The 71,623-nt window shown below is 35.8% G+C and overlaps 6 protein-coding genes across 14 annotated transcripts in view; 5 read left to right on the forward strand and 1 right to left on the reverse strand.

Annotated features, from left to right (window-relative positions):
• Positions 1-3,337, forward strand: part of slc37a1 (solute carrier family 37 member 1) — a 22,861-nt gene extending 19,524 nt beyond the window's left edge. The window contains exons 18-20 of the mRNA XM_060876944.1: positions 852-949; positions 1,028-1,092; positions 1,179-3,337. Coding sequence (XP_060732927.1) covers positions 852-949; positions 1,028-1,092; positions 1,179-1,194 — 179 coding nt within the window. The 3' untranslated portion in view covers positions 1,195-3,337. The remainder of the gene's footprint in view (positions 1-851; positions 950-1,027; positions 1,093-1,178) is intronic.
• A 3,075-nt stretch (positions 3,338-6,412) lies between these two features.
• Positions 6,413-38,434, forward strand: pde9aa (phosphodiesterase 9aa). Of its 5 annotated transcripts, none has more exons than XM_060876945.1 (19): positions 6,414-6,808; positions 14,505-14,575; positions 14,727-14,804; positions 15,524-15,567; positions 18,518-18,572; positions 18,947-19,017; positions 24,130-24,214; positions 27,492-27,552; positions 29,767-29,841; positions 31,335-31,421; positions 32,568-32,672; positions 34,127-34,209; positions 34,364-34,520; positions 36,177-36,290; positions 36,718-36,822; positions 36,999-37,127; positions 37,232-37,327; positions 37,416-37,467; positions 38,149-38,434. In XM_060876945.1, exons 1-18 carry the CDS (start codon positions 6,746-6,748, stop codon positions 37,464-37,466), a joined length of 1,530 nt encoding a protein of 509 aa, XP_060732928.1. In that variant the 5' UTR covers positions 6,414-6,745; the 3' UTR covers position 37,467; positions 38,149-38,434. The 5 variants fall into 5 exon arrangements, with proteins under 5 accessions (XP_060732930.1, XP_060732928.1, XP_060732929.1 ...); XM_060876946.1 differs by lacking the exon at positions 29,767-29,841 and adding an exon at positions 29,584-29,658 and having other exon boundaries at positions 6,416-6,808; XM_060876947.1 differs by lacking the exon at positions 29,767-29,841 and having other exon boundaries at positions 6,413-6,808.
• Positions 38,435-41,299: 2,865 nt separating this feature from the next.
• On the reverse strand, positions 41,300-46,728 carry wdr4 (WD repeat domain 4). The gene is made up of 11 exons (XM_060877382.1): positions 46,616-46,728; positions 46,245-46,310; positions 45,724-45,870; positions 45,486-45,642; positions 44,007-44,119; positions 43,763-43,823; positions 43,139-43,243; positions 42,843-42,913; positions 42,348-42,534; positions 41,853-41,922; positions 41,300-41,669 (listed from the first exon to the last, which is right to left on the reverse strand). Exons 1-11 carry the CDS (start codon positions 46,696-46,698, stop codon positions 41,455-41,457), a joined length of 1,275 nt encoding a protein of 424 aa, XP_060733365.1. The 5' UTR covers positions 46,699-46,728; the 3' UTR covers positions 41,300-41,454.
• Positions 46,729-49,638: 2,910 nt separating this feature from the next.
• Positions 49,639-59,126, forward strand: si:ch211-140m22.7 (uncharacterized protein LOC570370 homolog). 3 transcript variants are annotated; one of them, XM_060876951.1, is made up of 8 exons: positions 49,639-49,918; positions 50,173-50,250; positions 50,312-50,378; positions 51,913-52,012; positions 53,839-55,788; positions 57,390-57,453; positions 57,630-57,754; positions 58,753-59,126. In XM_060876951.1, the coding sequence occupies exons 3-8, from the start codon at positions 50,334-50,336 to the stop codon at positions 58,782-58,784; spliced, it is 2,316 nt and encodes a 771-aa protein (XP_060732934.1). In that variant the 5' UTR covers positions 49,639-49,918; positions 50,173-50,250; positions 50,312-50,333; the 3' UTR covers positions 58,785-59,126. The 3 variants fall into 3 exon arrangements, with proteins under 3 accessions (XP_060732934.1, XP_060732935.1, XP_060732936.1); XM_060876952.1 differs by lacking the exon at positions 50,173-50,250; XM_060876953.1 differs by lacking the exons at positions 49,639-49,918; positions 50,173-50,250; positions 50,312-50,378 and having other exon boundaries at positions 51,951-52,011; positions 53,837-55,788.
• Positions 59,127-60,984: 1,858 nt separating this feature from the next.
• Positions 60,985-67,836, forward strand: ndufv3 (NADH:ubiquinone oxidoreductase subunit V3). 2 transcript variants are annotated; one of them, XM_060876955.1, is made up of 4 exons: positions 60,985-61,081; positions 62,232-62,337; positions 63,665-64,846; positions 67,518-67,836. In XM_060876955.1, the coding sequence occupies exons 1-4, from the start codon at positions 61,037-61,039 to the stop codon at positions 67,676-67,678; spliced, it is 1,494 nt and encodes a 497-aa protein (XP_060732938.1). In that variant the 5' UTR covers positions 60,985-61,036; the 3' UTR covers positions 67,679-67,836. The 2 variants fall into 2 exon arrangements, with proteins under 2 accessions (XP_060732938.1, XP_060732939.1); XM_060876956.1 differs by having other exon boundaries at positions 62,232-62,331.
• Positions 67,837-69,057: 1,221 nt separating this feature from the next.
• Positions 69,058-71,623, forward strand: part of pknox1.1 (pbx/knotted 1 homeobox 1.1) — a 9,878-nt gene continuing 7,312 nt past the window's right edge. For both annotated transcript variants that reach the window (XM_060876957.1, XM_060876958.1), the window contains exons 1-2: positions 69,058-69,200; positions 71,601-71,623. The exon at positions 71,601-71,623 is cut by the window's right edge and continues 75 nt beyond it. The gene's annotated coding sequence lies outside the window, so the exon portion shown is untranslated. The remainder of the gene's footprint in view (positions 69,201-71,600) is intronic.

Consider the following 71,623-nt stretch of genomic DNA (forward strand, 5'->3'; position numbering starts at 1 on the left):
CACCAAAATATCTACTGACTACCATATCTACCACCACCCTTTTATCTGAAAGTAGTCTAAATAAACCTAATCAGATAAATCATATAAAACAAAGACGCATAATTAATGGCTGATGTTCATTCAAAGCAAGCATGTCATTTATAATTCATATTAATATTAATGGATAATTACTGCATTTCAACATTTATGTTTGGTTGTATAACTCAGGCCAGGAAAAGGAATGAAATCTGTTGAAACAAAGGCGATATTTTAATAATGACACTCATTTTATAAAACTTCACAAAATCTCCTTGAAAAGTCACTAGATAGATAAAGGACTTTTCCTTTGTGTCTGGTTTTCTCTCAAATTTACTTTTCCAGACTCCTCAGTTTTGCTCATTAATGATATCGACAACCAGTTTTCTGTAAAGCTGTTTAATTCAATTCAGCTCCGTTCATTTTTTTTCTTTTTTTTTCTTTGTATAGCGCTTTTAAGAATGCACATCCTCCAGAGCAGCTTTTAGCAATGCAATTATAAAATATAGGACTATATAAAATATATGTCTGAAAAATCTGGAACCTAATGCGGAAAGTGTCTGAGCGTTTAAGTGGACGTGTAGAGCACATGTTTTAAATACAAAATACAGAATGAATTATGTGTAGTTTTACTCGCATTGGTCCCTGACTTCTCAGACCCCCTTTATGTGTTTATATATACATTGGAAAACATCCATAAATATGCTTATATGCTTCTTCTTATAAATTTGCTTTAATCGACATCTTTAGTCAAGGTCTCATTTTATCTCGTGTAAGCGAGTTGTCACTGATTTCCAGTGTTAAATGTTGTCTTCCCCGTGTTTGTGTGTGTATAGGTGCTGCAGTAGGCCCCCTGCTGGCCGGGCTGCTCTCTGCACACGGCTGGGATCAGGTCTTCTACATGCTCATGACAGCGGACTTTTTTGCACTACTGGTGAGTACGACTCAGGTCGGCGCTGTTACCCGTGCGCTTTTGTCTTTGTATAATCTTTATTATCGTGTTTGCCTGCAGCTGTTGCTGAGATTGGTGTTCAAGGAGATGAGGTCAGTGAAGAACCGTCCAAGAGCTTCTGTCGAGTGAGTCCACGTTCCTGAAGCACGTTTCTTTATATCTCAGTCTAAATCAAGCGCCTTAATCAGTGTTTGGTCTTTCTGTTTTCCAGGCTGAAGGAACACTGAGCACTTTAACCCTACATTGGTGTAGGCTCTGGGTGAAAGACATTCTGTCCCCAACGCTTCCCAAACCAGGACCACAGCTTGAATCTGTCCTCAGAAGCAGATCTGCAATTTGACTTGATTCTTTCCACTGTGCTTTGTGCCATTCCTGCAGTGTAATGGGGCGTAATTGAACCTTGAACTCTTTACCATAGTTGTAGCCTGAGTAGGAGCTTGTTACAAGCCTACCTTCTATACTGAGCACAAGCCCTGCTCTACAAACTGCTTCAAACCAATGAAGACCTGTCTGTAGACATTTTGAGCTCCTTTACATCAGTGAAGGATTCGAGCATAATAGAAATGTTTATCACTGCCATCACTGTCTATGTTTTTAGTGTAAGTGTCCTTGTGTTAGGTTTCATCGAGTTAAATGGTATGAGGTGCAGCTATTTATATTGATGATGTAATATTTATTCATGGAATACAATAGCTTTTTAGACATATACCGATATTTAAAGGTGCGGTGTCTAATTTTTTGTTTCAGACATACTTTAGGTCTGAAACACTCGCAATATTTAATAGAGCTCGGTAGTTTCTTCACTTTTGACTGCGCTTTAATTTATTTCTGGGCCTGAAAATAGCTACACCCTCCCATCGTGGCCGAGACAAAGCTGCTCAGATCAACTCTTTTTTTCTTGAAAGGCTCATGAGGCAAATGCTGATTCAGTAATGTGACAATGCCGGCTTGTAAAAATGTTTTCATTACAGTTGCCGTTCCTCTTGGAGGCAGCGAGAGGCTTTAAAAGTTGAAAATTGCACCTTTTAATGGTGTATTTTCACAGCTAATAAATTTATTCATGGGATAAACCTAATAGGCTTAAAAGATTAATGAGCTTAAACTGGAGATTCTACAGGAAAAAAAAACTGGAGAAAACAAACACAATCAGCGCGCTTGCACATGTCGGCTTGATGAGTTTTATAAACCGAACCAGTCTGGTTAATTTCTGTCTACTCAAACTTCACATGCTTCATCAAGAACTTCTACATTATCCAGGCCAGTTGTTAGACAGAGAAGACTGAGATAGGTAGCGTAAATGGCATGACCAAGACTAGGACTGTATACTTCCTCATGTTGCTAATGAAATGTTAAAAATAATCAATGAAAGTTCAAAGGACCTCCTTAGTGTGATGTCGCTTACATAACGCTAACCAGTGTCAATAGACTTGCATTCATTATTAGAAATAGTTCATTTTTATTTTTTATTTTTTTCAACTTGAATTTAAATACTTCCGTTTTCTGCCGTCAGTACGTAGATGCTGTGAATAAAATAGTTTCTTCACCTGTACCACTAAAAATCCGTTGAAGCACATGGACACTGTACAGATATGAAGGCTGTATATATGAGGGTGTAATTAATATATTGTTCTTCATTCACTTCTGCCTTTCTACAAACCAAAGTCAAAACCATCCATATTTATATACAAATGTTATATTGGGATATTTAAATGCCGTGTTTTAAATACTGTGGTACAGAATGCGTTGGTATTCAATGTACAGTATATCGTGAACGTTTGGTTTTGTTTTTCAGGACAGGTTGAGATTCTGATTTATAGAAATGTTCCACTGATTAATGATTTGTTTTGCTCAGATGCACATTGAGTGTGTGTATGTATGAGTCTTCTGTACTGTGGTGACATGAAGCCACTGGTTTTTTTTTTGTTTGTTTTTAAGATATTATAGGGACTTGCACTATTGGTTTACAGTAGTAAGTAAGTGTACACAATGAATGGAGTACACAGCAGGAAAACACAAGAAGGCTCGACACACAACTTGCCATTAAACTGGACCCTTTGGCTTAAAAAGCCATGATGAATGATTCAGTCGAACCCGCTCTCTGACCCATCTGTAAGTGGATGTCACTTTAGATGTTTGAATGTATTTTTGTGTGAATAAATCACATCTAATTCTCTTCCTGTGTTACAACATGATTGTGCCTTGTTTTCTATTTTATTGTTCTTTGTATGGGTTTGTGTTTGTCATTTTTAGACTCCTTTAGAAACTCACTGCAGTAGCTGTGCACTGTGCTGGGAAGTCACTTTGTATAAAGAAATTATAAAAATGAATGTGAACAAATCACATTGTTAATAAAGAGGAATATCAACTGTTTCAATTGGAATATTTGGCTGATTCTTTACTCGTTTAAAATGGCTTAGAAGTAGATTTCTGTGTGTGTGTGTATGTATAAACACACATATTGCTGTTAGTCTGTAATATTTGAAGTATTAACACTCCTGCACTGATTTACTCATACCATGACCACACACACACTACCGTGTCAGTGTTATGCTGTGTGAGAATGCGTCATCACTTCAGCTCACATCCTACACTTGTGTATATAGATCATAACCCCCTTATGTTTCTCTCCTGTGCTTGTACTATAAACCAGCCTACTGTTTTTGGTGCTGGTGTTACGGATCTCAGCATTATGTGCGTTTTACAGTGCTTTGTTGTCTGCTGGTGTCTATATCGTCCCTCTCCGTAGGGGGAGCTCCTACAATGCTTGTCTGTTGATTGACAAGGGTGGAGCACTTTCTGGGTATGGAGTACAAATGGGAAAAAGTAAAGAGGATGGCTGCCTCTTTTTTGTGATTGCGATTAAGAATGTTGGTATGTTATAGAAATGTTTATTTGTACTTGGTGACTCTACTGTCTGAAGATGGTAAATACTGTTCTCTTTATCACGTTTCTCCTGGTTTTCATGTTAGGAAAGAAGTCGAGGAATTATTTTGTAATTGTTTTTGCTTTGTTCCTGGAGGTAGTGTAATGATGGGTTTACTGTTTTGGCCATGCTTCCCCTTGGAGAAATAGCCTCCTGCAGACTGAATGAATCTTCTTCTACAACTTTCGGCTTTCCCAGTTAGGGGTCGCCACAGCGAATCATCTATTTCCTCCTAACTCTATCAGGGACATCCTTTACTCTCGCAGGCAGACTGAATTAATCACCTTTGAAATATCTTCATGTATTAGTGGTTTCTGGGCCCAGTTTCACATGAAACATTACCCCAGCAACATGAAATATACAGTCCCTTTATATTATATTTTTTTTGCAGAGTTTATATTTAAATTTGCTGAATTTGCAAATTTTTTTAACTTGAAATTTTTGATGGATTTTTGTGGTTTTCTATAAAAAAAAATAAATAAATACTTGACTTCTGAAATCTCCTTAAATCTTCTATAAATCTTCTTTTAAACCTGTAAAGATAACTATGTCATTGCTTTCTATGATAGCTGTACTCATTTGGCACAAAGACAATATCACATGTCTCGTTTATTGGAAAATTTGCAGAACACAAGCTCCTTTGAAGATCATAGAGTTTGCTTGATTTAGTGCTATTTCTGCAAAATTGCGTAATCTTGGAGGGACTGAATATAATTTTTGTTCCTCGCTTTTAATTGATGGGCAAATTGTGCACAGTAGAAGGACAGTAGTCTCTAACTGTACATGTAATGTGTGAACAAATGGGTAAGTTTATCTGTTAACTAATAAACTGTTAGCTGTTAGCTGTCATGCATCGTCTGATACAAGTTACCATTCTACTCTTTATTTATTACCTAATTAAGGTTAGAGCTGTTTTTAGGATTAAACAGAGCAGCCTACTGATCTGCTCCAAAGCCAAAGGTCAAGTGTTTGAGTCCTCACCTGGAGGTGACAGGTTACATCACAACAGGAAGCAAATGTATAGCACTGTTTATTTCTCTTTGTATTGTTCCGGGTGTCTGGAAGCAATAAGGAAAAGATAAAAGTACATATTTGCATTTTGTTGTGAATTATTATTAACAGACTGCTCTATATGTTTACCCTCATGATTTTGCAGACACCCTGTAGATCCCATTGAATTGCTCTGTTTGTTAATAAATGCAGTTGTTTCAGATATTGGCTTGTCCATGGAAACTAGATGCTATTGATTTCTCTACAAAGTTTTGCTGAGCTAAATTCCAAATAGTTTGTTTTCTTCCACAGCAGAAGGATTGGGCCATGTCTCCCCACAGATGCCACTCTTATGCTTCTTCAGTCTTTTATCGTCTCAAGACTGGATTACTGCCATCTCGCACTTGGCGGGACCATTTCTGCACACTGTCCAGTATCTGGTCCAGAACGACTTTTTAACCACAACACTAATCCTGTTGTTGTGTTTCCTCCACTGGGTTTCTAAATTCTAGATTTTCTAGATATAAGATGCTAATGCTTGCCTACGCAGCACAAACCAGACCAGCCCACATCTACCTGAAGGCACTTTACTCACCTCTGTACCACGCTGCCTTCATGCTTGACTTCACCCACTATCTCTCATGATACAATGAAGACACACACTCTAGCACACAGGTTGTGGATTGGATTTCCCTCGGCTGTTTGGATAAAGGAAAACGATCTAAATGAAACTTTGACTTGTAGTGTTTTTGTTGCTACACCAAATGGACCCTACATTATTTGTATTAGCATGGGGATAAGTCACTGTTACAAATGGTACTGTAAATGCAAACGCATGAAGCGTGTTAGAGTAAAAGATCCCTCAAACACACGATCTGACGTGAGAATGGAGCAGCACACAGAACATACTGAACTCCACTCCAACACCCTACACCTCACATACACAATCTACACTCCCGTTGTGTGTGATTTTACAGATTAACACTAAATTACAAATAGAAAGTATGTTCTCATTTGTTTGTTTGTTTGTTTGTTGGCCCTTAGAGAAAAGTCAACTTCAACTTTACGCGTGAAACCTGAGTGTTTTTTTAACACTCCATATCTTATTCACACACACACACACACGCACACACACACTGTATTTTGTTTTTGTTTATTTATTTGCAAATTATTGTATCTAATATAAATATATTTATTAACGTTTTGAAGTAATTTAATAATAAATAAATAATAAACAATAAACGTTTCATTAATTTTACTATTTCACACGTTTTTAATGATTATTTTATTTTTAGGCTTGTAATTTTTACATAATTCGTTTATTTTCACGTGCCAATTTTTCACGTATAGAGCAGAGCCATTTCTCCTTTTCACACGTGAGTTTCACGTGATGCCACGTGCGCACTTTCAGGGCACAACACGGTGAAATGCACCATCACGAGTGTTTTCACACGTGATCTTATCTCATGAACATGATAACGTGTGAACGCTTATGATCCCATAGCGTGTGTGTGACTTTTCTGTAAGGGGGTGTGAGGGTTTGTCTGGCTGTAAGATTTTATTTCTTATTATTCATGTTAATGTTACATAGTACCAGGTATGAGGACACACGCACTTTACACGTGGGTGGAGAACATCATGGATGTGACCCTCGCGTAATTGTTTCCCCCGTGTGTGTGTAGTATGTGTGTGTGTGTGCGCGCGCGCGTGTATATGTGTGTGTGCGTGTGTGTGTGTCAGAGAGATGGCTTGAGAGCTCGATGTATTTGCGATACCCTGCTGCTGCTCATTTCTTTTTTCCAGGCTGGAGTTCGGTCTGACAAAGAGAGAGAAAGAAAGAGGGAGAGAGAGACGGAGAGAAAGAAATGGGCTCCGCGTCCTCCGCTTACAGGATCATCTATCTGGACGTGGACAGCAGGATACAGAAGGTAACCAGGAGGAAGAATCATTTAAGGCACAGTCTGTATTCTTTGCATGAATTCAATTTCTTCTTTTTTTAAAGTTTAAAAGCTTTCATTTAGATCAGACTTGTTTAGTGTAAATTCAATGTAGTATCCTAGTGTAAAATGAAACCTAATTAGGTCACCATATATATACATATATATATATATATATATATATATATATATATATATATATATATATATATATATATATATCAGTGTATGTATATCTGTTTAGCTGACTGCTATTTTAATCTGTAAGTTGATGAAAGTAATCGGTTATAATCGATAATAATCAAAGATGTCATGAATCTGGATCTTCTGTACAAATTCACATTATGCTGTCATCATGGCTACAGTGGAAATCAGCATACACTGAATACTTACCAAACTATGCATGGTTTGCAGTTACCTCATTGTTATATGGTTGATACGATGGACCTCGTCATGTCACGAACAAGGAAACTAGTAAATATGCAAATATTCACTGTATCGTGAGAACAGTGAAATATTCACGATATCCAGCCTGTCACCTGCAGATCACAAGCCTGTTGGAGAACAGATACATAGCAGAGAAGGAAAAGTCAAAAAGATAAAGGTTTACTGTCATCACGGCTACACTGAAAACCAGAAGATGAACACCATCACAGCGTATATTTAATTAATACCAAATTACTGCACGGTTCATTTTAATCCTCTTATGTTTTTGGTTCATGTGCCTTACCGTGTCATATCCTACTTTTATACTGCAGATAGGAGGATAGGACCGATTTTTGCTCCTGCAATAGACAAACAATGAAATTGGTGACCTGTTAAAATGTGAACTAGAAAATATGCCTTTACAAAGTAGAGCTTTATGTAATAACCAGCAGGTCACCAGCAAGACACTGAGCACTGTTCGATCTGCTTTATATTAATGTACAAATTCACATGGTTTAGGTTTTAAAAGAAAAAGGTTCCTTCAGTCAGTCTATCGTATTGTTACGGCTGCGGAACCAGGAGATGAACCCTTTGATAATGTAAATCAATATTAATTAGACGGCGTATTATCTAATTATCGGCTGTTATGAGAGTTTAATGGTTAGATCTGCAGATATACTGTATTCAATCAGAATGATTCAGATTTTACATTTATCACAAATACGTATATATACAGTATGTATGTATGTACAGTAGGTTAGAAATATCCTGGTGTAGAGTTTTATTTGTTGTGTCTATATAAGGTTATATACAAAAAGTAATTCTATTGCGTGTCCTTACGGTAAATCGAGTCATTCTTCACTGATCTCTGCTTTTTAATAGTCCCAGTCATCTCGTAAAGTTTTGGTTTGTGGCTGGTGGTTAGACTTTAGAGTCAATTAGAGTTTTATGAACACTTTTCTTGGTGTTGAATTGGGTTATTATCAGGATCAGGACAGCATTATTAAGTTTGTCGTGTAGCTTTTTTCCATCACTGCTTTCATGCAGAAGATTTTTTTTTTGTGCTCTGTGACCAAAATGAGTCTTAACGATTCTACAGTATAATCAATGGGAATTATATCGTTTTGTCTTCTGGATTCCAGCTGTCTCGCAGTGATTTTTATGTAAATGAATCGAGTAGGATTAACAAAAAAAAAAATCATCGTTCTGCCACCTACAATTCCTCTTACAGAGGAGTGATTAAAATACACAAGAAGAGATTTAAGTATCCAGTATCTGGAAGTGTTTAAGTATCTGGCTCTAAAAGCAGCTGAGAGAAAGACTCTTTGTGTATGTTGTGTCCATTTAATTTCATCTCACAGTCGTCTTACACAAGCAAACATGGACACTATATTACAGCCACTTAGATATACGGAAATGAGGTAATGCTTTCTCATTTAGTGACTGCAATCTTCTGGACTCAACCATTCTTCTAGTCTGGGGGTGGAAGTTGATACCAAAGTATTGCATGGTTTATTTCATTGATATATTTGTTACATGTTTCTTCTACCTTATTAAGGCATTTCTACTTCAATACAGTCTTCCGATATTTTTATTTAATTCCTAAGAATAGAAAATTAGGACATAAAGTGGTTTGGTTCCCTCTCTGGTCACAGTTATCCAGTGAACTGTATGTTTGTTTCTCTGTGAAAATGATAAGGAGTCAAATTAGACACAGCTCAGTGATTTGCATTTTCCTTTGTCCTTCTTTTCAGTCTGAGTTCAGCTGACCATCTGCATTTTTTCAAAATTTCACGTGATTTAAAAAAAAAGGAAATACTAAAATAAAAATGCTAGAATACCGTGTTGCTGAATAATATTTTATATATATATATATTATATATAAGCTCATCCGTTAAAACTTGTTAGATCGTTGATGATTTGTGTATTTGTTGTTATATAAGGTTCATGTACAACTGAAATGTACAACTGACATCAGTTGTCAATGAATTAATTAACAAAATCCAAAGCTAATACTTAAAAAATCTAAAGTCTTTTAACATTTCTCACTTGCTTGGTTACCATTCAGTGAATCAGCTAATCCTGGTCCTGGAGTCTATCTGCTCTGCATAATTTTCTCCTACTGTAAACTTTCTGTCATTGATGTAAAATAACCAACGATAAGGTAATTAAATGCAACATAAAGCAGAGTTACTTTTTTCAATGACAAGTGTATTTAGATTTATTAAAGAATGACAAATACTTATTATCCATTCCCAGTTCTATTTACTGATGTGGAATGTCAGAGAATCAAGATACTGATTACTGATATCACTTATATTAACAGCTATAATCAGTCGTTCACCTGCGTTTTTTATTCTCTCTTGAAATAATTAAATGCGATTTAATGCAGCTTGTCATGTTACTGAGATGTCACTGCTAACATGTTGCTGTATTTAACCCTTGACTCTGATGATGCACTGACACTGGAGACTCCTTCCAACAACACGTTTTAACAAGCTGTATCTATCCATCTACTGTGTACTCCGTAACCAACAGTGTTGTGGTGTAACGATAGCTATTTGTGTAAACATGAAAAGTGTATTCTCATGTGTGATGTCTCAGTATAGCAATATAAGGCATCAACCAGCACTTATGATGTCTTCTGAAATCATGAATACAATCTTTGTCATGCTGTCATACATTAAGTTAGATAAACACGTTTTCTGTATATCTCTCATGCACATCTGTATGGAAATGGGACTCCAGCTGATACTCGTGTGTCGCTCCGAATAGGGTGAAGCAATCGGCATATTAATGTCTTAAAGTCCTCGGCTGATTAAAACACGACGGGTCTCAGAACTGATACACACTCATATACAGGCGCACACAGTCTCACGCAGTGACACACCTCTACATCGTATACAAATAAGATGCCACAGAGATACTACTGATATCAATCCAATTGTGTTTTTTTGTGTTGTGTTCACATGGTCTTTTCTGTCCAGCAGTCACAAATAATCACTCCTTTGGAGCAGATTAAGTACAAACCAGACTGAAAACTAAACAGGAGTACATTCAAGAAAAAATAGAAAAGTTAGTTTGGGTGTTTGTATGTCGACGACACTGAAATGATCAACTTCTCAAGACTTTTCTCTGTTTATTTAAAAGGTTTATTAATTTTATAAGAGTGAAGTGGTGGGTGGGATATTAAAGGAATACTCCAGTGTTTTTTTTTTAACCAAAATGTCTTTCTATGTCGTCTGTCAGTTATTTTATAAAATACTGATAAATACACTGATAAAATTTTCTTTGTACATATAACTAGCTTATAAGTCAATAAATTTGTAACATAAGCTTTACATTTTTATGATTTTCTCACTGAAGAATTTTTGTAGTTATGCAAATTGTGTTGGTTTTCTTATGAGGCATGGATACAGTGAAACCTTTGGGAAAATGTAAAAGTCTGTTTTATCAAATTACTTTTAAATGTTTAGCGTCATTGCAAGTTTTAGAACTTTTAAGAGTTATATTGTTAGAGTGTAATGTGTGTACAGTAGTTCAAAAGTTCTGATCTATAGTCACATACTTATTAAGAGAATTCATGACCGCCCATAGACTTCAATTCTAATCAGGATTCAAGTGAGCAGGTTTTCTGTTTGTTTCTCCGTACAGGGAAACATGTTGCGGTAATCACATGCTCTACAGACAGAGTAAACAGAGTTAAGTTGCAAAATGCTGGAGTACTCTTTTAAGTTGTGGTTCAGATGTCTGCAGAGTATTTTGAGATCTTGATCATGTATTTGTTCTGTTTGAAAATGTCTGGTTTGTGTGATTGTTGAACTCTAGGTACTGGAGCTGTGCTTTGTGCTGTCAACTGTCAATCACTGCAGTTTGTTCTGTCTAATACACCTGCTGTGTCAAGAGCTCTCAGTCCTGACACGCACATAAACACACACACACACACACACACACACACACACACACCCCTATACACCCCCTCACTGACAGTCTCTCTCTCTCTCTCTCTCTCTCTCTCACTCTAAGGTGCTTTATTAGCATGACAACTAATCGTATTTGTTTTGCCAAAGCAAGTTCAAAGGAAGGGTGATGCAAACACAGGAGAAATAAAATTAATAAATAAAATTAAGTACAAAGAGAGACAAAAATTACAACGGATACAAACGATATACACAATTAAGGGAAATATATTCACTAGCTACAGAATAATTGAAACAAGAAAATGTAGAGAATAAAAGTGCATTTTTTATATAATAATAATAATAATAATAATAATAATAATAATAATAATAAAGCACAAACAGCAGTTAGAAGAAACTCAATGGTGAGGCAGCTCACTCACTGTCCTTCATTTTGCTCTCTCTCTCTCTCTCTCTTACTTTCTCTCCCTCTCTCTCTCTCTGTCTCTCTCTCTCTCTCTCTTTCTCTCTCTCTCTCTTTCTCTCTTTCTCGGCTTTTGCTAATAGTTCTTATTTATTGGAGAAAAGACCATCTGTATCATGATGTGATATTATTCTGCCCTGGTCAGAACAGTGTTACTAATCACCTCTATTGAGTATCTCTAATCGATATATTACATCATATATAACATCAAATATTACATCAGATGAAAAGCTATGTTATTTAATTGATGTTTATTGCAAGTAGGAGTCACAAAAGACTGCCATCTTTCTACATTATCTGCATTCAGTTAAAGTTTTCCAGCTCTTAACGAGCGTCTGGATTCCGCTTGGAAGAAATTTGGTTCATTTTTAATTTATATGACATTCACAATATTTCATTTGGCCCAGTTGTGTACATTCCTGACAAGTTTTATGAAGCTCACAGAATTCACTGTGTGTGTTCAAAACGTTAAAAGAAAAGCAGCAGGAGAGAAAAGAAAGTAATTCCTCTGAGGTTTAATATTCTCTATTGATTTTTCTTATTGATTAAGTTACTTATGTAAACCTGGCTCTTTTTTCTTCTCCCCTCCCTACCATTGTGTCTGTCATTCACTCGCTCTCACCGCCTGTCTCCCTGTCTTACTGTCTCTCTCTTAGTCAGTCGCAGTGCTACTTGTGTTTGGCACCTGCTTTTGTAGCTTTGTTGTGCCTGTCTGTGCCATCAGAAGCACACGCTTCCATCTGATTGGTTGTCAGGGCGGCGTGTAAAAATGACTGATAGCTCATTGGTTGAGAGCACTCGAGTGTTTGTGTGTAAAGCAGAAGAAAAGAGATCAATTCAAATCTCTTATTTGGAATTCAGCATGAAAGGTGTGCATGTGTTGGATAAAAGCGCTTGAAAAATACAATATTCACACATAGATTTCAACATTTGTTTACTGCACATCTAGAAAATGAGGAATGTAGGCTACTTTGCTTGTAAAATATATAAAAGTAACCTAACTAACAGACCCTTGATAACCCCCATCCCTGTTATGCCCATACAATGTTAATATTTTAATATTATTTTCATGCTAAACTGGATGTGCTGCCTTGTAAGAGTCACTGTGAGATAAATTATTCTATATGTATATATATATATATATATATATATATATATATATATATATATATATATATATATATATATATATATATATCAGACCAGGCTATACTTTTTAATCATGTTTTGAGTGTTGAGCACAGAAAAAGCTCAAGCATGTTAAAAACTAACAGGGTTTGATTATACAGACTCCGATATCTGTCTCTCTCAGCAGAAATCAATTATGACAGATGGCCAGCCGTGTCCTCTGGGACATCTAGACATGAGGGATCTTTAGCTGTGATTCAAACCAAAAGACATTGACTATGTCATTTCAACACTGTAGCGTCTGAGTCTGTGTCAGCGTTTGCCGGTGTATATAATTAATATTTGATTTGCGAAGTAAAGTTTGTCAAAAAGGTCTTCATTAATAGGGAAAATCAATACTTTTTTATCAATTTTATGAACATAAACTATCCTCTACATCATTGCCATTTTTTGTAAAAAAAAAACATGACATCGTCTCTCCCAATGTTAGCTTCCAGTTTGGCAATAATGTTTTGTGTGTGTGTGTCTGTGTGTGTCTTTTACAGCGTAATGTGCTTGCCATATTTCTTGTTAAAGCAACTTTGACATGACTGCTTGTTTGAGATAGCTTTGTTTGCCATTCCTGAAGGCAATATGTATACATATATATATACATCTTATATACATATGAGGTGAAATAAAGGACGGAATGGAATACAGAATACTTCCTTTATTTCATCCCATACTTAGCTTTACAGTTTTTCAGTTCTCTTCACTTCATTTCAGTTCTCTAGCTCAAAAACAGACTAGGTGAGACAAGGTACCAGCTATTAAGCATTCCTTGTGTATTCTCTGGTACATTACACTACAGTGTAGGGCCTGAGCAAACGTTCTAAACTTTGTGTTTGTGAGTGTTAATGTAGTGCATTAGCTAGCCACTTTATTTAACATGGCTCGAGCAGGGCTACAGAGTAGAAGAGCAAGTTTTGTTTCATTTTTTTAAAGTACTTCTCTAAGTAAAGTACATATCATTTACATTTGTGGCATCCAGCGTCCAAGGACCTAACCACTCAGCTACCACTTCCCACCATTATCTATCGAAATTCTATCGAAATCACTTGTCAATAACTGATGGTGACTGATGGTTAAGAACAAAACATCTCAGTACTTCATTCCTCTAGCATTGTCTGGAAATCGGGAAATACCTCCTGAAACACGTTGCGTCACCTCGTTTCTTCATAAATGTGAAGACATACACTTATGTCACATAGTGTCAATTATTAGCTTATAATAATGTACTTGAGCTTCATATATTTGTGTCTTCAGTCTTCACTCCTATCTGTTTGTGTCTTCAGCTCGTTATCTACTAAACATATAAAGCATGTTGCAGATATGTGTTTCAGGTTAACAGCACGGCACGGTTTACTTCATTTAACTCAACCTGACTCAACTCAGGCTTTCAGGTTGAAGTTCATGGTTTCCTGTCCAAAGTCTTTAACTGACATAAAGGAAGGAGATATTAAGTAGAATTTTACAGTAGAGTGCAAACTGCTTGTGTACGAGTATATTATGAATTAAATCTGATGACTCAATGAAGTAAAGGCTCAGGAAGGTTTTATTAATTTGGTGATATACATGGTACATGGACATAGTTCACATACCATAGTTTAAAGCTTTCTTGCTCTTATTTTCTAATGATGCCTTGGCTTAGAGAGAAGTGGTTTTAGATGTTGAAAATTGGAACTGACCTTACTCTTTGTGCCTCTAATAGGTGGTTTTCAGCCGGTTCTGTAGTCCCTGTGATATCAAGGAGCTCTTTTGCACAGCCATGGGGTTGCCCAGGTAACGTGTCTGTGTGTGGGTGTGTGTCTGTGTGTCTGTGTGTGTGTGCGTGTATTTTTTTGTGAGAGAGAGACAGAGAATTTGTGTGTGCTTGTCTGTCCTCTTTAGTTGAAGTGTTCCCATATTTAGCATGTGCATCTGCTTTTGACAGGAATACATCCATTTCTCTCCTGGACTCAACTGGAGCTATGGTCTCCATCGACCCCACCATGCCGAGCAACTCAGAGAGGTAATCACCCCCTGACCCCTCTTGTGCTTATACTGCATTCCCATACTTAATCCAGAAAATATACTTCAAATGGAAAAGACACTTCGAAAGCCAAAAGACATCTAAAGGCAAATATATACTGTAGGATATTCAGATCAGTCACAGGCACAATTCTACATCGTAAAGGAAAATCTTTGGATGTGAGATTCGTTCATTGGCCTTGTGCACTGTGTAACATGAAGTGTTCAGCGATTTATGAAAGTTATGCGGAAAAAATGTGAGCATTGCCATGACTAAAATCTACCAATAGAAGGATACCTTGAAGAGGAATATTTTGAATATTCCATAGGGTTGAATGTGTTCAAGTAACTAAATGAATTGTTTTTTTCTGAAACTGTAATGAATGACTCATTGTTGTAAAGGATATTTAAAATTCAGGCAGGTGACTGTGCTCATGGCTGTGACTCTTTAACAGATATTAGCAGTTATCCACATAAAGGAATGAGAAAGGGGCTCATCTACATGTAACAGCCATGAATCATCACAAGAGCTTTCGTGAGCCTGGCAGCAACAGTAGATGCAATCAAAACTAATCACTACCTAAGGCTGAGCCAGAAGCCAATCAGTGCATTCATACTGCAGATAGTAAGAGCGCTCACGGAGAAGGGAGCGTCTTTTTGGCCCGACACCAGCTGCTCTGTAACCAGCTCTTGTTTCTCCTTGTTTTTTTTTTTTTATAGGTCACCATACAAAGTGATTCCCCTCACTGGAGGACAGCTGGCTGGTGAGTTTTATATTAAGTTGTTTGTTAATGTTTATGCACACACATACCTAGTTGTTATGGTAAGTATATCAGACTTCATAAAATCCACCACCTAACAACACACCAACTGTACAAACAATGCTGTAAACAAATGGAGTGTGTTTTATATGTACAAGGACAGGAGAATAAATATAGCTTCTTGAGCCAGGTAGGTTTGAGATAAGGATACACATGAGGCCTGTGATATATGTCTCGAATTGCATATGCGTACTATTATAGATGATTACTGGACAAGACATAACTGTATTATTAATATACTGTATAGTTATATTTACTATTCATAAACATAGGTTGTTTACCCCTAGAAATCCAGTACAATAAAAAGATCCATATGATGAAACTTGTTTGCTTGTTTGCTTATGTGGCACATAATGGAAGGGCAGGGACCTGTAGCAGATAACACACAGAACAAAATGACCGCTGATGCAAAGTGCAAGCCCAAGTATGCAAATCTCATAGAGACTTACCGAGAAGATTTGATGCTTCTGCAAAGTACTGAATCAAGGATCTTAATACTGTATACTGACTGCTAATGCTGAATCCGGGATCTAAATACTGAATGCTAATTGATTTTGAATACGTGCACAGACATTTCTACAAACAGGTCTTTGATTATTGTAATGGACTGTGTGGAGATTAATGGTCAAAAAGTATTAGAAGCTTTAGAGTTAGTAGTTTAAATGTGTTCAAGTTCATGAGGATGTTCAGACTATGAGATTGTTGGTACTGAGTACTCATTGTTGTCAAAGTTTTTGAGTACTAGTTCAAAAACATTCCTGAATATTAGGATTAGTAGGATCTGATTATTTGGTTAGTACCACTGACTTGACTTTTCTGAGTCTCTTGAATTAGTTTCTGTATATTAAAGTTAGTAGCTTCTTAACTGGTTCTATAGTAATATGGTTACAAGTTTAAGTACTGGAGTTATACCTTTCTAAATATTAGGGTTAGAAGGTTTTAAGTATTTGGGTTTGTACCAATGACTAGTACTTTTTTGTATTTTGAGTTGAGCATTAGCATTAGTATTAGCATTAGCATTTTCTGAGGGTTAGTAGGTTTTGAGTATCAAGGTTAGCAGCTTTTTAATCAGTTCTGGTTGTTAGTGTTAGAAGGTTTTGTGTTTTCAGTTCATACCACTGACTAGTAATTTTGAGTTTTTGAATATTAGAATTAGTAGTTTCTGAGTTTTAGATTTTCAGTATTAGAGCTAGTAGATTTTGAGTTTTAGGGTTAGTAGTTTCTTAATCATTTTTGACTGTTAAGTTTAGTTGTTTATGAGTATTAGGAAGAAATTTCTGATGATTAGGATTAGTAGGTTCTGAATATTAGAGTTTCTAAGTTTCTTAAAATTTCTCAGGTTATGACTACTATTAGCCATTATTATAAGATTTGAGATGCACCTAAGCTATTTATTTATGTAGACTTTTTTATTTAGACTTTTCTCAGTCTTAAAAGTTGCCAAACAGTGTTTTTGTCAGAAAAGTTTTTAACATGAGCCTGACCTAATTCGAAGATTATATAACTCAAATTTAATACAAATATGTAATCAATAGAAAGGGTGGTGCATATATTTGCCTAATATTCTCAATATTTATATTCAGTTGCTATTCTAATAAAATTAAACTATAAGGTCTCTCTGGCTGTTCAAGTTGGTGTTAGTAGGCCTAACGCTTTATAAATTTGTAGATGTGCGTGCAATCAGAAGAGGAAGAGTTTTTATTATCACGTAAAAACATTTTTACTGAGTGGTTATGGGCTTTGTGTTTATTTGATCTGGCTCTTATCACTAGTACATATAGAACTTTAAATCAATTCTAAAAAGTCTGACATAAAAAAACTTTTACACAGTGCACACACACACACACACACACACACACACACACACACAGTGGAATTTCTATTTGAGTATTGTAGTTGAATTTAATATAGGTCTAACCCTAAAAGTAATCTCACAAACACTAACTTCAGTAACTTTAACACTAATCCCAATGTCTCTAACCTTTGTAACATTATTACAAACTAACTTTACTAACTTTAACCTTATTACCTCTAACCTTACTAATCCTAACGCAAACATCATCAACATTAACATTAACCTTGAAAGCACAAACCTTAAACCTAATCTCAATAATCCTAAACCTGAACATTATTAACACAAACCCTGGCATCAGTAACCCAATAACTAACCCTAAACTAACATCACTAATACTCACTGGAACCTCATTATCACTAACCCTGATTTCATCTGACTCCTGTTTGCGTGTTTAAACAGGTTTCATATAAAACATTATGTCTCACTGCATATAAACTGAATGATTGGTTTCTGTTTAAAAAATCCAGAAAATTTTCACTATGTTTGAATGATTTACGTTTTTTTGATGTGGATCCTCGAGTGACTGTGTGACCCTTAACCTAGCGCTTTCTCTATCTGTAGAAAAAAAACCTCATCATGCACTGGAAAACAACCAATACCAAATGTGTACTGCCACCTGCTTTGTTCTGTTTCTGTGTTTTATTGGTCCTCTTGGTTGAACTTTGTCCACCGTGTCTCTATGGACCAATCAGAGATTAGATGTCTTGGTGTGTATTCTATGTGTGTGTGTGTGTGTGTGTATGTGTGTGTGGGAACTGAAACGGAGAACCACCATTTAACACCCAGAAGAGAGTATCTCTAGTACATGATAAGGTGAGGTAGAACAGAGAGATTCTGTCTGTCCTTCTGTGCCTCTATCTTTTCCTGCCTGGTTACATGCTACTTCCATTAACTCTCCATTTCGTCTGTTTGCCCTGACGACGTCGTACACACTCTGATGCTTTCTGATGAGGAACTGTAATGTTCTGCTGCCGACGGGCCACATTGTGTATTTTTCTAACAGTGGGTGACTGTGTTTGCTGTTTTGTCCTTTTGTAGATAAAGAAGAACTTTTTCAGAATGTTCTGACTCAGGTAGCGGAGCAGTTCTCCAGGTACTAACGCTTTTCTTTCTTTCTCCATCTCTCTCTTTATCTGTGCTTTCTCACTGATAATATCTTACTGTTCATTGCACCTCAAAGCTACAGTATATGCAGCTTCCTATCTATCCTCGTCATATCAAACAGGAAGTAGTCGCTTTTACCTACAGTATAGAGGAATTTTCCCTCTTTTCATTGCCATGTTGTAAATTAAATTAAATTACGCTTAATGCAAATAAATATGTTTTTTCTTTCCTGATTCTTCAGTTTGATGTAATTACTGCTCTACAGCTGCCGTGTGCAGTTTTATACGTTGCCTTGCATGGATTTTAATTGGTTTGTTTCTCACATATCTCCATATCCACATATTTCTTAACCTTTCTCGTCAGGGCTTTTAAGATCAATGAGCTGAAGACTGAAGTGACAAATCGCTTGGCCATGTTGGAAAAACGAGTTGAATGTAAGTCATATTGTTTTTATTGTTTTCATATTTAATGTTCATGTGAGTTACATAACGATACGTAAACTATAGCAGTCTTGCACTTATCTCTCCCTATTGTGTATTTGCACTGTGTGTAGTCTTGTGTAATGTTATGTGTTTCACCATGGTTCTGGAGAAATGTAATTTTGTTATAAGGTATACAAGCATAATATCTTTTGGCTTAAACTGATTCAAATATCTTTGGACACAATCAAGAAAAACAAATGCCTTTTCATATTATCTGCAAAAAGTACAATAAAGAAAAAACAAACTTAGCTAAAGGTATCACCGTATCTATGTTTTTATCAAGAGTTTGAACCCACTGTATTAACATTTTTAGATAAGCTTCAGGAAATGGTTTCAAGTGTAATGCTATAGAATAAGAAAATCTAAGTAAAAAATGGTAAAAATGAACTGAGAAATGTGTACAGATTTTAGTAGTAAAAACGACAGTGGTACAGCAGAAGGCCAAGGTCTCAAATATGATCCTGATTGGGTTACTGTGCATAGAGTATCTGCATGTTTTTCCCTCTGTTTGCTTAGACTTCATCAAACTCCTCAGTTTCCTCTTGCCTCTCAAAACATGCCAGTAGGTGAACTGATTGCGCTAAATTGCTGAAGGTGTTGGTGTATCCCATTAAGGGAAAGTCTTTTGAATGATATTTTCTTTTCACTGGATCTAAGGGCTGTAAACCAATTCCAGCATGACAAAGGGACACTTATGAAGACATGGTTCACCAAGGTTGGTGTGAAAGATCTCGAATGCCCTGTACGACACCTTGGCCTCAACCACATTGAACAAATTTTGGGATAAAATGAAATATCAAGACCTGCTCAAGAAACTTCAGTGCTGATGTCAGTAATGTTCTCGATCTAAACAAGCACAAATCGTCAAAGCCACGGTCCAAAATTGAACGAAAAGCCTTCTCAGAAGAGCAGAGGTCCACAAACTTTGGGCCTCATAGTGTAAATGTCACTGCAGAGTTAAGAAATAGTCCAGCAATCCAAAAGATTTTCAGCTATCTGCAGTGCTGTTATTAGCAGACTACACAATGTTCGTCACACATTGTGCATTGAAAAAGATGGCAACAAACTCCTAGTGTTCAGTAAGTTTTTAAAAATTCCAGTAACGCCATTGTATTAGATATACTCAATGCAGTGCGACACACAATTTCACTGTGCCTCTAAAAACTGAATCCAAATAACAAAATGCTGGTCACTGCTATATAAAGAAGAGAACACAAGCAATAGATGGAGTACAGTCTGCAGTTTTACATCAACACTGACCTAGATGTTTGTTTTAACCAATGAAATGGCAAGTGGGTGAAGACGTAATGTAGGTGTACCTAATAAACTTACAATGTAGAATTTGATATTTGATTTAAAATCTAAATATTTGTTTTCCTAAATTGGAAAAATAATGGCAGTTATTGATGTTAATGTTGAGAAACTGAGGTCTTGTACCACAGGAAGAAAAGGACATAAAACGCTTTCAGGTATTGGTTTGCACTTGTCATCAATTATCATAACTTTTATGTATAAACAGATTGTAAGTCACACAGTTACTGTTTGTTTCTTTCTTTCTGAGAAGCTGTAAAACCTGGCATTTGACCTGCATCTCATACTACCGTGATATACATCCACCTTATATAACATTATTTATAGTATATATAATATGTATGTGTAAGTAGTGTTTATATAAAGGGTGAAGAGAGGAAGTTTGCATAATTTTGCATGTGACTTGGGTTATGAAACAGGATTAGAGATGTGATGATAGCAAAGCGTTGTCTACTTACACATACCGGACCTGATAACAGAGAGATAGAGACGATTACAGATTATTTACTGTTCCATATACTGAGGATTTATTATCACAGTTAATCAGAGCTACAGCTGCTCAGGTGTCAGGCTATTGGCAATGTGAGGTTTGTACCAGCTTAAGTTTTGAGTTCTCTTGATAATGTTTGTCTTGGCTTTAAAGCTTTTAAACATTAATTTTCATAGGTTTGTATTCTTGAATACAAACCTGAATGGCACCATGTGATGAAGAGATGCTCTGTAGTCTTTAGTTTGGTGAAACGTTAACTTTCATACTGAACATCTTTCATCAAAGTTGGAGTTATTGATAATCAACAATAATTCATTTAATTGTTGAATTTTCCTTCTATTGTTTCTGTCAGGACTCGAAGACTGGAAGACTGCCCAGATTTCTAAATTTTGATATTTATTTATTAATTTATAACCAGAAATGCATTTCCTATGGTACAGTAGATGGTACAATTTAGTGTCGGAAGCTACTGACTAGCTATTGCTATCTCAAAAGGATTTATTTCTGTTAACAAGTGACCAGTTGTTATTGAGTCATCTTTGTTTTTTTTGTTTTTTTTTGTACTCTTCTCTTCCTCAATATTAGGTGATGTTTAACAAGTTGTCTTTGCTACTTTTCATTCACCAGACCAATATCGATTTTAATTTCATCTTGCGTTCCAGATTTTCTTTTCAGACTAGGCCTATTGATTAGAAACTGTTTGCAAGCTCTTCTCAGCTAACATGGATCCAAGGCGTTATGGATTATTTGAGATAAATGGCTGATGTGTGGTGAAATATTTGAAAGTGCGATACCTCATAAGCCTTTCAATTGTTTAATTACTTTATAACAGTAAAAAATTTTTTTTCGATTTTTCTATAATTTTGGAATTGTAGACTTTGTGCTGGTGTGATTAACAGCATCGTTAACGTTCCTGTGTAGAAATTCTAAATAAAATGGTCAAATTGCACCCTGGTTGTCACTAATAGTAAGTTTTATTGTTATATTTAAACACATGGCCAGTCTGCAAAATTATCCATTAATCAAAAACACCATAATGTGGCTCACTATCACATAGATTGGCTGGAAAATATTTAAATATACATTGTCCTAGATGTTGATGACGGAGTTGGAAGTGTCTTACTCTTCATCAGAAGGCTCTGTCTATTGATTTTTGATACTTAATAGGCTTTAAGGGTTGTCTAAACCATGTTTTCACGTGGTACAGTATGTGGATCCTGCCAAATTCACATGACTGTTTGATAAAAGCTCTGCTGCTCTACTTGGCATTAGACTCTGGGGCAAAAAAAATGGGCCATGAGAAAAATGACTATTTTTAATTTTGCTCATGATGTTCATGTTCATGATGCAACATTCCCCATATATTAATGCAGAATATCTTTTATATTTCATACGTTTAAATAAATTGTTTGGTTTCTTGTGTTGTTCCATTCAGTTTTACCTTTCAGGCAGTGGTCCTGTCTTTGAATGTCATTCAACACTTTTGTCTCAAAAATAACTTTGTCCCATTTGTTTTTTTCACTAGATTTTAATAGAAGCTGTCCTAGATATACTGAATATCAAAAAGTAAAATACATGCACAAAATAGTAAAAAAAAAAAAAAATCAATATTTATTTATATTTTTGTCCCAGTTTGGTGCTTTTCTTTTCGTTCCAGCTTACCTTCACGTGTTACAATGCATTCTTAGAGAAAACAAGATTAAATCAGTCATTTAAAGCTTTATATTGAATACTTTTAGGAAGATATGAACCCTTAATTATCCATAAAACCCTCATTGCCTGTTGTTGTTAAATGAATATCACCTTAGAAGGCAGTGTTTACTCTCTTTTCACAGTTCTCTGGAGAACTGACTCATTAGCAGCGTGAAGTTTTTTTTCTATGGTAAAATGATTTGACTTATTATAGCTTTGATGAATTATGAGGTAAAAAAGAAAGTTGTGATGGAGCACATCTGTGTAGTGAGACCTTTTAAAAGGTCAGAGTGAGCCTATTTTGTAGCAGGAAGAGTCTCATTTGCATTATGTCTTGCTGCTCTCGGTAAACAAGGCATTGCCTTTAAAAACATGCTAATGATTTATTTGATGCTAAACATCTGCTCAACATTATTTACTTCACTATTTACCTTCTACGGTATATATAGTTAACAAATGGTAAGCATTTCAAAAAACAATGTTAATTAAGCATATTTTCATTTGAACTAATGTTCATCGCATCCGTAATCTACATAAACTTTCAAAAATTGTATACAGAAAGGCAGTAACTATTTTTGTGTGTCTCCCTGATAATCTTAAAATAAGCTGAAACGTTTGGTCAAAGATTTAATTCTTTTATTTTTGCCAGTATAATACATATAAACTTTTAGAAGCTATAAATATATTTCACTGAAAATCTGTGGAACGGTTTTTATTTAGTCTGTTGTTTAACTGTTTTGCCAATTTAACGGTAGTAGCATTGGCTCAGTGTTTAAATGCTTTGGGTTACTGCTCAGAAGATTGGGGGTTCAAGCACCACTAAGTTATGGCTCTTGAGCCCTTGAGCAAGGCCCTTAATATAAAAGAGATAAATGTAAGTCACTCTGGATAAAGGTGTCTGGCAAATACCACAGATTGTAACAAAAGCAATAACAGCAATAAAAGTCATTTCTGTCCTCAGATGTCTAAACCTTTGCTAAATGTCATGCCTTGATCATGTTGTTGCAGAGCTTTGTGCCATACTGAAATAGATCAGTTTTCTTTGTAAACAGATACCAGCTGTTACAATGTCCATGGTGCTCTGGCCCCTGATTTTTTCACATTTTCTGGTAAAAGTCTTTAGTTATTGGAGCTAAAAATTCAAAATCAAAGTTATGACTTATTAAGGGTTTTCCCCAGACAAAAAAAAGCACAAATCAGACCAGGAAATGAGTTTAACTTCTAAAAAGACTCTTAGACCAACAGCCAGTAATAGTGATGTTTATGATGTTTGATGTCATCCGGTGTTATGTTGCCTTGTATCTGGCTCATGTGCTCTGGGGGAATGACCTGTTCTGCTAAAAGCTGGCCAAATCCCAGGAAAAATCAGGAGCTGTAAAGCAATAGCAACAGCTTAACCATTATGTCCTTCGCTTGCTCGTTTGTATATGTGTTCAGTTCGATCTCTCTTGGATTCTCCATCACGTTTTCTCCAAAGTCTCCTGGATTTTTTTTATAGTAAAACTTTTTTTTTTTTACGTCTTGTCTTTTCCATTCTTTCCTTATTACACTCTTTCTGCTTGCCTTCTCAGTGGAGGGGATGAAGGTGGTGGAGATTGAGAAATGTCGCAGTGACATTAAGAAGCTGAGGGAGGAGATGGCCTCCAGGAACAACAGGTCTGTCTCTGCCAACCTTACAACAAACTAACATATCACCCTGTACAGACAGTGGTAACTAAACCAAATGGATAATGTGTCAGCTGAGTTATTGCCCCATTGACAAGTTGCTACACTGTAAAGTTCTATTGCAAGAGAATTTATAGTAATTCACAACAGAGTAAATTATGTTTCTAGAGTGTGATCACTACTGAGGCACAGACATTAACACAAATAAGCGCTAGCCTGGTATTTACCTTTCCTCGAACCTCAGTTGCAGTGTTTAATGAATTATCTTCTCACATCAAGATGAGGTTTCCACGAGGAAAAAGTGGAGGGAGGGAAGAGGAGCTCAATGTGGGGTATGAGGTGTATGATTGAAGTGGATGCACAGAATATTTTCACTTCAGCTTTTGGAGGTCTGGATCAGACATGAAACAGCATCCCTGGATCAGTGAGAGTGCTCAAGGGCCCATCAGTGGCAGCTTAACTGCCCAGATAAAAAGGATATTTTGTCTTGGCTAAAAATATAGAACAGAATCTTTTTAGCAACTTTGAGGCAAAAAATGCAAATATCATAAAAAGGAGAAATAGAAGTGAACTAGGTCAGCTCTAAACCTCGTTACCCAGGACATGGTATTCCCCAAACACCCAACAATTCCTCAGTCTTGTATTATCACAGCAAGTCAGTCGGGATGAAAAGAGTCATAACAACTATCATCCCAAAGAGGATTGGCTCAATCACCACATCCAGTTCATTCCAATTAGCTCAATGGTAATTGCAGGCTAGCCGTCTGTAGTGAGCAGAGGATTAGATTTGTGCTTAGCTGGCTCTTAATAAGGGAACTAATTTAGTAGAACTGCTTCATCCCCTTTCACATATTGATGAGCCGACTATTGAACACATTTTCATCTGTCCTCGTACCTGAATATTCTCATTAGTGAGGTTTCTCCTTCCTTTTGGGTATATTTCAGAAATCGTCCATTTTTCTCCATGGCTAAAAAATGGCATAGGATGTTCTTTTGCAGAAAAATCATTCACATGAAGTTGATTTTAAAAAGCCTGATATGTAAGAATTACTGTTAAAACCCTAAAGTAAGTATTTTTCTCAATAACACCATGTTCTGGGGTGTTTTCTGTCTTTTATACCAGATGTATTTACAAGCGCTGTGGTATTATTTATTAAAGAACAACACACCATTCTTTTTATTTGTTTATTGAATTCTAATTATTACTTATATTATAAAAGACATAAACTTATTATAAATTTTCAAAGAATGACACACAAAAAAAAAAAAAAAAATCTTGTCATGTTATAGAGAAAGGTAATGGTTTTCTTCCTGAAATTTTTTCCATGTTGGAAAACTTATTTACAGCTTTACCTCTGTCTGTAATAAAATGCTGGCACTGGAGACTCCTTCCAGTAAATAGTAAATAAGTAACAATTTAGTAGTAAATAGTAAATAAGTAACAATTTATTGTATACAATACAACGAAATATATTGTGTGGCAACTCTGACAGCAACCATAAGACTTATGTGTAAATGAAGTCTTATTTATAATTTATATGACTTATAAAAAGAAATTTAAATTAAGAAGTTAAAAAAAAGAAACAATTAAGCATGAATAAATAAAAATGTACACAGTAAAAACACTGCACATGAATGTGTCACCTTGATTACTAATTTATATATTAGTGTATAATGTGATGTACTGTATAGATTGCACAGTGAAATGTATATATTGCGTATAACAAGATGTTAGAGGCAGATAGACAGACAGACAGACAGACAGACAGACAGACAGATAGATAGACAGACAGATAGATAGATAGATAGATAGATAGATAGATAGATAGATAGATAGATAGACAGATGCATAGATTGACAGATAGATAGATAGACAGACAGACAGACAGACAGACAGATAGATAGATAGATAGATAGATAGATAGATAGATAGATAGATAGATAGATAGATAGATGCATAGACAGACAGATAGATAGACAGACAGATAGACAGACAGACAGACAGATGGATAGATAGATAGATAGATAGATAGATAGATAGATAGATAGATAGATAGATAGATAGACACACAGATGCATAGACAGACAGATAGATAGACAGACAGACAGATAGACAGACAGACAGATAGATAGATAGATAGATAGATAGATAGATAGATAGATAGACAGATAGATAGATAGATAGATAGATAGACAGACAGATGCATAGATTGACAGATAGATACATAGACAGACAGACAGACAGATAGATAGATAGATAGATAGATAGATAGATAGATAGATAGATAGATAGATAGATAGATAGATAGATAGATAGACACACAGATGCATAGACAGACAGATAGATAGACAGACAGACAGATAGACAGACAGACAGACAGACAGACAGACAGACAGACAGTCAGATAGATAGATAGATAGATAGATAGATAGATAGATAGATAGATAGATAGATAGATAGATAGATAGATAGATAGATAGATAGATAGACACACAGATGCATAGACAGACAGATAGATAGATAGATAGATAGATAGATAGATAGATAGATAGATAGATAGATAGATAGATAGACAGACACACAGATGCATAGACAGACAGATAGATAGACAGATAGATAGACAGACAGACAGATAGACAGACAGACAGACAGACAGATAGATAGATAGACACACAGATGCATAGACAGACAGATAGATAGATAGATAGATAGATAGATAGATAGATAGATAGATAGATAGACACACAGATGCATAGACAGACAGATAGATAAATAGATAGATAGATAGATAGATAGATAGATAGATAGATAGATAGATAGATAGATAGATAGATAGATAGATGCCACTTTATTGTCATTACATAGCACAGGTACATAGCAATGAAATGCAGAATACAGCACATTATATAGTGACAAACGTTAACTGTTGTTCATACAAAGTGTACTGTGTATTGAGTATTTCTTAGAGCAAACGAATAAATAAATATATAAATGTCTTCTTACAGAAACCATGTCAACAGTTCCTATAGATGTGGAGAGTTTGACAAAAAGGTCCTGTGTAATAACAGGCCCTTGTTACAGCAACATATTTTAGTCAATGCATTAACATAAACCGTGTTTTGCCTTTCAGTCTGCACTTCAGTAAGAGGAGCTGTTAATTAATATGAATGAATCAGTCATTTCTAGCCAATCAGTTATAATTACAGTATGTCATTATATCATTCTCCTCAGTGTTCTCACTAAAGTGTCTTGTTTGTCGTCCTGCAGTAGTTTCCTGGATGAAAACAAGAAGCTGACTCCTCGCAGGGATGTGCCTTCATACCCAAAGGTAAATCTACAGACCTGATTTATATGCATGATATTCTAGTATTAAATTCATTTTATTAACTAACAGTATATTTGTAGTCAGTTCTTTGTGTTCTCCTTTTGACCTATACAAAACACCTGAAATCATGAAAAGGGGCTTCATTATTACTTTGTTTTATTTTAGTTTGATTTTATGAGAGCTCTAATGCCGTAGACGTAATCAGCTGATGAGATAAGACTTGACGAGTCCTTTATGAGACAATTAGGACAGAAAAATTAAAAATGGTTCAGAACGGTTTGTACCCAGGAATTTATTACACTGAGTTATTTGACGTTTCTTGCTTTTTATTCCTGTTTAAATCCTGTTGTCCCCGCAGACTTAGCAAAAATATGTGGAATAGCAATTTAGTTATCCCGCTCTCACTATAAATAAGTCCTGTATTTAAGTCAGATGATATTGGCCATGCATATAGATATACTACATCTACTACACTCATCCATAGTGCTGGTTAATCTGTAAAACATAAATATATGGTGGGCTACAAATGTCTAATTAGAGTGATAAAGATTTTGGCATCTGATTAGATTAGATCTAAATTGTTCTTCATAAACAAATCATTTCCATCATTTCACAAAACATTCATAATTCACTTATTCCAAAGTTTATTAGATAATCAAACTCTTTTAGATAATGTTAAACCCAAAATGTTACAACATAGTGTGTTCAAATCTATTTACAGTGTAAACAGTGTCTACAGTGTATACAGCCGTCGCATGATTTGTAAGAGTCATATAGTGTGTTTATGTCATGTCAGAGTTACCATAATTTCAGTATCTGATGTTTCAGAGGTTTTACCCATGAGCTAGTTGAATTCTCAGACATCGAAAATTAATTGTTTCTATGGAAATACACACAACTCCTGTTTGTATTTGTTCTACTGTCTATAATGTTATTTTGGCTTCTATCTATTACTTACTATTTAATTACTCATTGTTAAAGCTGCTAACCCAATTTTGTTGTTTTGTACCACTGTGTACACACAATGACAATAAAGAAGTTCATTAATTTATTCACCTTAATTTATTTAAGTTTTTATTAAATAAGGAAAATTAACAGTTTTAACAGACACATTTTTACATTTAATTATTTGTTCATCTTCAGTAAGCACTTCATCCTGGTCTGGAATCCATACCAGCATTTTATTGGCCAGGGACCGCCCAAAAGGTCATCTGACTGACATATAAAGCAACCAGTCACAGTTAGTTTTGTTCAGTGTCATGTTTTAGGGCCGTGACAATAAAAAGTCAGATAAAAATAAAAACAGACCGGTGTGCACCCATAGTTCATACATTTAAGAAAGTCAGTCAAATTAATTAGCCTATCCTGTGAATTTCACATCATTTGGAAAATCATTTGAAAAATCCAGCGTTTAGCTGATCCTCATAATCACACATTGTCACCGTTATAAATATAATGGCTTCCTTCTTCCAGGAAGACCATTAAAATACATGACACAGTAATCCTGTAGAATCCAACCAATCAGGTGACAACTTTGAAACTCCTAAAGCGCTTCCATTTTTGTGTGGCATATACAGTACATCAGATGGAGTCATGGTGAATCAGGCAGGAAACACACACTAGGTGGGATACCAGTTCATCACTGGACATTATTCATACACTAAATCACACCTAGTATCGTTTCAGAAAAGAAAATCCATATATCAGTATGCTTTTGTGAGGTGGAAGAAATCAGAGATAGTGTGAAACTCCTGTTGCACTACTGCACCAAATTCCTGACATTATACTTAAAAATTCTTTATCTTTAAAAGCATTTGTTAATGACCTCAAACCTCAAACAGTAACAATTTGAAGCTTTCCAAGAGATAATTATATCTTCAGCATGGACTCTTCACACGATGATGTAATTCTGACATGACCAGAACACAGTAATAAGCGTGATGCATGTGTAGCAAGTGTGAATCAGGTGTGTAGAGATGGCCCCAGCCAGGCGTTAGGAGCAGAGGGTTAACTGGGAGCTCTGTCTGCCTGCAGTACATGCTCTCGCAGCAGACCATAGATGCCCTCAGAAAACCCGCCTTCGACGTCTGGCTGTGGGAATCCAATGAGGTAAGATTCACTAACGTTGTTCTCCCTGCCTTTCTTCTCTCTCGTTTCTTGTTTGCTGTCGTTTCCCTCCTGTGTATTTGTCTGGATTGTACATGGGTATGTGTGTAGTATCACCTGTCCAAAGAGACGATAGACGCTTTGAGACAGCCCATCTTCGATGTGTGGCAGTGGGAACCTAATGAGGTGAGGCCAGGGAGGGCATTAAATATTTATTGTTCCCTAATGTTTAAACCTTCATCAATAAATTAGAGGCTAAATTTTTTATTTCACACAAAAGAAGAACTTACGGTCATCTTTTAGCTTAAAATATACCATACACAGGGCTCTTTATGAAACGATTAAAAAAAATATTTAAGAAGTCTATTCGAATCGTGCTTTGATTTTAAATCTGCATTTTTTAATCACATCATCTTCTGAAATCCACTCGCTGCTGCTGAAGATGGCCTCGTACAGACAGCCTAAAGATAAATGAGATAATTGTGAATAGTACCACTTAGAAACTATAAAGATGGTTCTGGACTACAGTTGCTACAAACAGTTTTGCCCAAACCTCCATCACAGACGATAACGTTTTCATTTTTATTGCCTACAGTCTCCAAGCTCCTGGTTACATAATAGCACTTTTTGACAATATAGTGCAAATCTATAGAAGGGAAATGATTTATAATCAGACTCTCTGTCATCTGGTGTCACTCAGATGAGGATGTGTCTTCTTTATATCGTCTTAGTGAGTTTTTCCTCACTTCACTATCGTCATCTCTGGCTTGATCGTTAGTGACATATTCTTAAATGTAAAATAATTTAGATTGAGAAGGATATCTGGAAATGATTTATTACTCTAATTCTGCTTATGACAAGTTCCATTGAAAATGTTATTTGGAAAATGCCTTTTGATCTCACCAGCAAAATGACCTTCATTTTGACCTTCATTCATATGTCCTTAGGTACAAAAAAATTTAGGGTTGTGAGTTTTTTATCCGTATAAAACTTAGTAATGGGAATGAGGACATGGGGGTGATACTTTTACATTTTTAGCACTGGCAAAATCACATCTTTTAAAGATTACAAAATCAAAAGACCTTCGCAGTGCTTTTTCTTCGGTCTGTACACAGACAAGGACACCTGCAGCTCTCTGACGTCAGCTCTCTCTCTCTCAAGAAAGAGATGGTCCAAAGCAATTCACAGAAACAGAAAATATCTATAAAATAATATCTACATCTTTGTCAAATGGCAGAAAGTTTTAAAAAGTTAACCGTAACATGCACCATGCATTAGTCATCAGTGTAGAAACCTTTGTGTTAGTTCCAGTGTATTCAGTCGAGTGCCTTAATATAAATTTGTGATTTGAATTGTAACCAGATTTTGTCTTAAAGATGCTGAAAATTAATCAACATCTTCTGACCCAGCAGTTTCAAAAATTCATCAACAGTGTTGTTTTACAGCCCTAATAATCTATGTCTTAACATTTTGTATCAAGATGTTCTCCACACTACGAAGATCCATCAAAAAAAGGAGTAGACTAGAAAAGGTTTAATTAGTCAGTACTTTAAACCAAAATGTAACCTATATACGTAAGAAAGTATATTCCTTACAAACGGTATATTTCTACCTCAGGTGACATTGGTGCTTTTACAGATGACATGACCTGATAGTCTAATGCTTTATGTGTTTTATAGATGCTCAGTTGTCTTGAGCACATGTATCATGATCTGGGTTTGGTCCGAGACTTCAACATCAACCCGATTACACTGAAGAGATGGCTGGTAAGGAAAGCTCTTGGACTGCTCAATGTACTGATGGAAATTCTAGAAAACCTTTAAAAAATTCTTTAAAAAATGTAAAAAATTCTTAAAAAAATTAAATCGGGATCTAATATTAGGCCATAACTTAAGACCAAACATTTTGTTGCAGAAGTTATTTACATAGTGTGTGTATATTTGCGTATTTTGAAATATATTTGATTGCATAGATACATTTATTTGAGAAACAGGATTATATTTGCCAGCTGTGTTACACATACAGAAAACTGTAACATACTAAAACAATAACAGACTATTTATAGATATGGTGAAAAAGGTGAGGGATTAAACTAGCATAAAGATGACATTTGACCAGTCACCACAGCTATCACTGCTCTCTAGGTAAAATGGTTAATACGCAGGCATCATTAGTATTTTTAACATTTTAAACACTCCAAATTGCGAGTACGAGCGAATGTGCAAATATACAGTACATCCACTGTCTACTTTATTAGAAGCTCCTGTTCATCTGCTTATTTATGCACATGCATGCTCCTCAAAACGGTTAAAGGTTAAAGAATATATACTTTTCTGCTCCCTATGGTTGTAAAGAGTGCTTATTTGATTTTTCCTTATTTTTCATGTTAGCTCAGACCATTCAGACAGATCTCCTCTGAGCTCTTTGACCTAAATCGCTTGACCATGAGTTTCAGCATTGTGCTGATGCTATATGATTGGCTGATTAGATAATTGTATGAACAAGCAGGTGTACAGGGGTTCCTAATGAAGTGGCTGTATTGTCACCTTCACATGATAGGTACTGAAGCCCTGACCAGAAAGAAGGAATGAATAAATAAATGCTAAGGTGGAAATGTAATGAAATATATGTATAAAGAATATTATATACAGTGTGGTCCAGATGAAAGACCTGTGACATGTTTTATAGAGTGTAATACAGTGTGATATTAGCATTGTGCAGTGATACAGTAATTTGTACATTGTACCTGTACATGGTACATGTGGTAAACGTTGAACAGATTATGTAAACCAATCAAGGAAGTCTAAAGTGTCAAATCTAGTCATGCACCTGGCTGTTTGACTGCTAATAAGCCTGACGTTTTAATGCAAAATTACTGCAAAAACTTTTTTTTTCTCTTTTTGGTTTTATAGCTCTGTATTCATGACAACTACAGGAACAACCCATTCCACAACTTCCGCCACTGCTTCTGTGTCACACAGATGATGTACAGCATGATCTACCTCTGCAACCTACAGGTAATACACTTTTTATAATCCGCATCCTCTAATCCTACATACAGTCACAGAAGGTTTATCCTCCAGTGACAAAATTTTGTATCCCATTAGGAAAAACATGGAGAAGACAAATTAATTTCATTTATAACAAAAAGATTTAACAGAATTGATAACATATTGTACATTTAAGATTCAACTTTGAATATAATACACTTGCGGTTAGCAAATCGAAAGTTTTTGAATGTTTTATAATCAGTAAGTTGATTTTTTTTTTTAATTGGAGCAAATATATTTTTAGTTTTCCATTTGCATAAGCATAAGCATAAGCCCTTAAGCTGTTTTATATTGATGTTCATCTTGAGTAAAATTAGAAACCATTCATTTAAATAATTTAAGTTTGCTGATTATTACAGGAAAAAGTTTACCGATATGATATATGATACATACAGTCTAAAACAACACCTGACTATTTATAGAAATGCGGAGATGTACATGAAAGTACAAGGGTAAACTAACCTAAATACCTTTAAAAGGATATATAATTTATGCTAAGTAGTAATGAAAGGAAATGAAAGGCGGAGTGTGAGAGGAATGGAAGTGTACGGCGGAGAGGGGAGGAGTGCAGAGAGGGTATATGAAAAGGTAAAAAAAGATTCTGCCTATTTAGAGATGCTCTCATTTTCCTCTTTTGGGCTTCAGTTGCCATGGACATCTATTTAGAGGGTTTCTTCTTAATAATCCAGTCTATAATGAGTGCAACCACTGGACAGAAAATTGCTTCCTCCTGTTCAGAAGAGCTGGGGAAAATTTAAATACACATGCGCACACACACACACACACACACACACACACACACACACACACACACACACACATACATATACACACACGCACACACATACATACACACACACATACACACACACACACACACACTCACATACACACACACATACATACACACACATATACATACACACACTTACATACATACATACATACAGTACATGCATACAGTACATACTGTACACACCCACCCACACACACACACACACACACACACATTCTTTTAACCCTAGAAATTCTAGGATGTTATACTATTTATTTAGTGAACCAACTGAGAAAGGTGTGTATTTATAAGAGGAATGGAAGTCTGGTTGTGTTAACTGAAGGCTAACTTAATTAAATTGCATGTTTACAACAAGAAGGTGTGAAATGGATTTACTCTTAGTACCCCAGAACTGATTATTTATAATAGGAAATGTTTTTATACCACATCAATGTTAACCATTGTTATACTTTTTAAAGTGATATGCCAGTTTAGATGCAGTTTAAAGGAAGATAAAAATGAGTGGAGTACGATGTATTTTGATATATAACGGTTTGTCCTTTTCAGGGGTAGGATGTAGGGTGATAGTGATAAAATGGGGACCGGAATATTAGTAATCTCACAGTAAGCCATGTGTGTTTTACAGGAAAAGTTTACACAGGTAGATGTTCTGATCCTCATGACTGCGGCTGTGTGTCATGATTTAGATCATCCCGGATACAACAACACGTAAGATAATCCCAATAAACATGTGCATTATTATAAATATTATTATTCTATATTGTTTGTTATATACTAGAGTCACTGCAATCCTCTCACTCTCTCCCTCTCTCTCTCTCTCTCTCTCTCTCTCTCTGTCTGTCTCTCTCTCTCATGTTTTCAGGTATCAGATAAATGCAAGGACAGAACTGGCAGTGAGGTATAATGATATTTCTCCTCTGGAAAACCACCACTGTGCCGTAGCCTTTCAGATCTTCTCCCAGCCAGACTGTAACATCTTCTCCAACTTCGATGCCGAAGCCTTTAAACAGATCCGTCAGGTGTGTATTAAGATGTTAATTCAAATAAAAATAAATGATAAAGTGCGTGACTGTGGATCAGGCTGTTTACTGTAGGTGTAAGTAGATATATGCACTACAGGTGATGATTGTGTTTATTCAGATGATGCTTCAGGATTGTCTCTTACGATCAGCTTGTTTTTTTTCTTTCAAGAAAAAGTGTTTTACTGTTTCATCAGTAGCATCACTACAGTATAGTTTAATAGAGTAATTAAACACAGAAAAAGGAAAACATTTTTTCTGACATTTTTGTATGGCAGCTGTGTGAACTAAACACAGGTAGGAATCAAATGAGAGCAATGACACAGATCATTTCATCCTATCATTGGTAACTAATAGCATGTTTTCACCTGAATCGGATGGATTTAATGTGATCCTAAACAAGATAAATAAAAAAATTTGCATCTATTATGTTCTGTCATTCAAAAGTCCAGGAATAAAATGTTCTCTAATGTGGCCATAATAAACACCACATTGTTATTGTACAAATTTAATTCAATTCAATTCAATTAAAATTTCTTGTAAAGCACTTTTACCAATGGACATTGTCTCAAAGCAGCTTTACAGAGCATAAGAAACATAATACAAAATGTTAATATTATACGATAATATTAAAGATCAAAGAAGAATATTAGACTTAAATTTAAATGTGTTTGTATTTATCCCCAATGACCAAGTCTGAGGTGACTGAGGTGACTGTTATGAGGAAAAACTCCCCTAGATAGAAGAGGAAGAAACCTTCAGAAGAACCAGACTCAAAAGTGAACCTCATCCTCATTTGGCACTGTAGGGTCTGATTATAAATATACAGTCCAACAGTTGTGTATTGATGAGGAGGTTGTTGTCCTCAAAGACCACATGTAGTTGGCATCTTCTCTTAGAATGTCCGAATACTTCCTGAAGCAGAATCTGAACTGAAGCTGGTACATCTCTAGATACCTCAGGATCCTCACAAGTTTGGTCTCAAATGGAGCAAATGGAGCTGCAAATGGAGAAAATGGGGCTTTAGATGCCTCGGGATGTGTAGAAAAAGAGAAGCAGTGAAGAGGAATTAGTGTAGAGCATATTTACATTATGTTTATAAAATTAATCTGTACCTGTTTTTTTTTAATGTGTATATATATATATATGTTAATAATAACGTATATTATATATATTATATATATATATATATATATATATATATATATATATATATATATATATATATATATATATATACATAAATGTGTCTATGGCTATAGAAATGTTTGAGAATTAATCAAATCAAATCAAATTTATTTGTCACGTACACATACATACAAAGTACAACATGTAGTGAAATGCTAATCATGTCATTCATTTTCAAAGAAGAAATATACCACTACTTAATATTTTATCCCAAATATTAACTGCAACTTTCCGATTCAATTCAGTTTCATTTGTATAGCACTGTTAAAATTGGACATTTTCTCCTTAAACTGTCTAATCTAATCTTGTATTAGTTAAAATACATTGTACTTTTTTATTTTGTCCTAATGCTGTGGAACATTTTGCACTGCTGTATGTGAGAAATTAATGTTTGCTTGCTGCTTTGTGGCTTTCAGAGTTTAAAACTACTCAATTTAATAATTTTGTACCTTTTACTTTCTTTACCAGGGCACCATCACTCTGATACTAGCTACAGACATGGCTCGTCATGGCGAGATTCTCGACTCCTTCAAACAGAAGGTGGAGAACTTTGACTTCACCAATGAGGAACATGTCACCTGTGTGAGTACTGAATATAAACCTTTTCGTTGAGAGCATTTATTAATAGCACAGATGTTTATGGGCGCACATAGTGCCCTCCAATGGACTGGTGTTACATCCAGGGTTCTGGGTACTGACTTTGGATCTATAGCCATCCAGAGCATGATAAATAGAATAGAACAGAAACCTTTATTTGTCACATATGCATTACAGCAGTGAAATGCTTTGGATTACTTTGGAAGTTGGGATCAGAGTACAGGCTCAGCCATAATACAGTGCCCCTGGAGCCCAACAGTGGCAGCTTGGCAGTGTTGGGGCTTGAACTCCGATCAACAACCCAGAGCTTTAACTGCTTGAGGCACCTCTGCCCATAAAGTGCACACTAAAGATGAACGAATGAATGAAGTCCAAGCTGGTTCCTGACTGCAATTGTTTCTGTGTCTGTTAGTTGAAGATGGTGCTGATTAAGTGCTGCGACATCTCCAACGAGGTTCGGCCGATGGAGGTGGCCGAGCCCTGGGTGGACTGTCTGCTTGAGGAGTACTTCATGCAGGTGATGGAACTGGAAAAAAAAAACGAGTCCTCTAATGATTAAGTTGCTTTAGCTTTTTATTTGTCTATTTATTTTTAGTTTTCTTAGTGTGTATTATTCTTCTGTCTATTACTTATTAATTATTCAGAAAGCTTGTTGATCATCTTTCCTCTTTCTCTTTTCTTGTCCAAATGCAGAGCGACAGGGAGAAGTCAGAAGGCTTACCTGTCGCTCCCTTCATGGATAGAGAAAAGGTCACTAAGCCCACAGCTCAGATCGGCTTCATTAAGTTTGTCCTCATTCCCATGTTCGAGACAGTGATGAAGGTGAGATGATGATCAGTGTGATGTTTTTGACGAGATTATTAAAAATAACCATTGATTTTTCTGGTCACGTACATAATGCTGCTTTTTTCATCTGTGTGTTCCAGCTGTTTCCTCAGATAGAGGAGGTGATGGTTCAGCCACTCAGAGAATCACGAGACAGATACGAAGAGCTCAAACAGATTGATGATGCCATGAATGAGGTCTGGCATTCAGAAATCATATTTTGCTCAATAAATCTGTTTTCTCTCAGTCTGATACATGTAGCTCATCTTCATTCTTTCCTTACAGGTCCAGAAAAAAAAGAGTGAGAACCTCACCATGGGAGGGAAAAAGAAATGAGGTAAATGTTAAACTTTACAGCTCATAAACAGCACGAATGACATAGAAATCTCAGGTAATCGTCATGTAGTTCAGAGATTTAGACAATTTGATTTATTCTGAAAGGTCTTTCTGTTTAAGCAGTTGTATATACAGCTCAGTCAAAAGTTTGCATCCTTCCTGGTTTCCTGCCTATAATATTTACTTTAGAATTTTATTGATAAAATATATTTTTTAAAAACTTTTACTGAAAATATCAGAAATGCACTTGGGGAAAATGGAGAAAAACATTTACACTGAACCTAATAAATGATAGGAAATTAGGCAAAATTTTAAAAAAGGAAGAAATAAAAGTTAAAAAAAAAAAAAAGAATGCCTCCAATGAAGCAAAAAGCAAGGAAGCTTCCTGGTCTCCAGCTCTGAACTGAAAACAACAATTATCAAGAAAGGAATAGGAAATCGGCCAGTTGAGTTTGAACACAATATATCAAGAAGATAAAGGACATAAAATTTGTTCCACAGAAATTTAAAAAATTTAGTTTGTAGTTTTGTAAAATTAATAAATGAAAATCTTTGGCAAACTCCTGTTATATGTATAAAAGGTGTAAAATAGTTTGGTGTGTGCTTTTATAGGGGAAAAAACTCACTTTGCATTCCTATCATTGATTTTGTGCGTGTGTGTGTGTGTGTTTGTATATTTTAGTCAGAAGAATCCTGATCCTGAATCTGGATCCTGTAGTTTGGAAAGCTGATGAATGTAGAGTGACGTGACATGCTGGAAAACTTCCCAGACAATCCAAAGCCTCTTTCAGGGACTGTGAATCGTGATCAGTGCACACACAAGACACCTGACATTATTCCATAGATAATATTCTCTATTTGCCTTGTTTTTATTTGGTTTTATATATATATAAGATATATTATTTGGGTTGTACAGATTTTTAGTCACTTTTGTCCTTTATTACAAAAATAAAATGTTTTAAATATAATTATTTTTTGTTGTATGATACTTTAGTGTAAACTTAGTGTGACTGTTGTTATGCACTGGTATTTCTTTATTTCTAACGTGGTTTACTAGTGTGTTAATCGAAAATAATAGTTTACAAATCTAAACTGTATTATAGACAAGGACATCAACATTGCTGCCATGAAGAAGCAGTGGATGGCAGTACTACATTAGAGCTGCAAACACTTAAGAAGCCTAGCAAGATGAGAGAGAGAAAAAAGATTAAAAAACTAAACTAAACATATTATTCGACAGGATTGCTAGTTAGAAAGCTATATTGGTAGGTCAAATAGCTGTATTGGTGAGTTACATAGCTAGTTAAATAGCTATATTGGGGTGTTAGATAGCTATAGTGGTGGACTAGGTAACTAGTTAGATAGCTATATTGGTGGACTAGGTAACTAGTTAGATAGCTATATTGGTGGACTAAGTAGTTAGATAGCTATATTGGTGGACAAGGTAACTAGTTAAATAGCTATATTGGTGTTTTAGATAGCTATATTGGTGGACTATATAGCTAGTTAAATAACTATATTGGTTGACTAGCTAGCTAGTTAAATAACTATTGGTAGACTATATATGTAGTTAGATAGCTATATTGGTGGACTATATCGCTAGTTAGATAGCTATATTGGTGGGCTAGATAAATAGATGGGCAGAATGGCTAGTTAGATAGCTAGTTAGATAGATATATTGGTGGACTATGTAGCTAGTTACATAGCTATATTGGTGGACTAGTAAACTAGTTAGATAGCTATACTGATGGGTTAGAAAGCTATATTGGTGGACTAGGAAACTAGTTAGATAGCTATACTGATGGGTTAGAAAGCTATATTGGTGGACTAGGAAGCTAGTTACATAGATATATTGGTGGACTAGAAAACTAGTTAGATAACTATATTGGTGGACTAGCTAACTAGTTAGATATCTATATTGGTGGACTATATAGCTAGTTAGATGGCTGTATTGGTGGGGTGGACTATATAACTAGTTAGATAGCTATATTAGTGGACTAGATAAATAGCTAGTGCACCAAACAACTCTAACAAGAAGTCCAGTGTCCTCAATAAACAGCGTTTACTTTTTTAACAATTAAAGACACCACAATCCTTCCTTCTTTTTTCTGTTTGCTCAGTTGGTGAAAATAAGGCTTGCAAATTCAAAGGTCAAAGGTTCATCAAGCTCAAGTCATCTGGTAGTGAAAGTACTTTCAGGAGCTAAGGAGCATGTCCTTTCCCCTTCAGTGAATTGGCTTTCCTGATGGCTGAATTTGATTTGCATTTGGTCTCTACTGCTGCTTTATCTGGGAAAAGAGAAAAGTGTAGATTTCCGGTCTCTTGTACCAACAGAGCAAAGGTGTCAAAATCTTAAATGCCACAGCTAAACTATAGATGTTTGCAACAGGAGCAAAAAACTATTTATATAATTTAAGAAATATGTAGAGTTTTTTTTTTTTTTTTTTACTATTTATATACATTATCATCTTTACAGTAATTATACTTTGTTGAATAATGATGGTCATGAATTGATCTAAATTGAGATAAAATGGGCAAAAAACTGAGATCAATCCAATATCGAGGGTCTCAACAACCGTAATCCTGCTTCAGTCTCTTCCAACAATTAAAAATCTGTAATACTTCAGAAGAATTTTGTAGAAATGTTAAATAACCAGTGAATCAGTGTTAAAAATGATAGCAATGATGTCAGGATAGTAGCTATCAGGACAGGTTTGTTGTGTAATGTCACTCCATACTGAAATTACACAAGTGCTGAGTGTGAAGTGAATGTTTTAATCAAACGTGTAGGCGCAACAATGAAAATATGGTTATGTCATCCAGCTCTTCTGGTGTTTTATAACAGGTATGTAGTCAGCTTGTTCAGAATGCTGCCACCATAAACTAGAGGAAGAAAAAAACAGTTACGTGTTATAGTGGAGATGAACTTGACTGTTCAAGACAAGGAACCTTTCCACTAGCGCCACCTGCTGGAACAAACCTATAACACTTGGTTTTGACTATGACTACAAGATATTCAACTAAAAAGGCAGTACATAAAACTCAATGAATTTCCGTAATTATAAGTGAGATACCATTAAGCTAGTCACAGGGGTTGCAAGCCAGTGACAACTGTGCCGGTCCCAAGCTCGGATAAATAGGGTTGCGTTAGGAAGGGCATCCAGTCGTCAGTGAGAAGATCCTGAGATACCATTTTTCCTGACCACCCTCTGGACTCCAGACTGCCTGAAGCCCTACTTTTGGTTGGAGTCTCATCACTTGCTGGCTTACTGCTGCTGAGAAAGGAAGGACCACATGGCCAGCCTGAATATATATGGGACTGCTGTGGATAGAACCACTTAGGGACCATGCTGGTGGCTTGAATCTGCTGGGTTTTTTTTGCTCTCAGGTCTCCATCATTGAACATCTGATGTCTTTGGCAAGAAGGAATCAATGTTAAAACTATAATAAAATCAGAAATTATGCTGTTACTCAAAAGCTCCTGGTTACACAATTGCACTTCGACTATATAGTGTACAGTTATAGACAGGAAATGATTTATATCCACAATTGCTGGTGTCACACTGATAAGGATGTGTTCCCTTTTGAGTCTGGTTCCTCTCGAGGATTCTTCTGAGATCATCTCTGGGAGTTTTTCTCTCAACACCACCAACGCTGGGCTTGATCATAAGGGATAAATCTAAATTAAAATAATGTTTAAGTTATTTAAATGTAAATGTATTTAATTTAAAAATTAAACAACAAATGTAATTGAACTATATACATTTTAAAAATTCACAGTTTCAGGCCCAAAATATTCTTTTGCACACAGTACAGGAAACAAAAAAAGCATTTATTTTAAAATTAATTTTCAATCTTTGTGCATTTCCAAAAATATAATAATATGTATATAACGTGAAACACAGGATGAAATGTGAATGGAGAGGAATGTCCACGGAAACACCAATTTTCAAATAAAAAACTAAATCGGCTGCATCTCTCCCAGGTTCTAACTCTCTGAGCTGCATTTCTGAGAGACAGCTCCGCTTTCTTCCTCCGTCTTGCTTTTCTTCGTTGCCCCGTTCGACTGCCGCGCTGCTCTCTTCTTTCCTCCCTGCTGATTCTGGTGCTGCAGTCGCTCCTTTTTCTTCTGTAAGTACGATGCCATGTTGTCGAAGTTCACCTTGTAGAGGTGAAGGAACTGACTCTCCGCACCGACAGAGGCTGAGAAGGAAAAAAGGGAAAAAAGAGAAGCAAGAGAATAGAATATAAAAATTACTATCGAAAATAAAATAAACTGAAATTCAAAGAACAGATAAGTTGGGTTGTGCTGAAATAGTGTGAAATAGCTGAAAGTTCCTTTAATGGAATCTTGATGTAAAGCACTGTTATGATGATGCACCTCACCTTTAAAAAGCTCCCACTGGGTGTGTAGCGTTTCTGACACTCTCTGCAAATCAGGGCATTCTGACTCACTCTGTAACACACGCGCACACACACACATGGGAACGCACACACAAAAGCATGCTGTAACCAAGTCAACTTCAAAAAATTCATGTTTCATATTTCAGGTTCTCCACCGTTTTGAGGAAAATTACTCAAAGTACATATTCTACATGGCAGCTGTTCACAGAAAAACCATCACCATAGATATCAAAATGTCAAATGCTTGTTAATTATTAAAAAAATAACAATAATAATTCAGATATTTGGAACAACCACCTAATAATCAGAAATGTCCTATTTTTTCATCGTGACTTACTGTACATTTCCATTAATATCGGAAGAATAAACACCAAACATTGTATTTTTCCATGAGTGAAAAACTAGTTTACTGTTTTCTCAGGGTTTCCGTGTGTGTATATATACTAATACATACACGTGTGTATGCTTTATACATACCTGCCAATGCTTCTCCTTGTGTGTGTACAATAGTACATTTGTGTCCTTGTTCTCCAGCAAGACCCAAAGTCGTCCCTGAGGGTCAAAGGTCATATCCCAGGGATGCTGAGGCAGAGCGAGTGTTTCAGTCGGAGTCAAACGTCCATCTGCTCCTTCGTCTACTGCAAACAGCTGAATGGAGGGAAACCTTTAATGAAACGAAGACAAAAAAAAAATCCCCACATCAAATCAGGTTAATCTGATTTTCACATATACTAATATATTAAGTATATATTAATACTCATAATCTGATTACTGAGTAACGCAGACCCAGAGTTTTCCCCATAATCAGATTACTCCTGAGAAATGATTCTTTTGCCAAGAACTGATTGGCTTATTTTATTAGATTTTGACAGTCTTCTATATATAGTTGTAAACACATTTAGTTTAACAGAGCCATGAGACACTTATACTGTATGTTCTGCACTGGACAGTCAAAAGTAAAGCAATACACACCTCTCACACTGCACGGCAACATGACGTCCGCTCGGCGAGCTGATGATCCGACTCACTGCAAACCTCTCCGGCTAAAGATCACAAGAGGAACGAGTCATATACGAACATCATTTTGTTTTACATGATAAATATGATTTTGTACATGCGTAAAATTCTGGAGAAATAAGAAGACCATGTGATAATATTAATACTCAAAATTCATATTCAAGTCGAGGTCCAAGCTCCATGTACAGTTGGTAATGCTACAATTGATCACCTTTATCAACAACGGAGTCATTAGGAAATGTATTATTTACCTTTTCCGTGTCCGTATCAGAGCTATTTAAAAAGCCATGCTGTCTCAGGTCGATACTCTGCAAGTTCCGTCCAGACTCATAATGCCAAAGTTTCACTGTACTGTCCTGCCAGTACAAAACAAACAAAAAGATTCAGTTGAAAAATATAGATGTTTGGTAGAAGATTTTCTCGAATCATTTGCTTTTTTGTATTGTTTGGCTGTAGCACTGAACTTCTGATCAGAAGATTATGAGCTCAAATCCCAGCAACCTTGAGCAAGATCTTTAAACCTCAACTGCTTGGTTGTATGAATGAGATCAAATATGCAGTTATATCAGTTTTGTAGAACTTTAGCCTTGATGTTCAGTTCAGGTCAAAATGGCCATTTTACATTGTTTATTCATTCATTATTCATCTTTGATGGCTTTATTCTGGTCAGGGTGGCAGTGAATTCAGAGCCTACACTAAGGGGCACCTGAGCTCAGGATCGAACTGGAGACCCTGAAGATGTTAGGTGGCAATTTTTACATTGATTGTGGCTTAATTTCTAGAAAATAGAGTTTCTTAATATGAAAATAAGACGGTGGTTTAATTTGCAGTAACATTGCCTCAAACATTTATTTAAACAAATACATGATTCCTACCCCTGAGCCTGAAAGGAGCCATTCAGGATGTCCAGCTGGAACACACAGGGCACTAACAAACCTGCAAGAGAAAAACAGACAAGAACAGAAGTGAATTTGTTAAAAATAGTTAAATAAATAGAGCATTTATTAGTGATTTTCCCCCTAAATGTCTTTAAACAATAATATCTGAGTAGTGAGTGGTATTCTAATGAAATGTGATATGATTAATATTATCTACATTGAAGTAAAACTCTGTGCTTACTCTGTATGTCCCAAGCAGAAGGCCTGAATGTTGTACGGAGATTTACAAAGGCTCACTCTGATCTTCTCATCTCTGTCTGCTGTGATGATGTACTTATCATCTGGAGACAGAGTCTGGGGGGGGAAAAAACGTAGGATATTACAGCGATTAACACACAAGATAATCGTAGATCTACTACAATCAATTTTTACATCAATAGACTGTCGGATATTAATTCAATCAAATTTCGTTTCTAGTGCCAGTGTTGTTGTTATCAGAATCAGAATCAGCTTTATTGCCAGGCATGTTTTCACATGCGAGGAATTTGTTTTAGTGACAGAAGCTCCACAGTGTAACAGAATGACATTTACAGTATAGACGAAATTGTATGTACACATTTACAGGTGTGAAATGTGCAGTTGAAATATACATGTACAATATAGGCAATTTGTATGTACAAATTATAAAGACTTTTTTAACAATCATCTTTCAAAATACACTAACATCACACAGACAACATGCTATATATCTATCTATAAATTATACAATCTGGGTGTGATACTAAAAAAAAAATTATCATGAATAAGATTGGGGTAAAAAAAAAATAAAAATAATAAGATTGGGGGCATAGAAGCCTTTATTATCGCCACATATACATTACAGCACAGTACAATTCTTTTCTCCACATATCCCTTTGGAGATTGTGGTCAGAGCACAGTGTCAGCTATGATACAGCACCACTGGAGCAGAAAGGGTTAAGGGCCTTGCTCAAGGGCCCAACAGTGGGGCTTGAACCCTGATCTTCCAATCAACAACCCAGAGCCTTAACCACTTGAGCCACCACTGCCCCAATAATCAATATACTGTGCCGTGATTCAGCCTGTTACATAGCAGAAATAGGATACAACCCCAATTCTGAATGTTTTCCGTTCATCCGTAGCTATATAATCTTGCGGTAATTCACTGGTGAGTATAATTGCATATAATGTTGTATATTAACCAGAAAAGATGCTAGTTCCTGCCAAGACGTACAGAATAGCAGCCGTAAAGCCGCTTCCTCACTAGCTTCTTTTTTTTTTGGACTTTTTTAATTCAACTTTCCAAGAAACAAAACAAAAAGCCATCGGTCCTGAAGACTTTCCCATTTTGGAAAACTTAATGTTACCTCTGATTATTACAAAGTGTCACTGGAGACTCCTTCCAAAATCTTAAACGTAATTTATAATGTTAATTATATAATATCAATTTTATAGTTTAGTAAATAGAAAATTAATACTATAAGAAAACGTTTCTCTAAGCTGAGAATTTAACTGAAGTATAAGAGCTACCAAATCTATAATCATATCAAGTAAAAATAAATAAATCACTATCTGATCATGCTTTAAATCAAACTAAATCATATTAGATCCCAAATGAAAAAACGCAGATCTTAAGAGAATGAATATCTGTTCTAATAAACTGTAATAAAAAAAGCCTTAAGAAAAGAAATAAAACACTTACAAGGCCTAGAAGCATTGAGAGATGTCCCAGCTTCAGCTCACCAGGTTTTTGTGGCTCCAAAAGAGAGAATGAATAAACATCTCCAGATTTATCTGCCACAAACAGCTCATCCTCAGCCTGACTGAACACCAGAGAAGTGCACCTGCGCACTACCCACCTGAAGAGCAGAAACATCAGTATTCACTCTTCAACCAATTCCTCTGAAACTACAACTTGGATACAAAACAGCTACAGATACCTTGTGCTGATGCACTGCCATGATGGTTGGGTGCGAAATAGAATCAGTCTTTTTTTGTCATCGGTCAGAGCAGCATAACGTCCTGATGGTGACAAACCGAGTGTGAGAATCTGGTCAGTCCCTTTCTCCTGAGTTCCTCCTCCATCACTGTAAAGCGTGAAGCACTAAACATGAACACTGGCTCTATTCAGAGATATCAGTTCAGGTTCTGTGTGCTGATTTATACAATCTTCTATAAAAAAAAAAGGAAGGCAAGGATTTAATTCAATGCAAAGTAGATGATAAAGCTTGTGATATTTACAGATACAATATCCATCATGTCATGTAACATTGCTGTTCATTTGCAGGAACAAAATAAACAGAGATGTTTTCTAGACCATGAAAAAGAAACTTTTTGAAAATTACCTTATTTAGTCAGTCATTACTAAATTGTTTCATTTTGTTGATTTACAGCAGAGCACAAAAGTATTGGCACCCCAATAATCAAAATCATATTAGAAACACAAGCAGAGGTAGTTTACCTTTTATCAGTTTCAGCTTCCACTGGTTTCTGCTCTGCTTTGGTGCAGTCAAACACGAACGGCTCTCTTTATTAAAAGAAATGGTTTATTTCTTAAATGCCATATTTATCATGGTTTTAGTCACTGATCTGAAGCATGTGATCAGCTGATTACTTAATCAAATCCCGATGAAAATATGTTTTAAGTAGAATAAAACAAACGGTATTACAAACAACAAATAACTGCTATAATGTCTGTCAACTGGTAAAAACTGTCATGATCGTCAGTAGGAAGATGAAATCCATTTAATTTTCACTAGGCTTCCTACTGAGACTCTACTCTAACACATAAACTCTACACACTGTGTAAAAATACATCAGTAAACTTCAGACCTGCTCTCTTTGATATTCACAGCTATTAAATGATGCGAGCTGCTCATCACCAGCCATTCTCCAGCACAGCACACAGAAGCCATGATGGCTTCTACTCACGTGTGAACACCCGGTCGCATTATTAATACGTCATCCGGCCTGACACGCTGTGATTGGTCCGTGGTCGTTACAGCAAACATACAGATCTCAAATATACATTGATATTAATATTTGTGTTTATAAACTCACACTGAGGAACATATAAACAGAATATAAATACAAATAATATAAACAATAAGAAATGTTTTTAGAATAGACTTTAATACTACTAAATTTAATACTACTGATTTTAATACTACTGAATTTAATACTACTGATTTTAATACTACTGAATTTAATACTACTGATTTTAATACTACTGATTTTAATACTACTGAATTTAATACTACTGATTTTAATACTACTGATTTTAATAGTACTGGATTTAATACTACTGAATTTAATACTACTGATTTTAATACTACTGAATTTAATACTAGTGATTTTTAATACTACTGAATTTAATACTGCTGAATTTAATACTACTGATTTTAATACTACTGATTTTAATAGTACTGGATTTAATACTACTGAATTTAATACTACTGATTTTAATACTACTGGATTTAATACTACTGAATTTAATACTACTGATTTTAATACTACTGAATTTAATACTACTGATTTTAATACTACTGATTTTAATAATACTGGATTTAATACTACTGAATTTAATACTACTGATTTTAATACTACTGAATTTAATACTAGTGATTTTTAATACTACTGAATTTAATACTGCTGAATTTAATACAACTGATTGTAATACTACTGATTTTAATAGTACTGAATTTAATACTACTGATTTTAATACTACTGATTTTAATAGTACTGGATTTAATACTACTGAATTTAATACTACTGATTTTAATAGTACTGAACTTAATACTACTGATTTTAATACTACTGATTTTAATAGTACTGGATTTAATACTACTGAATTTAATACTACTGATTTTAATACTACTGAATTTAATACTAGTGATTTTTAATACTACTGAATTTAATACTGCTGAATTTAATACTACTGATTTTAATACTACTGAATTTAATACTAGTGATTTTAATACTACTGAATTTAATACTAGTGATTTTTAATACTACTGAATTTAATACTGCTGAATTTAATACTACTGATTTTAATACTACTGAATTTAATACTACTGATTTTAATACTACTGATTTTAATAGTACTGGATTTAATACTACTGAATTTAATACTACTGATTTTAATACTACTGAATTTAATACTAGTGATTTTTAATACTACTGAATTTAATACTGCTGAATTTAATACAACTGATTGTAATACTACTGATTTTAATAGTACTGAATTTAATACTACTGATTTTAATACTACTGATTTTAATAGTACTGGATTTAATACTACTGAATTTAATACTACTGATTTTAATAGTACTGAATTTAATACTAGTGATTTTTAATACTACTGAATTTAATACTGCTGAATTTAATACTACTGACTTTAATAGTACTGAACTTAATACTACAGATTTTAATACTACTGATTTTAATACTACTGAATTTAATACTACTGAACTTAATACTACAGATTTTAATACTACTGAATTTAATACTACTGATTGTAATACTAATGATTGGTTAAAGGGGAAAAGGATTAAACACTGCCACAGTAGGATAAAATACTTCTGTTTACTTTTATATATATAAAACTGAAAAATTATTTTGTCGGCAAACAAATAAAGTAATGTACCGCCGACCAATCAGATTGCAGCGGACTATAGTGGTGGGCGTGGTTTTGTCGAAAGAGCAGTGAAGAAAACAACGCTGCCTTTACGACGACCCACAGGTTGCCAGGTATAAGGAAGAACCCCTCAAACTTTTTGCAGCCAGGAATCCATTGAGCTGTAAAATAATTTCAGATTTATAAACATTATTACAACGTCAAATAATATTCCTGAACTTTCCACAACAAATAACACATTCATATCTGCCCCAAAATATAATAATAATTTCACTATTGTAACAGACGTGAACTTAATTATTATATCTATGTACTCTAACCTACTACATTGCATTAGTAATCAGAGTAATCACATTTAACAGTGCTGTAGTTGGAAGAAAATATGATTCTTCTGTAAGTAAATGAAAGTAAACAAGCAAACTAATGTACTGTGGTCAGAGCCAATCGGCCCTATAAGCTCACTACACAAGTTGTGTAGGGCCCCCCAAATTACGCAAGGCCCCTCCTCCCCCTGCCTTATTTTACAGCGCGTGTTAATGTTTACTGTGTAGATGACAATATGAAGCGAAACTATCCATCTGGCCATGAAAAGGTTTGTAGTGGGAGCAGTGGGGTGTCAAGTGTGAATGTGTGGCAAATGAATTTTGCTTAGGGCCCCAGGGAGGTCAGGATTGGCTCTGACTGTGGTTATAATACAAATGTAGTAGACTAAATTACTTTAGAAGAAATAATATAATGACACTAAATGTAAAGCTTGCAAAATATTTTACAACACATATATGTCTCATTCTTATAGTCTAACTGTACTGTTTATAATGAGGATGAGGTTCCCATTTGTGTCAGGTTCCTCTTAAGGGTTCTTCCTTTATCATTCAAGGGAGTTTTTATTTCCCACAGTCACCTCAGACCTGGGGATAAATACAAACACATTTAAATATATCTAATATTAATATTATTTTTTTATTATATTAATCTTTATATTATTCTTTATAATAACCTTTTGTTCTATGTTTATGTTCTGTAAAGCTTCTTTGAGACAGTCAATTGTTAAAAGCTCTATACAAATACAATTGAATTGAAGTGAATTGAATTGAGCTGTATTTTTGGCCATAATCTATGTTATTAGGTATGCTTGAAACCAGACGAAGTTTTTGTGTCAGGTGAGTTTTAATACAAATCTGGCAACCTCATCCTCTGGGTTGTACTGAATGTCCTGAAATAAACATTTAGGCATAAATCTTTGTGATTTCTTTGCTTTGATTGTTAATGTGGTTAATGTGTATTGTAGAAAATTGATCCGAGGTGATCATTAATGAATTGCATTAACAGATATTATTTTTCTTATATAATTAAAAAGAAAGAATGAAAGAAGGAACCAGTATAAAAGAGTAAAAAAGGAGGGATGTTGGGTGGAGTGAAGGAGGATAGGGGAGTTTTCACTGGTTATGAAACTCAAGGCACAAACACTTGGTTGGTTTTTTCCCCTTACAATTTGCAAGGTAACACTTTTTTAAACTTTATGAGTGCAGTTGTATAACAAGTTATATATAATATATAATATGTTTATATATATTATAACTTGTTTTTATATATATATATGTATATATGTGTGTGTGTGTGTGTGTGTGTGTGTGTGTGTGTGTGTGTGTATATATATATATATATATATATATATATATATATATATATATATATATACAAATATATATATATATATATATTTCACTAATCTGCTGAATCCTGTTCTCTGCAGTGGGAAATACTGTGACTTCCAGTTATAGGACTCAAACACACTGAAGCTGCAAAAGGAACAAGATGAACAGATTTTTTGGTATGTAAAGTTACTTTTGCAGAGAAAGTTAAACTTCATCAGTAGGCTTTATTTTCTACAGGAAGAGATTAAAAAGCTCAACCATGGCAGTTTCCTTGCTCAGAATTGGACGACTGGGATCTCTAAAGGTAACAGAAAGTGTTTAGTTGTTTTTATTGTTGTTTTAATTTAATAAATAATTTATGTATTTTTATGCATAATGAGAAAAATACAACACCTATATGACTTGATTAAAAAATAATCAATAATAATAATAATAAAAAACAATAACTGCATAACATTTGCTATATTATACTTAATTCTATAACTGTAAAAATATAACTGGCTTTAACTCAGATTTATAAAATTAAGATCTAATTAAAATTGACTTTTTATATAACAACCCCATGACTTATGTTTTACTAGGTTTCTATTTCTATAACTATTGTTTATATTGATCCATTAACTGCAAGAGCATTGCTTTCATTCATAAAGCAGGGGGGCCAATAGTTTCAGGTGATATTATGTAACTCTCTTTATAGCACCGTAGACAATTAAGGGACAAAAATGTTTGCTATGTGTATTGGACAAGTTGGTATATTTTATTCATTTCCATTCCCAAAAAGAAAAGATAAATAAAAGGTTTGCCTAGTCATTTGGTTTCTGTACATCTGGTACATAATGTCCAATCATGTGGCTACGTGTTTCTCAGCTTCTTGTCCATTTCAGTCATTGTGTTCTGTTAAATGTGTGTATGCACACACTTAAAAATAGAAAGAATTTTGTTTCAGCCAAGATATATTGTGTGTATAGGTATGTAGAAGCATATTTCCTCATTATTATAGGTAATAAAATTGACAAGTGATGTATGTAAAGCTGTATGTCAGAATCTCTTTCTTTATTCATCTGATATAAAGTTTTAAAGGTGCCAATTATATGAATACTGATGGTAGCTCATGACGATTCCAGAACTACTTATGAAATTGTAACGTTGACATTTATTTGTATATCGTTTCTTCACCAGCTTCCACATTATGGAATATTTCGTGTAGATTCACGAAACATTATCCCAGTTAAGTCTAATTTAGTTTTTGGTTGTAACACTACAAATTGTGGAAAAGCTGCAAGAGGTGAATACTTGCTTCCTAAATGGGTTTACTTGAAAGAAAAAGAACTCCTGGGACATATCTGAAGAATCCGTTTTTCTAATAGAGTAGGGACATTTGATAAAACACACAAATTTTGGATACAGTATTGAAGGAAAGTATCATCAATACCAATACTGATATAATATTAACCTCCTTACAGCACTGAGAATTATATCAGAATATATTCACAAAACATCAGAGAGGAGGTAGTAACATTCTTTAAGATGAGCTGCTTCAACCAGTACGGGTGTAGTCCAGTATCGAGGAATTCAGTATTGTTTTAACATCTTGGAGAACTTGCCAATAAATTGTGAAATAGATGTCAATTTACTGCCTTTCATGTCCAAAATCTAGTTGAAGAGGCAAATGTTTTCACTCAAGTGTGAAATAAACGTAATTTACATACACCTGAATTTCTTCACTTTAATGGACATTATTTAATTTCAAAGTTGATATGCTTTTTATAGATCAAAACCAACAAAATGTGCAGAGTTATGGAATACCGTGCAGAGTGTAATTTCCTTTCTTTCCTTAGGCCCTGCAGGCAGAAAGCTTGAGTGCATTACAAACAGCCCCAGCTGTTGCTCTCAGTTCAAAATCTGGGGAGGGCAAGAAGTCCAAAAAGTCCAAAAAAGGTATGTACAAAGAATATGGTGTCTCTAGCTGGTGCATCACACATACACTACAGACATGCAAATATCTGTAATATATATATACTATAAGGCCAGAGGTTTGTTGACCCCTGACGTCACACTCATGTACTGTATTTGTTGAACACCACATTCCTGAATTAGTCTCCTCTATTTAGTGATAATAAGCTGTCAGCATGGCTGTCATGATTTGTTCTCATTGAGCTCATTCATTAACGAGATCAGGCACTTTAGCCAGGCAAAAGGTTCTTGTGGACAGCCTGTGTTCCAGTTCATCCTAAAGGTGTTCACTGGAGGTCAGGGCTCTGTGCATGAAGCCCAAGTTTTTCCACTCCAGCATTGCATCACATTTTGTAAACAGGTGCTTTGTCATGCTGGAACAGGTTTGTGCCTCTTAGATCCAGTGAAGGGAAATTGTAATGCTATTGCATAAAAAGTCATCCTATACAATTGTGTGCATCCAGCTTTTTTAAGGGGATAAAACACATAGAGGTGTGATGGTCAGATGTTAACAGTATATTGAAGTTGTAGTACCAACATTTGTAATTAACCATTAAAATAAAATAGCAATCGTGTCTTAATCTAAACAAGTAGCTGTACAATGTGAAATTCATTATAGTGGCACATTTCTTTAAAAATTAGAAAGAATAAAATTCTATTCATGTAATGGCATTTTTAAATGTAGGTCCAATAGATCGTTTTAAAGATAAATGATTTTAAATATAAAAACAAAATTCTAAGGATAGAAAATCAATGCAGTCTTATTCCCTCTATAGAAAAATAATGCATGGAACCTATTTTGAGACTCCTGTGATGTATGTGTCCTTCGCAATGGAGCTGGCATACCACATCCACAAAAGTGTCTATCGAACATACCATCCATAAGCAACTCCTGTGAATAGCTCGTAATGTATTAGATTGCGCTGTGTGTTTCTAAGAGTGGAAAGCATTTGCATGCCCATCTGACATCACCAGAATGATCTATAACCAACACCAAGACTAAGAATATTCAACAGTCTTATCTGAAAAGCTGATCAAGAACATCTGAATCAAGAAAGAAATGTTAATGCAGAACAAATCTGGTTTACTTACTCAGATCTTCACTCATGGAGAAAGATCTTCATAAATAGCCTTTAGCACCACAGTGTTTAGTTGTCAGCAATCTGTCACCTAAATAAAGGCAACTGGTGCTCACGATAAGGTCACTAACTCATTCCTATAGTTTGTTGTGCTATTGATTTCCCTATATGATCCTCTGATGTAGATGTTTCAGTTAAAGATGCATAGTTATACAGTATACTGATTTATTCAGAAAAGTCTTCTAAATTAATGCATTTTCACTACCATTAACATACAAACTTGAGGCCATTTCACCAATCACATTACTTGCTACCCAGCCCCAGGTCTGCACACAATGTTACTGATCACTGGAGTTTTTGTACCTCAGAGATGAAAACAGGTTCCACACTCAACCAATTTTTCCTGAACTCTTGGAACAAACAGACCTGAGATTGAAAAACATGTGCATTACTTCATATTTGTGCCACATTGTCAAAGTTGGAGTTGGCTGGGTATGGAAAGGTTGAGCCATAGTTTTTGACAAAAACACCAAACTTTGAAGCATTGTGCATAATGTATATCCCTGTATTGTTCTTCAAAAATATTACAGCAATATTTTATCTAATACCTTTTTGTTGAAAGTATTCAAAAATTTGCTTGTCCAGTGGGTTCAGTGGTCAAATACAGAGAGTGCAAGGCATGGAAATATTTAATAATCTCTATATGTTTGCCCTCCTTCTTTCTTGTCACAGAAAAGTCCTCACCGACAACGTACTTTGATATAGAAAAACTTATCCAACACAAATCCTACCCAGGAGTCAATGAGAAAGTACCACCCATTGCCACCACTGCTGTGGGAGCTGTTTCTGCCATAGCTGCAGCCATTCCTAAGCCAGCTTCAGCAGCTCAAACTGCTGAAGCTGTTCCTGTACCTACGGCAAGTGAAATTTCACCTCTTGCAGAGGTCTGTGTGGCTGCAGTGGAAACAACACCTATCATTGGAATCACTGCTAAACCTGCTGTAGAAGCTGCAGCACCAGTTGCAGAGGTCACAGCTGAAGCTAGGTCTATTGATGAAACAGCAACAGAAGTCACTTCCTCTGTTAATGAAGCTGTGGGTAAAACTGTACCTGCAGAAGAAACTTCACCAATTGCTGAAACAACTGCTCCTGCTGTATGCATTATTGAAGCTGTACCTTTTGCTGAGGCTGCTGCTGTGGTAGTTGAAAGTGCACCTGTTGCAGAAGCCCCAATTGCTGCTTGCACAGCTGAAGCCATACCCATTTCAGAAGCTACCCCAGAAGCTGTTTGCCCTGTTCCTGAAGCAACTCCTGCAGAACTTGTTGCAGAAGTCACATCTCAAGCAGCTCATGCAGAAGTTGCTCCAGAACTTACCGATAATGCTTCCCCTACAGAGTTTGCCCCGGAAGTTGTAGCTGAAGCAATTCCTGCTGCAGTTTCCCCAGAATCTACCCCAGAAGATATGGCAGAAACAGCCACAACATCAGTTGCCCCAGAGTCTACAGTTAAAGCAGCCCCTACAGTTGCCCCAGAGGTTACACCTGAAGCATCTAATGCTGCAGTTGCCACAGAATCTACTCCAGAATTCAGGGCCGAAATAACCACCATGCCAGTTGCCCAAGACTCTACAGTTGAAGCAGCTCCTACAGAAGTTGCCCCAGAAGTTACACCTGAAGCATATAATGCTGCAGTGGCTACAGAATCTGCTCCAGAAGTCAGGGCAGAAACAACCACCATGCCAGTTGCCCCAGAGTCTACAGTTGAAGCAGCTCCTACAGAAGTTTCCCCAGAAGTTACACCTGAAGCAGCCACTTCTGCAGTTGCCACAGAAGATACCCCAGACGTTATGGCAGAAACAACCACCACATTAGTTGCCCCAGAGTCTACAGTTAAAGCAGCCCCTACAGTTGCCCCAGAGGTTACACCTGAAGCATCTAATGCTGCAGTTGCCACAGAATCTACTCCAGAAGTCAGGGCCGAAATAACCACCATGCCAGTTGCCCAAGACTCTACAGTTGAAGCAGCTTCTACAGAAGTTGCCCCTGAAGTTACACCTGAAGCATCTAATGCTGCAGTGGCTACAGAATCTACTCCAGAAGTCAGGGCAGAAACAGCCACCATGCCAGTTGCCCCAGAGTCTACAGTTGAAGCAGCTCCTACAGAAGTTTCCCCAGAAGTTACACCTGAAGCAGCCACTTCTGCAGGTGCCACAGAAGATACCCCAGACGTCATGGCAGAAACAACCACCACATTAGTTGCCCCAGAGTCTACAGTTAAAGCAGCCCCAACAGAAGTTGTCCCAGAAGTCACAACTGAAACAGCCCCAACTGAAATTGATCCTGAAGTTATGACAGAAGTGACCCCTACAGAATCTGCCCAAGAACTTGCAGTGGAAGCACCTCCCTCAGAAATTGCAACTGAAGCTTTATCTTCTCTAGAACCTGAGGCTTTCCCAGTAACAGAAGCTGTTGTTGAGGCTGTACTAGAAGCTGCTGCTGAAGCAGTAACTGAAGTCATTGAAGAAACTGTCCCTGTTAAAGCTGTTGCTGAAGTAGTGGAAGCGATTGTTGAAACTGTAGCTGAAGTTGCTGATGTTGTCAGTGAAGCAGAGAAGCAGGAAGACATTGTCACTGTGATCACAGATGCAGCAGAACCTCCTGTTGAAGTGGATGCACCTGAGGGTATACACCAGCACCACCACTACCACCAACACCACCTCCCATACCTACACCGCTCTATATATACTGAATTCTAAAGTAAATAAATAGGCATATGCTTACTTCTTCATTTAAGGCACTGCTTCACAGAACAGAACTCAGACACAAACTTGTTAAACAAAAATAATTTTTCATTCTTTATGTAAAGCTTTTAGTTGTGTAGTTCTAGTACTGCCACAACTCAGTAATTTCACTGTAGATTTAAATCAATCAAATTGGGATGTGTTCACAATCTAAGATTTAGCATGGATATCAGCCTATTTCTACTCAAGGTTAAATAAATCATAAAGGGTTTTGATTTTTTTTCATAAACCCTTTGTGCTACGGGTATTATGATCAGAAATTGTCACAGTATGATGACCTAGTATAAGAATATCTTAAAATCTGTACCAAAGTCCCTTGGAACATTTTTAACAAAATGGAAACAAAAAGATTAAATCCCTGAAATCTTGGTTGTAATATATATAATTTCCAGTTATATGTATAAGAAATGTTTATAGGAGATATCTCATTGTAGTGCCAGTGGCTGCTCAAGTTGTACTTGATCTTTAATAGGTCTTATGAAAACATGTATATAATAAAGCTTTAGAATTTGTATTATTCTACATTATAAACTTGACCAGTACTTATTTGCTTTGATTTCTATGGGAAACAAAGGAAAACAGCCCTTCCTGGGGTATCTTTATACTAAAGAAAAGGCACAAAACCTCTTTCCCAACAGAATGTAGCCTTTAGCGAAATGATTGAAAGGCAAGTTCCATAAAATGTTCCATTTACAGTGTGCCACATTCATCAATCGTTTTGTAAATGTTTGCCTAAGCCAATCTGGACAAAGCCTTTCCTCTGGATAGACAAAATATATTCAGTATTATCCACCTTGAAAGACTTGGCTTGCTGTCAGTATATATCATGTTATTATAAAATGAACTCATTGAAAAAGGGAATTTAGTTTTACAACTCTAGATTCTAACAGACATTTCTCAGAGTGGATAGTACTTCTGTCCATGTTCTAGCTTGAATGATGAACAATCCAGTCTTAGTTATATTATCTTCATGCAATGTTTCCATCATGCATCATGTACACTTGAAGTTTTTTGGCTGATAAATCGCCATTTCTCACTACAGTGATGATACCAATAATGTAATAACTTTTTCTCTTTCCGTATGAATGGTGGTACACACACGTGCATACACACATTGGTGTTCATGAATGTGACTGTGGTTGCCGTACGTGTATGCAAGCTGTGTTAAAGTCAAACATTAGCTGACTGCAAATCCCCCAAAAGCATGGAAATCTCTTTTCTCATTTTATTAATGTAGTAGAAGCTTCTTTTATCCAAATCTATTTAGCAGAAGAATACAATCCAGTAATATGCAAGATCCTTTTAGTAAAAACTTGACACCCCCACCCCAGTCTGTCTATCTATCTCTATCTATCTATCTATCTATCTATCTATCTATCTATCTATCTATCTATCTATCTATCTGTCTGTCTGTCTGTCTATCTATCCAGTTTGTGAGAAATATCTTGTGCTAATTGTTTTGTTTTGTTCTTTGGCTTTTAGCTGGCTTGGACCCTATTCAGAAACTCTTTTTGGATTCCATTCGCAGCTATTCCACAATGAGCATGTAAGTGTTTCTCATCCTGATCACATTGTCTCCAAAGATTCCCTTCATACAGTACAGGGCATTCTTACCATATAGTCTCATTACCACATTATTTCTGAATTAAAATAAATAATATGTTTGGTAATAATTGTTTAGACATTATGTGTTTCTATAACTGCTTCTTCTTGTATTACCAGGGGAACTAGTGCTCTAGTTGATACAGGTCCTGAATACCACAAGTCTCTGGCTGAGGAAATTACCAAACTACAAAGACTATATGGTGGTGGAGACATGGAATCATTCCCAGAGTTTAATTTCCCTGGTGGGTCAATGGTTTATTATAATCACCACATCTGAGCTTTGCTGCATTGTTATTAATCATGTTCAAATGGACACTTTAAAAAAATTAATTATACAGAGGGCAGATACAAAGTAAATGTACTTTGTGTTATTGTGGTGTTTACTTCACACGTTATAAAGTTGGTGGACCTATTCCTGGGTAAACCTTACATAAGTTTTAGCCTCAATAGCCCCAAGCTAATTGCTCATCCCATTCACACAGCTTTTACTAAAACTATGTTCACGCTTTAATGAGCTCATACAGTCTGATCATCCATGCGAGTAAACTAGTGAGCAGAAGCTAAACGATTAAGCACAAGCAAACCTAGTAAGAACATTACAAATTTTACAGTAGTTTAACATACAAAATTATCATCATAGTGTGCTTTTTATTCTGTAAATACAAATTTGTCTTTTATTCATTTCTGTATGTGAATTGTTCACATAAGTTATGTCTGTATTTTTATTTGAAACAAAGCTTGGGGCTGGAACACAGAGCTGCAAAGGCAGACATGAGTCATAAGTGGAATGAGAAAAACATGATTTAAAACCTGAAGCAAATGTCAGCAGTCATTTTAATGACCATGTTATGTGTTAAATGTACACATACGGTGATGTGGGCATGTGTTACTGATCACCAGTGGTGGAAAAATACTGAAATCTTGTACTTACATAAAAGAGGAGACACCTTTGGTAACATTCTACTCGAATAAAAAAGAATCTTAAATAGAATGTAATGTAATTTGTACATTTCTTTACAGAGCTACGCAGTGTGCAGTTTCATTTATATACATTTTTAGCCTTTACCTTAAACATTTTGCATCCTTATTAAATTATACAATCATACTGGTTGCATTTAGGAGGATCAACTAAGCGTGAAATAATATGAAAACAAAGCTACCAATCAAATGATAATCTGTTTCTATATTTAGTAGTAAGGCTGAGATTTTAATTAAAATGACTTTTTTTTTTTTATTACAGACCCAAAGCTGGATGATGTGTACACCAAGTAAACAATTTTATCACACCATTACACCACCATGTGCCCCAGCCTGGGACAAATACGATGACCTCGGTTGAGCTTTTTAATATATAGAGACTGTGAAGTCTTTCCAACATTCAGATAAAAAGCCTGTCTATGTATCCATATCGAATTACAGTACAGGTTAGGAGAAACATTATTTGCATTTACACTCTGCAATTTTCTGCATTTTACCTTCTAGGTTTCTATGATTGGAAAAGGAACTGAATTAATATATCTACTGTATGTGTGTACTGTGTTTCTGTGTGTCAAACCTGGTTCTGGATCTTTACTGAAAATTTGTGGAAAATAAACTTTTGTGATGTTCTAAAAAGTTTTCTTCATTGTTCTTGCCATTACACTCCAATCAAGCAGGAGTCAAACCTGATTCCACCTGTTTAATCAGTTGAACTTGGCTTTCAGTAAACTCAAGTGTAGCTTCTGCATGGTTGGAATGAAAACCTGCACTGACACCGGCTTTTTCCGGATGAGAATAAACACCACTGCTATAGACCCTTCAACTTGTCAGATATTCAGATTTGCTTCATACTAAGAAGCAGTGATGTATCACATTACAGCACAGTAAATTTCTTTACATATCCAAGCTTTTTAGGAATTTGGGGTCAGAGTGCATGTTGAGTCATGATATAGCACCCCTGGGTTAAGGGCCTTGCTTAACAGTGGCAACTTGGCAGTGCTTAACCTTGACCTTTTGCTCAGTAACCCAGCTGCTTAATCATTTGTTAAGTATTTTAAAGCATCTCAAAATATGAATCATAATAATCTTTTCAGTGTATATGTTTTGTGAACTTCTTGGTTATATTCAATTTACTGAACATTCATTGCAACAGTGTGCATATATTTGACCCTTTTCATTAATGAATAAGGCCCAAAGCTGACCAAATATTATTTGATTGATAGACCACAGAAGTGACACTAAGGTAGTGTGTGAATTGTTCTGGTAAGAGTGCATTAGAAGCAACTAAACGTTGCATTTAACGGCATTAAATAAAATAAATATTTTATTTAATATGAATTCTTATCATTATTATATTCCATATTTCTTTGGTTAACTATAAGCTAACCAGCTAACTGTTATGAGTGACGTATAGATTCCTCCGCAAATAACAAACTATGTATTGAAGCAAATATGTCTGTATGTTGATTGATCTAAAGCGTATACTTGTAAATACAGCATAACTAAAATTATAAAAGTTAGAAATGCTATTTTGTTTATATGTGATGTTCATTTCATGTTACTGCACAAACAGGGACGGTCTACATTAAGTTGATAAGTACCAATTTCAAGTTTTGGGGTCATTTTCTCCGTGATTTTTCTGGTTGGAGTTACAATGGAGGAAATTACAAGTTGCAACCGTTAACTGAATACAGTGTAACTCTGTTTATGTAGCTGCGTTGCCTTCAATACCGAAGCTGTAATGAAGCTCCTGTGTTAACTCTTAGTGTTTCTGAGTTTAAAGTAAGGTATAAGCATTATGCACAATTAACTGTATTTGCAGTGATGTCAGCAAGACACACAAGTGCTAAGCTGCATTGATAATGAAAATCTACACCCACAACAGCTTGGCCTGTGTTTTGTCAACTTGGAAGCTGGTCTGACTGAGCTACTTTGTTCAGTTACAGTTAATGTACTAGCTCATATTTGCCATATGCACAGTATCTGTGAATTAGTCTCAGTGTCTGACCACAGCTCAAGTGTTAACTCAAGACAACACAAGACAAATCAAGTCAAGACAAGACAAATCAAGTCAAGACAAGTCAAGTCAAGACAAGACAAGACGAGACAAGACAAGTCAAGACAAGACGAGACAAGACAAATCAAGTCAAGTCAAGACAAGTCAAGTCAAGACAAATCAAGTCAAGACAAGTCAAGTCAAGTCAAGTCAACTCAGTGAGGCATATTGTACTTAATTCACCTGCTGGTGTCTGGCTACAGTCTGTACATGTATATAAGTGCTATAATATTATTCTTTGCTCTAATTAAAGGTACCATAGTACAGACATAATATAAAGCTTACATTATGGTGGCCACTGAGAGTATATACAGATTTCTAATATTCTGTTTCTTTATAGTGACATTTGTAAGTGTATTTGTATTGTGTTAAACTTTGCAGTTTTGTAAACTATTATATTACATTAAAAGTCTCAAGTCGTCTTTTTGATCTCCGGAACGCTTGACATAAAGTCGTTTTCTGCACGAACAGTAATAGCAGGGGCACAAAGATGGCGACCTCAATGCTAAGGCTAGGACGACTAGGAACATTGAAGGTAAAATTAATAAACTAATAGATCACAGTGTGACATCAGTGACATAAAACAACCACAGCTTTATCCACAACTTTGTGTTTCGTTTTTACATGAATTTTAAACAACACCAAATAGCAGCTCCACACCGGTCTTATTGAGCTCATAACTGGACATTATATAACTGTAAACACACCAGAACTTTTCATAAACAAGTTTGTTTAAATGTCCATCTGCCTGTTTTTGTAATGAGCAAACTGTTTTAATAATTACTTTATATTTCACACCGCTCTAATGTCTATACTGTGGTTGTTAGTGATCATGAAAAATAATCACAAAAATAAGCATCTCAAACTGTGTGTGATATAAATACTAATTGTGACGGGATCTGATTAAGGCCATAAAACAAAAATACTGTGTGGATATAACTATCTATCTGTCTGTTTATCAATCTATCTATCTATCTATCTATCTATCTATCTATCTATCTGTCTGTCTGTCTATTCTCTAGCGATCTATTTTTCTATCTATCTATCTATCTATCTATCTATCTATCTATCTATCTATCTATCTATCTATTCTCTATCTATCTATCTGTCTATCTATCTATCTGTCTATTTTTCTGTCTGTCTGTCTATCTATCTGTCTATCCTGTCTGTTTGTCTGTCTATCTATCTATCGCTCCTTACTTTTTTTTTCTTTTTTGCATCTTTACTTTGAGAGTTTTCCCGAGACATGTTTATTATACCTTAGCTACCAATTTAGTGTGTCTAAATCATTACATGGATCTCAGCCCAGTTCAATGACCAGTTTGTGTCCAATGTCATCCACAAAGGGCCGACGTGGTTGAAGGTTTTCAGTCTAGTCAAACAGGAGCCACACCTTTTCCCACCTGTATAATCAGCTGTTATTAGCTTTCAGTAGCATCATGTGTGGCTTCTGCTTGTTAGAAATGAAATCCTGCCTCCACCCTGGACTTTTCTGGAACAGTCCCTGATTTTCAAAACACCAGCTAAAAGAAAATCTTTAGAAAGAATGGTTTGCGTCTCTTCAATACACTTTTAGACACTTAGAAATTCAATGGCAATGCTGTTCTCAAATCTTTTCTTACAAATCTTTAAAAAGCTTTAAATAATATACTTGTTGAAAAGTACTTTTTCCTGCTCATATTTAGTGCCTCAGGCAGGATGGCTGGGGCTCTCTGAAAACTCCACTCTCTGCAGCTTTCTGCACTAAAACTGAGGCACCCAAGAAGCCAGCAAAGAAAGCTTCAAGTAAGAGTAAGAGAATGCTTTTTTTTATTCAGAGCTTTGTTTTGATTAACAGATAATCAGTTTCACATATTTTTACATCATTTTGTCATTTTTAATCCAGTGCATCAGCTGCTTAATATGAGCATGTAGCCAGGGTTTTGTTTTCTAGCTTAATCTGCTTATGGATTTATGGCATAAGTGCATGTAATGTCAGAATCAGAAAGAGCTTTATTGCCAGGTATGTTTTCACATGCGAGGAATTAGTTTTAGTGACAGAAGCTCCACGGTGTAACAGAATGACATAAAATATATACAATTTGTATATCTTTATATGCTTAAATTTATTTGTATTTAGTGTGCAGAAGAAGTTAATATGCTGGCACTATATATTTTAATTTTAAAGGGACACAACTTTCCTGTATTAGTAGCACAAAATGACATTACAATTTATAAATTTGTGATTCTCTTTATTTTTTCTTCACATTGAAACTTACATGAAAAAAAATTCATGTATTTTTAGTAACATTCTCTGCTCTTTAAATCACACATTACTGTGTATAAAAGCTGCCGTTTGAGGAAATTTCAAAACGTAAAGTAGCTGATTGTGGTTTGAAACATGTAACAATTCTTTAATTGCAAACGACTCTTAGGAAAAGTGTGATTTGCAATTTTACCATCCATCAGATATGCATAGTTTCTTCATAGTCCAACATGTGGTGAAATACTTTTCAACTGCGTCATAAATATAGAATCTCAAAGAATGAGTGTAAAATAAATGATAAGAACGATGTAGGAAAACATTAAAATATGCTAAGAATAGAATTTCAATAAAAATACAATCAAATAGAAAACACTGCAGGTGGAAAAGGGAAGAAAGTATAAGAAAAATATAAGTGTGTGCATATATATATAGCAGATCAGAGGTAGAACAATATGACTCTGAATCAAGTGCTGATGTGTGCAATTATGGTGCAACAAGTTTTGTTTTAATTTTCTTTTAAAATATTCGTACAGAATTGCTCACTTCTGTTTGTTTTACATAAAAGTCAACTCATGAGGCAGAAGTAGTCAGCAGAAATGATGTAGTCAGTCTGTTTTTTTTTTAATTTCAACTGCAATTCATCTCACAGGCAGCAGGGGGCTCTAAAAATTACAAACCGCTCCTTTAAAATAAGACCATACTATATTTGAGATTACAGCGTGCATGTTTTTTGTCATATGGTTTAAATAGAATGGTAGATGTGTTTTTTGTTGTAAACAATGTTCACAAGGAGTCATGTTGTTGCTTCCTGGAGTCATGATTGTGTCAAAGATAAACAGCTCACAATGTGTATCCCGTTTGCCGTTTTCTCAGCCTTAGAGGCTCCTGACGAGAGGGCTGCTCTGCTAGCCTACAAGACCACTGTTGCCTTCCCTACTAGACTTTCCACTCCAGGATTTCTCAGTCAAGGTGTTGCATTAGGTGAATATGACAGACAAAGCAGGGATCCCATGACAGGTGAGAACTCAGTGGCTGCGGGTGCCTCAACACTTCAAGTTTCATGTGAGGCTTTGAGTAAAGATGATGTCGATGCCAAACAAGCTGAATCCGTCACTGATGATTCTGTCCAAGCCGAAACGGCAGCAAAAGCTACTCCAACTGCAGAGACATCTACGAACAAAGATGCAGCAAGTCCAACCAGTGCTGATGTAAAGGCACCAAAAGATGGTGATGCTACATCATCTTCATCATCTTCCAGCGATTCAGATTCTGACTCAGATTCTGACTCTGATTCTGACGATGAAAAACCAGAAACTAAAATGATCAAACCGGTGGGACAGACTGAAGATAAAACAGGACAAGAAGAAATACCATCAGCTGAAAGAGAGGGGCCCACATCAGACATGAAGACCAGAGCTGTTCCTGAACCTGTACAACCTTCTGATTTTGAAGGTTTACCTAAAAGCTCACCTGTAGGAGCAGCTGAGGGTTCTCCTGTAGGAGCAGCTGAGGGTTCTCCTGTAGGAGCAGCTGAGGGTTCTCCTGTAGGAGCAGCTGAGGGTTCTCCTGTAGGAGCAGCTGAGGGTTCGCCTGTAGGAGCAGCTGAGGGTTTGCCTGTAGGAGCAACTGAGGGTTCTCCTGAAAGTACACCAGAGGTCAGGGAAGCTGTGAGTCAACCTACAACTGAAAAAGTACCTGGTTCGAACATAGCAGCAGCCTCATCAGAAGAGATAATCGACCCTGCTCCTGTGTCATGCACACCTGAAAGTGTTCAAACTCAAGCAGAAGTTATACCAGAAAAAAATGCAGACGTACGGGTGAGGTCTTCAGATGTTTCTAATGCCATCCCTGAACCTGTCACCGATTCAGGCCACAAACCACAAGTCAACCACGATTCTGCTTCCGAAGTGGCATCAGAACCAAAAGTCAAAAGCAAAGCTGCACCAGAGATGACAGAAGCTGTAGCTGCAGCTGAAGAGTTAGTGGACACCGCTCCTGTAATAACTGACGCAGAAGAAGTCCAAGCTGAACCTGAAGCAGCAGCTGCACCAGAGGGTACACACCACATCACCCTTAAAACCCTTTTCACTTCTCTGAATGGCCACATAGACACATTTCTCTCTCTGATTATTCGGAAAATAAAATCTCCTGCTTATGGCCTGTATAGGGGTTTATATAGTCCTGGTCCAGTTCAGCTGTCTTTGACTTATAATACTAATCCAGTCTATATTAAGTAAATTATTAACTGACAGGTTCTCCGCCTCTCCTCTACTCGAGCCAGCGTCCAGTTTCCAAGCATGAATGAGTAAATGAATGAGTGGTGGGCTAAAAGTCTTAGAAATGACCTCCTCCTTTAAAATCTGACCGTTCTGATTTGTTTTCCTTTCTATTGTAGTGAAGTCTGTAATCTCTCTCTATTTAGTTTTTTTTTTTTTTTTTTTTGTTGTCTAAAATCCATTTGCACTCTTTTCCCTCTGTACCTGCTTATTCGATGCTATCTTAGGGTTTACATTTGCTGAAATTTTAATGCACATTTATCCAAGTTACTTTAAAATTAATAGTCCTTTTACAAAGCTGGGGTTTTTCAAATTTTTTTACATTTTCACGTTAAACACTGCATTTTGAATTAGGGTTTATTTTTCAATACGGCTTTATTAATATACTGAACTTTTATCTCTAACTAAACTCTCAGTTCTCTCTGGAAGATCGTCTCATGTTGGAAAACCGAATGCAAACGCTTTATTCTTACTGTTAAAAAGTGATGACATTTGAGACTCCTTCCAAAAAAAGAAAATATCAATAATGAATAACACATTTTAGATCAATTTCCCTGCTAAACTGGGAGATGTGGTAGCCTAGTGGTTAAGGTGTTGGACTACTGATGGAAAGGTTGTGGGTTTGAATATCAGGTCCACCAAGGCCCCTTTTCCACCGAGGCAGTTTGAGTGCTGGTTCTTTTTCGACAGCCAAAGTGGTTCTTAAGTAGCACCAAAACATTGCTAGTCTAGACTTAAGAACACTATAAGTATACTAATGTTTAATACACTTTTACTTTACCGCAATATGATCATTACTCAGCACACATGATATTAGGTAGCTACATGTTAAGGCTAACTTTTTTTCTGTGTTAATGACGAAAATAACGTTATGTACTTTCTCGATTACAACCTCCGTTTATACAAATTACATGGAGAAGCACGTACACGTTGGATTCGCTACGTTTGGATGCCAATGTAGGTTCTCAAAGCCATGAGCAGTAACAGAAAAGCAACATCCGCCATTGTTGATGCTGTGTTTGTCGCTGCTGCGCTAACGTTGTATACAATGGCGTAAGACTCGGCTCTGTGATGGCTCTCTAGCCCACGGAAAGGCAAACCGGTTCTAAGAAGAATCACCAGTGGAACCAACTTTGAACCAGAACCATCACTAGATCTGAACCAGCACTCGGTTATTTCTGGTGGAAATGGGGCACAAGCTGACACCGCTGGGCCCCTGAGCAAGGCCCTTAACCCTCAATTGCTCAGTTGTATGAAATGAGATAATAATGTAAGTTGCTCTGGATAAGGATGTCTGCGAAATGCTGTAAATGTAAACTGTAAACAGTGTTCACACCAACACAATTATTATTTCATGTTTGCATTTCCTTTTCTCATTCTGGAGCATATAAATTTCCCCCTTAACTGTATTTGAGTTACTGCTTTTTTTATTTTATTTTTAAATTTACTATATTGTCTTTTTAACACCTCTTTAAGGCTATTTTACTGCAGCTTGTGCCAGTTGATGTTAACTGTAGATAATGTTGTTAATATGTTAATTAGTGTCACAGTGTCAGACATCACAAGTAGATGGTGCTGATTGAAGTCAACTCTTTAAATCGCCTCTTGCTGATTTCTCACCTTTGCTTTTTCTGTGTCTAATTATAATATGATGCCTCCAGATCTAAGTCTTCCATGCAACCCCACCCTTCACCAACCACACTGACGTCTGTTGCTTTTTCATTCTGTTCTTCTTTTCAAGTCTTATTGTTTATGTCCAAGTTTATTATATTCTTAACTCGCATACAGTTCTGCAGTAGCTTGGATTACATTTACATTTTAGTTATTAAAATTTTTTTTTTTTTTTTTTTTTTTTTTTTAAAGGGCTTAAATGTGTGCCATTTAAAAACAAACCACATTTTTTCAAAGTAATTTTCTTTCATTCACTACAGCACATGTAAGAAAGACTGATTTATATAATTGAGAATGAATGAGAAAATCAGCAGTTAAACTAAAATGAAAGAAGACATGAGTTGTCTGTAGATCAGACGTGAGGCCTTGGGCCATTCACACTCCTTTGAGTTTGATGTATGTGACAAAGGGAGCATTTGGGGTTGAGTGACATGGAAAAGAGTAAGAAGTAACTACTGTAAAACAATGCTGGCAGAAGTGTGAATATTCCCATCAAACACTCCTTTCAAGCCAGGATGTAAAATGTTGTTAAAGTGTTAAGAGAAACGTTGGATGCATTTTGTTTCTAACAAGCTGGAGGTCTAATCCTGTAAGGATCGTTTGCTTTCCGTCATCTAACATAGAGACATATATAGCTTTACATTTCCCAGAATCTTTATTAATAGCTAAAGATCAAAATGGTTTTATAATATTTGATGCATTAAGTTTTATCAGTTGGTTTTTTTTTGTATCAGTTTTGCATATCTAATTTTTTGCTATTTTATGTCTGACTTTTCCAGAAGCTGCCCCTGCACTCGAGCCCGAGCCGTTCGACAACAGCATGTACAAGAACCTGCAACATCACAATTACAACAGTTACACATTTGTGGACATGGATGTGGAGATGGCCAAGTACCGTCTGGCCCAGCCCACTACGGGAAGACCATCACCCCAGCACTGAGCTCTCCCTCAGGGGGCCTGTGATCTCCTTCCTGTTCTCCACAGTGATTAACGTCCTACTGCTTTTCCTTTGCTCTGATTTGTCTTTCAGAAGGTTGGCCACATTGCAACTTTCTGGTGAAATGCTTGTAATTACATTAAAGTATATAAATTAATGAATTTTTGCCTCAAATATGACCGAGTTTGTTAGTGTTTTTGATGTAGGTTGCTGCACAAAGACATTTGAGCTTTTTACGAGTTGTCTTTATAGTCTAGTTATATTCATTTCATTTCCATTTTATATTCATAACAACTAACACTGGCTCAAAGCAGCTTTAAGGGAATGCAGATATAGAAACTGCATCATATTGAATCATTTGTAAACCAAATTTTTTTGGAAAGCATGACAATATGGAAGGACTTTCCATATTTTTATGTAAAACTTTTATTTTAACCAGCCGCTCTGAGTTTTAATTAAACGTCAGAATATGTTTAGAGACCGGCAAAGGTCATTGTGTTTTAAAGAAAAAGTTTCAGATTTTAAGCAAATGATAAAGCATATAAAAAGCAATAATTTCAGCTATACTGAATGTATAAATATGGTACATGTATGTTGACTTTTGAATGACTACACTACAACAGACTTGAGTCACAATATTGACAAGTTTAACAAGTTAAATTTAAATATGAAAAGCACCAAGGAAGAAAAACCATCAAAGAATGTGGTGTGACTCAGTGGGAGTGTTAGGGCAGGGGCTTTCCAACATTTTACAGACCGGGACCCTTTAACTGCAAAGTAAATTCTACACACTATTCAGTCATTAGACTGAATAATAGTATGGCTTTTTATTTCAGCCATGGTGGTTTTAATCCTCGATAGAACATGCTTATTTACAGGCTGACTAGTTATTGAATTATTGAGTTCCAGATTTAAGGTCCCTGGTTCGATCGTCAGCTTAGTTTAACGTCTGTGTGACGTTTCTGTTCATCATCCCATGTCTATGTGGGTTTCCTCCACGTTCTCTGTTTTTCTCCCACCTCTGAATGATGTGTGAGTATGTGTATTGTCTATGTTGAATTTGACAGCACTTTGCCCTGATACAGACTGCTGTCCAATTCAGGGTGTCTTGCTTTGTGCTCAATGTTCTCCAGAAGAACTCTGGATCCACAGAAAGCAAACACACTAATAGCTATAAGTCATCAATCAATAAGTAATACAACCCCTTTAACGATTTCCACCAAAATAACCAAATAAATAAAAACACCAGGATCTCCACAGACCCCATTTTGTGAACCAGATATTTTTACTCTAGAGGTGAAGACATGCTAGCAACTCCGCCTATCTAATAAATATGCATAAGGTAATATCAGACGTGCCTTTTACGCGATGACGCACCACAACAATAATACCCGCCGCTTGCCACCCAGCTCATGAATATTCACATCGAAGCCGCCTTGCGTGCGTTGACGTGATGACGCAAGGCGGCCACAGTGGATCCCGATTGCTGCAGCCGCTTGTCAGTGTGATGAAGATTGGCACTCAGGTAAGCTGTCACTCAAAACTCTGCTTTTTCCTCTTACCTATCAATCAAAACAATGCGAGCAACGCGCTAAAATGTCTCAGCCTGAGCACTTAAACGGATCTGTGTGTGGGTTTGTGGGAGGTTTTTAAAGACTAGAGTGACGCCTGAAAACCGTGTTGAGGAAAGAAAGTGATAAAAGATGTGTTTTTTGATGAGAAAGGATGATTTTATTACAAGGACCGACGAGACTGAGCCAAGGCCCAGCTTAAGCATTAGCATTGGCTTTAGCATTAGCATTGGCTTTAGCATTAGCTTTGGCATTAGCTTTGGCATTAGCTTTAGCATTAGTATCACTCACTTCCTCCCTCTGTGTGGAGAACGGAAGTGCGTTTTTATTTAAAATGATTATTATTATTATTGTTATTATGATTATAATTATTATTATATGTATTATATTCAGATGTCCACCGATTTGTGTATTTAATTTAACTTACATCGGTTTAAAAAAAAAAAACAACAAGAGTCGCAGTTTCTGATGTTATATTTAAAAAAAACAAAACTAAAAAAAGTATTTTTATCTTATTAAAACTTTCACTTTTTAATGTTATTACCGTTATTACTGTATTATAAATAAACGATATATCTGTAAACCCTGCATTCACGTATGTATACAGAATTAGCGTCTTAGCATCGTTAGCTTAGGCTAGTAAATAAAAGCGCAAAGCTAGCAAACTAACAACATTTTACTTATACGGTGGACGGTTTATTTTTGTGGTATTTAGTTTATCCTATAGGGGAAAATAAAACATCTGGTTTAGTTACAGGGTGTTGTGTGTGTGTGTGTGGTTTTTTTTGTGAACGTATAAAATCGTGTATATTTAAGTGTAATGTGTATTTACAGTGAGCTAGCCGTTCTGTAGGCCGGGGTGTTATTTACACTCTTTATTTCTCCTGTGTTTTGTGGTACATTAAACTTTTCACCTAACTTACACTTTTGGGTTAAAAACGTCACCTTTAACGCCACTGGGTGTAAACAAATGATTATTATTATTATTATTATTATTATTAGCTAGCGATGCTAATTTGACTCCGATGTGTCGTAGAAAGCACTCAGTCATCCTCTTTAAATGTAATTTAACTTTAATACATCCATATTTGCTCCAAATGGTTTTAAATCAAAACGCTTCTAAAACAAAACAAGCAATACTCTGTTTACACAACGCGAACCCAAACAGTTAAAACATGACGACATGATGACTAAAAGTACTGCAAAACTTATAACGAGACATAAATAGTACATGAAACACGAGGTATGGTATGAGTGTAACTGTATTGTTAACAACTGGGTATGAAACTTTATTTATTAGTCTCTGTGGTGTGCATGTATTTGTCGAATGTATTTGCCCTAGCTCCGTGTGTGTGTGTGTGTGTGTGTGTGTGTGTGTGTGGTGGACTGGCAACCCATCATGTTCCCGGTTGTGTTTCTGCCTCATGCCCAGTCATCAAACCCATTCCACACAGTCTACCTTTACTGTCATAATAATTAGTTCTAAATTTTAATTCTATTAGTTCTACAAATGCTCTCCTCTAGATTTTGGTACAAGGCTGTACAGATTTGTGCTGGGTCGGATACAAGGGCTTTAGTGAGCTTAGGCACCTATTTCAGGCACGAAGGTGTTCAGTGGTGCTGAAGCCATATAGTGCATGTTGGCTATTTTGTTCAGCTGTAACATTTTGTCTCCACCCACAGAACACGGTTCTGTTATGTTTCTGTTAGACTTATCCTTTTTGAATTTGATAATAGTTGGATGTGATATTCACTAAATAAAAAAAAAAGATCCTCAGCTGTGCCTCGTAGAAAACCTTAGTGAATCCCTGACTCCAGTTTGAGAAATATTGTGTTAACTCAATGTTCAGTTGAACCCTAGGTGTGTTCAGTGCAATAAAGGGCAGATCAGAGAGACTCCACACAATTTTGGAACTGTGCAAATATAATATATTTTTTATAGTTGGAAGAAATCTGTAAAACATGGCTCCTCAAATATATGTGTGTGTGTATACAAAAATATCTTGCTATAAGCAGTGCTGAGATCTGAAATCGACACTGATTCAGGCTAGAGGACAATTAACGCATTCTATGCAAAGAGCATTCGAATTACAGCGTGGACTTACAGGGTATATTAAAGTGTCTTGTAAGTACTGTACACCCAGCAGCAACTGTGATAAAATCACAATTAACCCAATAACATCAGCTTTACTGCTGGAATAAAAATAGCTGATTTTCTTTTCATTCAAGGATGGGTAGAAAGAGGAGGTAACATGATGTACTACAGTAAACACCTACAACTGATAAATGCTAAAATAGTCAAGAGTATAAATGATCTGTTATACAGATGTACCTTTGTTTCCAACACCTTTCAGCCTGCCCATATAATGCTTCAGTG

This window comes from Tachysurus vachellii, chromosome 8 (genome assembly GCF_030014155.1).
Source record: "Tachysurus vachellii isolate PV-2020 chromosome 8, HZAU_Pvac_v1, whole genome shotgun sequence".
NCBI classification, from domain to species: domain Eukaryota; kingdom Metazoa; phylum Chordata; class Actinopteri; order Siluriformes; family Bagridae; genus Tachysurus; species Tachysurus vachellii.

Coding starts and splice junctions, on each gene's coding strand:
- wdr4 (XM_060877382.1), bottom strand. CDS start 46,698: ATGGCTTCTGTGTGCTGTGCTGGAGAATGGCTGGTGATGAGCAGCTCG. Junction 45,643..45,723: donor TGGCAGTGCATCAGCACAAG/GTATCTGTAGCT, acceptor TCTGCTCTTCAG/GTGGGTAGTGCGCAGGTGCA. Junction 43,244..43,762: donor GGCTCCTTTCAGGCTCAGGG/GTAGGAATCATG, acceptor TTGTACTGGCAG/GACAGTACAGTGAAACTTTG.
- pde9aa (XM_060876945.1), top strand. CDS start 6,746: ATGGGCTCCGCGTCCTCCGCTTACAGGATCATCTATCTGGACGTGGAC. Junction 31,422..32,567: donor TTACACTGAAGAGATGGCTG/GTAAGGAAAGCT, acceptor TTGGTTTTATAG/CTCTGTATTCATGACAACTA. Junction 32,673..34,126: donor TCTACCTCTGCAACCTACAG/GTAATACACTTT, acceptor TGTGTTTTACAG/GAAAAGTTTACACAGGTAGA.
- si:ch211-140m22.7 (XM_060876951.1), top strand. CDS start 50,334: ATGGCAGTTTCCTTGCTCAGAATTGGACGACTGGGATCTCTAAAG. Junction 52,013..53,838: donor GTCCAAAAAGTCCAAAAAAG/GTATGTACAAAG, acceptor TTCTTGTCACAG/AAAAGTCCTCACCGACAACG. Junction 55,789..57,389: donor TGAAGTGGATGCACCTGAGG/GTATACACCAGC, acceptor TTTGGCTTTTAG/CTGGCTTGGACCCTATTCAG.
- ndufv3 (XM_060876955.1), top strand. CDS start 61,037: ATGGCGACCTCAATGCTAAGGCTAGGACGACTAGGAACATTGAAG. Junction 61,082..62,231: donor GACGACTAGGAACATTGAAG/GTAAAATTAATA, acceptor GCTCATATTTAG/TGCCTCAGGCAGGATGGCTG. Junction 64,847..67,517: donor AGCAGCAGCTGCACCAGAGG/GTACACACCACA, acceptor TGACTTTTCCAG/AAGCTGCCCCTGCACTCGAG.